Here is a 72089-nt window from a genome sequence, read left to right as displayed (position 1 = left end):
CCTAAGCCAGGAACCTGGCAGTCGCAAAGCACTTTCTCCTTATTCCCATATTTGATTCCTCACCGAATTCTGCTGACTGTCTCAGATCCATCCCTGCCTCTCCTTCAGCACAGATTTTACTTGGTTCAGGCCTTAACATCCCCACCCACCCAGACTCTATGGTTATTTCCCAACTGGTTTCACATATCTGGTCTCACCTCTCTTCAATCCATGCCACATACAGCCAGAGAGGATCTAAAATGTAAATCTGTTCATGTCATCCCCTTTCTAACTCTTGTAATGATTTCTAATGCCTAAAAGATAAAGTCCTATCTTCTTTGCATGTCATTCAAGGGCCCTTTTAATCTGGTTCCAGCCTTTCGTTTTAAAATCAACTTTGGCCACTTGCCTACATGCATCATACCTCTTCCCATCTAAAATTTCAAAGTCTAAAGTTGTCAGACTTGAAGGACTAAGCCATTTTATCTCACTGTGTAGGACAATATTTGACCCTGTATCCATTTAAACTAGTTGACTTACCTTTGTACGTAAGCCAAGGACCAATTTATTTCTTGATCACCTCTGCAAGGCTGATACTTTGGTCACCACGATGGCTGGTAAATGTCCCTAATATAGCAATTATTTGATCATATACCCATTTAACCTACTAGAACTTCTCTACTGTCAGAAGGGCAGGGAGGGACATAGCAGATCTTGGCATGAGAGGAGAGTATATAGTTTGGCATTTTCATATATCAGCATCACCATAACAACCACTCAAATATTTGTTGAACATTGGTGAGTCAATGATGAAAGAGTTTAGAAGAAGGAATTTCAGGGAAGTGGAACAGCAGGAGCAAAGGCTCAGAGGCAGCAGTGAACTTGCAGTAGGCTAAGACCAACCCAAGGTAGTTTTTTTTCCCCTGACACTGCTAAATTGAAGGCTTTAATAAAGCAGCTAAAAATGAGGAAAGCGGCCAGTCTGAATAAGCTGTGACTCAGTAAGCAGAAGATGAAACCAAAACATAACTCAAAGACTTCTGCCTGGGAGACTGGAAGATTGGTGACAACTTGATGGAAAACGATAAGCCTGAATTGTACATTCAGACCAATTCTCACCATCTGAATTTGAAAAAAAACAAAAAAAACAAAAAAAACACAAAATAAACGTCTAGGAGGAAAAACTGAATAGTTACTACAAATTACCTACAAATGTCCTTGCCAGTATGAGGATTTATGCCACCTGGTGGCAGTTCACCTAATTTTGTTATTCAATTCTCTACAGTAGTGCAAACTCAAAATTTGTACTTATAAACTTGAGCACAGTGTCAGGCATGAAGTAGCTATTAATTTTTTTTTTTTGTAGAATGTATGGATGAGTGGAATGTGTAAATAAATTATTCAATGAAGCAAAGCTCTGTGGTGAAAAAAGCTCTGATCCGAAAGTCAAGAGAGTTGGCATCTAGTTCCACATTAACTGTGGAGTGATTCCCAGGTCACAGACCTCTTTCAGGTCATGTCCAGCTCTAACATTCTTGACTTTATATTTGGGTTTCAGTATATTTATCTGAAAAAAAAGATATGTAAAAATTTCTTACAGTTATATTGAGCTTTTGTTTTATATATATATAAATTTATATATATATATAACAATATGTTATATATATAACACAAACTCAACAAAAACTCAAATAATATAACTGTAAGAAATTTTTCCTATCTTTTTTGCTATATATGTATATTGGGGTTTTTATTTGAAAAATTATTAACTGAGCTCAAAAGTCCTTGAAGAGTCACAACATCAGACGGGCTGTCAGGAGTGATACGTACACTTCTGGCAATTGAATTTGAACTTACAGCTGGAGGAAACTTGCTGGTTCTAAGTTCTCTTCTGATTATGACATCATTGTTTCTCCTTAGCCAGATGTTTCTAATGATAGCTTTCAGATGACATTCCTCCTATTTGGTCCAGCCTCAGAATCTCCTCCTACACAGCACATTTGACCTCTTCCTATGAGTATTCAGGCCATACTCACAGGTGGGAATTGAAGGGTGAGCACACACTACTATGTGGAGTTTTTTTCTTTTTAGGCTAATATTATGTTTAATAAATGGGATTATGCTATTATATGTGTTTGTCTAATTTTCTCAGCTAAAGGAAAAGACCTATCCAAAAAGGGACTTTTAAAAAAGTTGTATTCCTAACACAAGGTCTTTGTGCAATGGACACTCAGTGTGTCCTTTTCAATATTGATCGTTATGATGAGAGTTACAAAGCATTATCCAATGTAGGGACCAGGGAGGGACTTACATAAGATGATTCGGAAGTACTAGTAGTGCCAGAAAGTAACAGCGTGCTAAAATCACATCCCACAACAATGGGAGTATGTCAAAGGGACACAGGAACACAACTGAAAAAGCAATAATGGCCAATTTAAGAAAAACAAATAAATAATATTAGATTATAATCTAAAGTATATAATACATATCCATGAGTTCACACTGACTTAAATAAATGGTTGAATAATGGGAGACAGTAGACAAATCTCAGGTATAGAAGAATTTGTAATGATTGATGTAGATATCCGCCATCACAGAGTGAAACATAACCCTTCACTCTTTAAGTGTGGGCTGTGCACACACTGCCATAGAGTATAGTATGGAAAGGGAATCACCTTGTGATGGAAAAACCCGGCAAACACTGCCTCAGTCAGACGATCAACAAATGCTGAGTCAGGTTGGTAGCACATACCCTCCACGTGAGGTAATGAGAATAGTTACCTCTGTGGTCTTCCTCCCCCAAATCCATATCCTCACTCTAATGAGAGAAACATCAAACAAATTCCAACTGAGGGACATTCTGTTAATACAAGATACCTGGCCAGTGCTCCTCAAAGCTGCCAAGGTCATGAAAAATAAAGTCTGAGAAACTGTGATGCCCAAGAAGAATCTAAGGAGATATGACAAATAAATTGTAATAAGTTATCTTGCATGGGATCCTAGAACAGAAAAAGAACATTAGGTGAAAACAAAGGAAATCTGAATAAAGTATGGACTTTAGTTAATAATAATGTATCAATATTGGGTCATTAATTGCAACAAATGTACCAAACTAATATAAGATGTTTCTAATAAATGAAACTGAGTGTTGGGTGTATGGGAACTCTGCACTATCCCTGCAACTCTCTGTAAAATGTTTATTTTAAAAAATGAGTCAAATCTCCCATCACATTCATCAGAAACCAGTGCCATGTGGAGATGCAAGGAAATGTCAAACTCTTAATAAATATCTTTTGGAAAGTCAGATAGCAGAAAATTAGATAGGATATTTTAAAAACAGGGATCTTTGAGGCAGGAGAACGATAAAAGATGGCTTAAGAGCAGTTATATATTTTTTATTTGAATATAGTTCATTAAAGAAAATATAGGAAAAACTACACAAAAGCAGAAAAAGGAAACAAAAGCTTTCATAATTCTACCATCTAACACAACTACATTAGTATTTTATTTTCAATTTTTAAAATATGTTTATTTTTGTGGGTTTTTCTCATAGTTGTAATCCTACCTAATTACACAATTTAATTTCTTGGAAGGTTTCCCTCTCTTCATTGAAGACAAATCTTACGTAGAGCAAGTTAATTGGTGTCATTCTGCATTTCAGACAGAATTAATTTATGTGAAAGAGAACCATATGACTTCGCAAGACTATGTGAATATCAAGAATCTGCTCTATTTGTCTAGGAGGTAGTGCAGAACTAAAGCGGTACATATGGTACTATATAGAAGCTTAAAGGTCTATCTCTGGATTTCACTGTGGAGAGGGTATGATATTTAAGAAATGTAGAAAGGGAGAAAGGGAAAAAATGGAGAAAGGGAAAAGTCTATTGCCAGACAAGTTCCTCAGAGCTAAGAGATAGGATACAGAAATAAGAGGTAGGATAATAGGTATTTACCAATTCTCATACTAAGAGTATTGTTGGCAGAAGAAAGAATATGATTAAGAGTAAATGGTAGGAAGTATACAATATTAACATTATTATACTCTGCATAATCATCTCTAGGGAGGAGCTTGCATTCAGACAATCGTTGTTTCTTAAGATTTGCTACAATGGCTATTTTCCAGATTTAAAAAAGTTTGACATCTTTAAATTCCGTTAGATTGAAGCAACGAAAACATTAAATATTCTTGAGTACATACTGCCACCCAGTGGATATATCCATGTGATGCACAAACCATTTGCCAACGAAGAGGACAGTTTTTGACCATGATGCTAGTATTAAAGCTTTGCCTGCATTCAGTGAAGGCCATACGTCGTATGTAATCCCAAACTGAATTACACCACTCATTCAAAATTCTAGATTAGACTTTAATACACATTTTCAAGGTATTCTGATAAATATTACCAGAGGCTTTTGGCAATGGGAGAAAAATATTATGTGTGCTTACCAACACTATAGATACTAACTTCTTACTAATATTAATAAAACTAATGTCAGTGAATTTCCGATAAGATGAGTCAGAGATACTCAACTTCTAGTAAGGAAGAAAGAGGGATGTCATGACAGAGACTAGACAGTGGAAAAATCTGGTAAACACTGCCTCAGTCAGATGATCAACAATACTAAGTCATATTGGTAGTATATACCTTGGATGTGGTAATCTTGACTCCCTTGGATGCTAAGAACTCTGGCATGAAGTCTAAGAGAATTACATTTTTGGCATAATAATCTTGGATTTCCCTTTATCTGAAAGCAACTAAAGGTTTACTAGAGTGGAAATACATAGAGACAATGGGTGGAATTTGGGTCATTTAAATGAATATTGAGGCCATATTTATGTAGAGACTTCCTAGGGAGTCCTGGTATTCTATAGATAAGTCCAATACTATTTGTTTCCTAAAAAGGAATAATGCAATTTATGAAATTGAAATGACACTGAAAGTCTTAAGAAAAACTACTTGTCTGAAACTTTATTTTTTGCTACGTTTATAATTATCTTCTCCAAGAAGTTTACACATCCACAGGTGAACACTTCTGGATAGGAAATCTACTAACTAATGTGTTCTCCATTGTTGGGTATGAGATTTCTTGATCTCACCATACTTACAAGTTAATAAATTAGCCTATCACTGTTTCATAAATGTTGGCAGAAGATACGAGATAAAAGACTTCATTACTCATGCTTACCAAGCAGCGTGAACATCATATTTGAGTTAGTTCTCCTTGCCCCCTAAGTTCCATGGAGGCACCATAGAGAAGTCCAGGTATATCTTGTGCATACAGTGGATTTGTGTCCTATGTTAGGAATACTGAGTTTGGGAAATCAAGTGCTTTTATAATAAGCAGAAAGTAAGGTGGCTGTTTTTTCCAAAGTGGGACCTAAGCTTATCCCTTAAGGTTGCTTTCTGCAAACACAATCTTGAAAAATGGTTGCATTAAAAAGAGGTCAAAGCTTTGCATTTTTGGGATGCCCAGGGAAAATGTTCTGGGAGGTTTAAGGCCTATTGGCAATTGTCTTTCTTAACATTCATACAAAGCCAAAATCAGCCTTCCTATAATTTCTACTGATTGGTTCTGTGTTTTCCAATCTCCTTGGTATTTTGGATGTCAGACACCTGCAGTGTGCTATCTTATGGCCTCTGAGATTTATTTTTCTCCACACCAATAATTTCTAATCCCTTTGAGACCATTCCTCCATGGTCATATATGGCTTTGGGCTCCCTCACCATTAGTGTGGCTTTCCTCTGAACTTGTTTAGGTGTTACTTCCCAAAATGGACTACGATATTCCAAGTATAGACCATAAACTGTTATTTGGCTATACATTTCTATTCCACTCTTATGCCAGTGGATGGAAACTATGTAGTTTTTCATTAAAGGAATCATCATGCCAACCAGATTTCATTTAATATAACAGGAAGTCTAAGAGTAAGCTCCTTCATTTAAATAGTTGTTTAGCAGTTCTAGCAGAAAAGTGTTAAGTCATTACTGTCTGTATTTTAAAACTTATGGGCCGGGCGCGGTGGCTCACGCCTGTAATCCCAGCACTTTGGGAGGCCGAGATGGGCGGATCACGAGGTCAGGAGATCGAGACCATCCTGGCTAACACGGTGAAACCCCGTCTCTACAAAAAAATACAAAAATTAGCCGGGCGCGGTGGTGGGCGCCTGTAGTCCCAGCTACTCAGGAGGCTGAGGCAGGAGAATGGTGTGAACCCAGGAGGCGGAGCTTGCAGTGAGTGGAGATCGCGCCTCTGCACTCCAGCCTGGGCGACAAAAGGAGACTCCGTCTCAAAAAAAAAAAAAATTATGGACCTCCTCTATATGAACTCTTTGTTTTCCATGTTAATATAAATGACATATGACTCCCATACTCCTTTTGGGGGGCAGGAGACGGGTGTGCCATCTCACTCTGTTGCCCAGCCTGGAGTGCAGTGGTTCAATCATGGCTCACTACAGCCTCGACCTCCTGGACTCAAGCAATCCTCCCGGCTCAACCTCTCAAGTAGCTGGGACTACAGGCACTGCCACCACTCCAAGCTAATTTTTTTTTTTTTGGTAGGGATGGGGTCTTGCTGTGTTGCCTAGACTTCATATTCTTTGTTCAAATAAGAATCCAACAGTCACAGGCTTTTATTTTCTCCTCCAACTCATGCATATAGAAGAGTAGGGAATTGACAATGTTTGTCTTCTGGTTTAACAAAGAAAACTGACATGCATATTTACTTTTTCAAAAACAGAGATATTACTTTAGATATTATTATAAGTTTAATTTTTTAAAAACTATGCTAAATTACAAACATACAGAAAAGTATGGAAAACAGTATAATGAAGATCCAGATGCTCATCACTCAGATTCAGCAATTAAAGACTTTTGCCACATTTGTGTCATCCATGCCTTCTTTTCCTTATTATTATTAAAGCATTTAGTGGCCTCTCTCAGATGACACATCAGTTTATCCCTACATAGTTCAATATGTATTGACATGGATATTTCTAACACAACTTCAGTGTCATTAACATCTAACAAGATTAACAATAATTCTTTAGTATCATTTAATACCTACCCTGGATTTAAATTTCCACAATTATCCAAAAACATGTGTCTTTAGAGTTAGGTTATTCTAATCAAACTCCAAACTAGGTCCACTCATTGCTTGTGATTGTCATGTCTCATAAATCTCTTTTAATCTAATAGTCCCCCTCTCATTCTTTCTTTCAATTCTTACCATTGACCATTTACAAAAATTAGATCAATTGTCCCACACTTTGAGTTGTGGTATCTTTTAACTTACTCCTTCCTTCTCCAAATTTTTTATAAACCTGTGGTTAGCTCTAGAGTTTGATTAGATTCAGACTCAACATTTGTGGAGGGAATATTTCAAGATGTTTCTGTGTATTTCCTATTCCAGCAGATTGAGAAGCAACAATGGTTGCCACACTGATGAAATCATGTCAAGGAATTATTCATTGACTCTCATTTTATTGAGTTTTCCTTCCTTACTAGAAATGTGATTTCCCATAAAGCTGTAACAGAATGTAACATGAGATTTTTCCTGTTGTGCAGTCTTTGTTAAGAGGCCAAAGCTGGCCGGGCGCAGTGGCTCACGCCTGTAATCCCAGCACTCTGGGAGGCCAAGACAGGCAGATCACGAGGTCAGGAGATCGAGACCATTCTGGCTAACACGGTGAAACCCGGTGTCTACTAAAAATACAAAAAATTAGCCGGGCGTGGTGGTGGGCACCTGTGGTCCCAGCTACTCAGGAGGCTGAGGCAGGAGAATGGCATGAACCCGGGAGGTGGAGCTTGCAGTGTGCGGAGATCGCGCCACTGCACTCTGGCCTGGGTGACAGAAGGAGACTCCGTCTCAATAAATAAATCAATAAATCAATAAATAATAAAGTAAAATACCATAGATAAAAGCGGTAGCCCCGTATTCTTGCAGAGACTAAAGCTTCAGAAGGGAAATAGATCAGAACTTTTTTTTTTTTTTTTTTTTTGGAGATGAGTCTCGCTCTGTTGCCCAGGCTGGAGTGCAGTGGCATGATCTCGGCTCACTGCAACCTCTGCCTCCCAGGTTCAAGTGATTCTCCTGCCTCAGTCTCCAGAGTAGCTGGGACTACAGGTGCCTGTCACCACGCCCAGCTAGTTTTTTGTATTTTAGTAGAGACAGGGTTTCACCGTGTTGCTCAGGCTGGTCTCGAACTCCTGAGCTCAGGCAATCCACCCGCCTTGGCCTCCCAAAGTGCTGGGACTGCAGTCTCGGGCCACCGCACTCGGCTGAGAATTTTTTAAAGAGCATTATCATAGTCTTGTGCGTTTCCCTTTACTCCTCAAAAAAAAGCCCCATCTCCCTCCATCAGAGCTAGGCGCTGCAGGGAACCAAAGCAGATCGTTTAAGTTAAATTCGACCTGTGGTCCCCTAAGTTTGGGAGCTGAATACACTGTGACCTTTGCCTCACTCTCCTCTGCTTCAGTCTGAAAAAAAGGAGGCTGGTTAGTGCCTGGAGCTGCCTGGATAGCAAAGAGACAGGGCTATACTGGGAATCGTTTGCATATCTAGAATTTGATGGGGCAAAAATGTCAAGTTTCCTGTGGGTTAAGGGACAATAGCTAGGCTACAATGGTCTTTGTAAAATAGGACGAGGCTGTATAGAGTGTACCATCAAAGCTGGATGGGTGCGGTAAATGGTCAGCTGGAGAGCACCTTGTCTGAAAGGGTGTGTGGTAGTGGTGGGGAGGCGAGTTGCAGAGGTGGCCCACTAACCCAACCTATTTCTCATCCTTCCTCGCTATCAACACCCTAGCATTAGTAGGTGAAAAAGATGATCACAGTAGGGAAAACAGAGAACAGATGACGCCTTATGTCCCAGTGCTTGTATGGTCTAAGCTGGGGAGGTGAGAAGCTCTAAATTTAAATCAGGTTAGACTTAATAATATCTAAAGTTTACCACAAGTGAAACAGAAATGTCTAAAGATGGGTAAAGAAACATGACTGAATGCTTTAAAACAGATCTCCACTGCAAGCATTCTTTATTTGTAGTACTTTTATTATTATTATTTTATATTTGGAGACAGAGTCTCACTCTGTCGTCCAGGCTGGAGTGCGGTGACGCAATGTCAGCTCACAGCAAACTCTGCCTGCAGCGTTCAAGCGATTCTCGTGCCTTAGCCTCCCGAACAGCTGGGGCTACAGGCCCGCGACCATGCCAGGCTAATTTTTGTATTTTTAGTAGAGATGGGGTTTTGTCATGTTGACCAGACTGGTCTCAAACTCTAGACCTCAGGTGATCTGTCCACCTCGGCCTCCCAAAGTGCTGGAATTACAGGTGTGAGCCACTGCACCCAGCCTGCAGTACTTTAAAGATATATTATTTTAATAAATTCAACTAAACACTGAAGATATAAAAGTACCTAGTGAGAAGGGGTCCTCAAAATTGGTTATACATTAGAATCCTTCAGGAAGCTATAAAAGCTTTGATGTTGTCCTACCCCAGATTCTGATTTAATTGGTCTGGCATGTGGCTTAGACATCAGGGTTCTGAAAGCTTAACAGGTGATTCTATTATGTAGCCAAGGTTGAGAACTACTCTAAAAATAGAGACTACTGAAAGAGAAAAATAAAAAATAAAAATAAAAATAAACAACTATTTGACTACTTTACTATCAAATATCAATAAAACTATCGAAAAGTTGGAATTTTCATGGAAAAGATCTACACGTTTGGTCTTCACTCTCTGGGTCACTGTCATAGAGATTTGATTAAATAGTTTGTATTTGTTTCACTAAAGGCATGGACAGGGTATGGTATAAGATAAATATTAAAAATATATTATTACAGGAGTGGAAATAATTAATTTTTTAAAATAAGTATTAGTTTTTAACATACATGATTCCCACAGGAGACATGTATCCTAAAGCAGTATTTTTTTCTTTTTAAAATTGTTTTGCTTTTATTATTTTTAATTGACACATAATAATTGTACCTTTGTATGGGGCACAGGATATTTTGATACATGTATACAATGTGTAACGATCAAATCTGGGTAATTAGCATATTCAATACCTCAAACATTTATACGGTCTTTGTGTTGGAAACATTTAAAATCTGCTTGTCAAGCTATTTGAAAATATACAACAAATTGTTAATTATAGTCACCCTACAGCGCTGTAGAAAACTAGCTCATAACCTCCTAACTGTAATTTTATGTTATCCAACTTCTTACTATCCCTCCAAACCTTCTACCCTTCCCTGCCTGCCTTTAGTAACCTCTGCTCTAATCTCTACTTCTATGAGACCAATTTTTTTAAAGCTTTCACACATGAGTGAGAATGTGCAATATTTATCTTTCTGTGCCTAGCTTACTTTACCTAACATAATGTCCTCTAAGCTTGTCCATGTTGCCATAAATGACAGGATTTCATTCTTTTTTGCAGCTGAATAGTATTCTATTATGTATATATGCCACATTTTCTTTATCCATTCATCTGTTGAAGGACACTTAGGATGATTGTATATCTTGCCTATTGTGAATAGTGTTGCAAAAAATGTGGGAGTGCCTTTCAACATACTTATTTCCTTTCCTTTGGATATACACCCAGTAGTGGGATTGCTGGATCATATGGTAGTTCTATTTTAGGTTTTTGAGGAACTTCAATACTGTTTTCCATAATGGCTGTATTAATTTACATTCCCACTACCAGTGTATAACAGTTCCCCCTTTCTCCATGTCCTTACCAGCATTTTTTGTCCTAAAGCAGCATTTTAAAGTTTATGTTGCTATACAAGTTGAAAACAGTAAATTCTAATGATGGATAAAGAAATATGGCCAAATGTCTTAAAACTTTCTTTAGTGACTTTGATATATCATTATTATTTAAATAGATTCAACAAAACACTGGAAATATAAATGAACCTTGTGAAAATCAATAAAACACAAACACTCCAAAATACGATTTATTATATTTATCCTTCCAGACCTTGTATGAGATTGTTTAAGGATTCTTCCCCCTCTGATACGGTTTGGCTCTGTGTCCCCACCCAAATCTCATATCGAATTGTAATCCCCACATGTCAGAGAAGGGGCTTGGTGGGAGGTGATTAGATCATGGGGGTGGATTTCCCCCTTGCTGTTGTGGTGATTGTGAGTTCTCATGAGATCTGATGGTTTAAAAGTGTGGGCACTTCCCCCTTCCCATTCTCTCTTTCCTGCTGCCGTGTGAAAAAAAGATGCTTGCTTCCCCTTTACCTTCCACCATGATTGTAAGTTTCCTGAGACCTCCCAGTCATGCTTCTTGTTAAACCTATGGAACTGTGAGTCAATTGAACTTCTTTTCTTCATAAGTTACCCAGTAGTTCATAAATTGCTCAGGTAGTTCTTTTTTTTTTTTTTTCTTTTGAGACAGAGTCTCGCTCTGCTGCCCAGGATGGAGTGCAGTGGCGTGATCTTGGCTCACTGCAACCTCCGCCTCCTGGGTTCAAGCGATTCTCCTGCCTCAGCCTCCCAAGTAGCTGGGACTACAGGTGCGTGGCACCATGCCCAGCTAATTTTTGTATTTTTAGTAAAGACAGGGTTTCACCATGTTGGCCAGGATGGTCTTGATCTCTTGACCTCATGATCTGCCTGCCTCAGCCTCCCAAAGTGCTGGGATTACAGGGGTGAGCCACTGTGCCCAGCCCCAGGTAGTTTTTTATTGCAGTGTGAGAAAGGACTAATACACTTCCCTCTTTCCCTTTTTTCTCCCATAGATACTAGATTATTATAATGTGATAATATCTTTGCTAGGTACTAAAAATATGAAGATAAGTAAGATATGCTCCTTACTCTGATGGAGTCTATATTTAGTAGTAGACAATTAAACAGACCAACATTTAAAAATCAGTTCACTGAGGACTATAAAAAATGATGCTCAGGATGGGTGCTAATGAGACAAACAATGAAGGAAAATATTCTGGAAGAGATGACCCCAGATCTGAGTCTTAAAGGATGGTTAAGAGTTATTCAAGAGAAGCGACATTGACAAACGCTGTGCGTATGCAATGTGTACAAAGAGCCAGCAATGTGTCCAAAGCCAAGGGGCAAGAGAAAACATAGCTGTGGAAGATGATGGTGATCATGGTGAGAACTGCTGTTGACCCAATAACATAGAAAAAAATATTGTGCATGCTTTTCAATATAGTAAAACTTTCCTCATACAGTAGAAGGTAGACCTTTAAGCATTAGCATGGCCCCTCATGCTGCCCAGTGGAACAAAAGCTACTTAACTTCCATGTACAATCTGGTATGGTACTCACTATATATATACTACATTGACAACTGAATTTTGGCCATATCTCCATAAGAAATTAGGGAGACACTAGAGTGTTGTACTCATTTACATAAATGTTTTTATTGTAGATGTCCTTGGTACTTCCTATTTGCTAATTCAGTAGAAAGCCTAGGTGAAGGTAATCCTAAACAGAAATCTGAGTTCTAGTCAGTCTTTGAATGCCAACCAACCTCGTTGGTCTGGCCTAGCTTAATGGTATACTCTAGGAAATGAAAAAAAGTACAGAACGGCTAAAGCATGTGGCACAGAGTGGGGAGTGGTAGAAATTAAAGAAGTAAGCAGGGGAGAGAGGATGACAGCACTTATACACTTTAGTGAGTAGGCCTTTATCTTGGAGGCAGTGGGAAAGCCATAAAAATTTTTTGAGAGATGTAATATGACCAGATTTGCATTTTAAAACAATCAATAATGATACTGTAAGAAGGGATTCAATAAGGAAAGACTAGTCAGAAGGCTGCTCTAATGATATAGGTGAGAGATGACGACCTGCATGTCTGTGGCAGTTGAGAAAGAGTCATGGGAACAGATGGTAGATATACAGTCAGTAGTGTGGGAAGGGAAGGGGAGAAGGAAAGGGAGGCATTCAGAGACACTCCAGGGTTTCTGGCTGGGCAACTGCATGAATAACAATTTCATCTTCTGAGATAGAAGACAGGATGGGAGCAGGTTTTGGAGAGAAGATGATGAGTTAAGTTTGGAGGATGTTGTATTTGAGGGGACACAGGATATGTCAAACAGACAACTCTATAGCCAAATCTGGATATGTATTGAAAAGTAGAAAACCAAAGGAATGAAGGTACCTTGTGAATATGAAATATCAACTATGAAAACAAGGCTGATGGGAGGGATAAGAAAATACAACCTTAAAACATGTGCTTTAAAAATGTAAGGAACAGGAAAGCATGGTGAGATGTAAATTGAAGCAGTATGTGATGCAGAATTCAGAAAATGAAGGACATTAAAAACCCAACTGTTACCATGAACAAATCTCTTTTCTACAGTTTCTCATGAAACAAGAGTACTCCCTTTACTCCCTCTTTTTGTCTTTTGTTTTGTTTTGGTTTTGGTTAGAAAGGAATGTGGTATTTTGAGCTAGTGTCTGCTGGAAATTTTGTTTAACAAAATGTAGTAACTGGACACCCCAACCTTCTGAGAATTAAATAAAACAAAAAGTCTGCTCCAAATACAGAGACATAGCTCACCTCAGGTGCTTGGCACAAGGGCATGGGGAATGTGATGTAAGCATTTCCTTCTCTACAAAAATGCATCTAAGGAGAGTATGAAAAGTTTGTCTCAACACAATTGACATGTAATCATTATGAGTTCAAACCAAATGTGTTAATCTGGAAAAAGCAGTACTGGCAGATTTCTTTTTCCTTCATTAAGCAATGACTTAGTACAGAACAATGCATTGCTTATGGCAATCTTTGAAATCACAAGTAAACTTTAAAAACACTGCCTACAATGAAAATGCATGTGCCCTAGATCAGGGTTCCCAGAAACACATCCAGTAAGCATATGGACCATGTTTTCCATTCTTCATTGCATAATTTATTTAAAAATCTATAGGGAGAAATCTATGATTCCACTGAATGCAATGTGTTATGTGTGTGTTGATTTATATTAGCTAGGGCAAAGAGGCTATATGTCATATTTAACACACATATATTTCTTGTTTGCCATTTAGCACATCCACAAAGACCCATGCATACAAACACGATAACACACAGATAACTGAGTAATGCTTTCTTTGAAGTGCTGAACTTTCATAGATTGGTAGCATTCTCTAAGAGTTCACACAAAAAGTAAGATGGATACATTGGAAGTATAACTCTAGGACAATCAAATAAAAATAAATATCAAATCCCACTTTGAGATATAAAAGCATATAACTCATATGTCCCTGTTATCTTTCCTTCCAGCTGCTGAATATTTGGGTATTATTTCTGTTTTGCCATGTTACACAGAATAAGCTTCTCTGAGTTTCTCCCAAAAATCTACTTACAGAAAAGCAGTTACTAGAGATTCTGTAGGAATGAGATAGAAGTGGGTGAGGGTTCCTAAATGCTTTTATCTACTTGAACTACCATGTTATGCCTAAAGTAAGAGCAATACATTCACTAACTTCAAATGCACCCTCCCCTCCCTTTTTATTCCACAAGAAAATACAGAGTTTAAGATTGGTTCAACTTTATACCAAGAAATAAGAGTAGAGTTACTTGTTGAAATACTACCTCCTAGTGGTAAGATCATCTCATTTGTTTTATAAAGCACTGGAGTACCGCATATTTGGCCACTGTGCTATTCTTCACTATTTAAAATTACAGTTAGATAAATGGCCCAGTAAGTTTTAGTTTGATAGTACTTCCAAAAAGGTATTTCATTAATGTTTATTTGATTTACAAACTTAATTCCCCTTATTAATAAAATAGCAATCAATATTTCCTATGTGCAGTTAGTAGCAGTACTTAGATTAAAAACAAAACTTTAGGAGGAATAAGTTCCAGTGTTCTATACCACTGTAAGATAACTATAGTTAACAATAGTATATTATATAGTTTGAAAATTGCTGGAAGGAACAATTAAATCTTCATAACGCAAAGAAAAATGTTTGAGATGATAGATATGCTAATTACCTTGGTCAGATCACTATACATTACATGAACAGAAACATTATTATGTATCCCATGAAGAGGTACCATTGTTATTTATAAATTTAAAATTAAAAACAAAACCAAAACTTAATTTACTAGAAATCTTTGTTGTTGTACCCCAAAAGTCCTAGAAACCTACATACAAATGTGTGAGAGTGACAGCTATCTTGTAGATGCAATAAGATGATTATTTAATAACCTCATAGTTCTGAGTTACTAAATCAGCACTTTTCATTCAGTAAAACAGCAAGGAGACAACTTTTCATTACATACTTTGGCAGAGATAATCCAAAATCAGATAATCAAAATAATTTTCATTTGGTTGTAGAATGTTGTAGTACATAAAGCAAAATGTGTCTGCAGGATACTCCAAATTTACCAACTTCAAACAAAATAATGCACAGTGAAGAACTAGAAAATTATTAACCTTTCTCAATACATGTAAGTATTCCTTAATCTTTATCATTTTCATTAAACAAAATAATATTTTGGATGAGTTCAACATTTTTATCCTATGCTTTATGTTTAGTGCCTTCCCTGAATTGGAAAAAATGAGGTATTTTATTTAAATTTAACACTGGGCTAAGGGAGATATAGAATTAAACTAAACAAGAATCAGTTGTCACAACCTCACAACATATATCAAAGTATTGAAATTGCTGGTTTACTGATTGTCACTTTTCACTGGATATTAAATATCCTGAGGGTTACAACTGTAGTTTTTTAACCTGTCCCAGTACCTCAACAAAATTTTCACTGAATAAATTATGTTAACAAAAAATTAAAAATAAAAATATAATTAAGGTCCCTTTAATTAATTTTAAAATCTGAGAGGAAAATTGGAGTCACAAAACGTGACTCCAATTGGAGCTCAAATCTGACTTCATTGGAGCTCAAATCTGACTTCATCACAAATTATGTGATTTTTGACTTCCACCTCAATGAAGCTCAGTTTTCTCAGCTGAATAAAAGGGATAATGCCCATGTATTTCAGAGTAGCTGTAAAGGTAAAATGAGCTAATGTACATGAAAGTCCTTTGGAAATACCAAACAAATGTTATTTGCTGTCATGCCACCACACATACATGTAGGAAATACATGTACTAAATAAGAAAATTTTTAAGATGCAATGTGATAACTTACATTAAATATATATACAATTTCTCCCAAATGAAAACTAACTTAAGTTCTCTCTTTAACTGACAAACATACTCAAAACCACTCATCCAAAAAAAGTCCCTTCCTTCAAGATGTAGTTCCCCAGCTTTTTCTCTTCTCTAGTAAATGCTGTCAAAGAAGAGTTGACACCTATGCATCTTCTTCCTAATGCACTGAAAGCCGACTCAATGACCACTGCCTATAGAACAGTTTCAATGCGCTTAATCCACTGATTTCTTTTTAATTATCTCTTTATTTTATCCCTGAAGATTTCTTTTTGAGTACTTTCCACACCTATCCTGGCTTCTTCAAAACAACTACCCTATTTTTTCTTACTTCTGTGACTAATTTTTTTTACTCCTTCAGCTTCTTATTCTTGAAATGCAGGTGTTTTGTAAGGTTATATTCTTGGACCTCCTTTTTCTCATCCTAATTTCTGCCTAGATGATCCAACTTGCTCCAACAGAATCAAGCATCATCTCTGTACTGTAAACCTTGAAATCTCTGTCTCTGTCTCAGGTTTCCTCCTAATTTCTAGGTCTATATTTCTAATTATTAACCAAAGATTTCTATCTGGATGTCCTTCATTCTATGTAAAGTCAAACTCATTATCCTCCTCTCTTTTCCCAAACCTTTTCCCTCTCTTTGCTGCCAATCTTGGTAAACAGCCAAGCAGAAATCTTAAGAGTCATTAATGACTTTTCCACTCTTCCTCACCTCTTACTTCCATTATCTAGTAACAGGATCTATTGATTCCATCTCTTAAATGTCTCTCTAATCCATCTACTCTCTTCTTTATTTTAATTTCCACTTCCTTCATTGGATCTTCATTATTTCTTTTTGAAATATTTTGACCACCCCTTATCTAGTCTCTATGCTTTGGTCTCACACAATTTAAATTCGTCCTCTTAAATATGATGCCATGGGGGAGGGAGAAAAAAAATCGTTACTTTTTTTTTTTTTTTGGCTGCCTACTCATTGCCTGGAAAATAAACTGCAAGCTCTTTGACACTGCAGTTGAGACCCTTACTTATCTGTTTCCAACCTGTTTTTCCAGCCCTAACTCCTGCCCACACCCTTTTCTCTCTAGAATATGTTATGCACTTTCAGTTTCATGCCCTGGTTCATGGTGTTCCCTCTACCTGTTATGGCTGTTCTTCATTTGTCAAAAACTTCTACATCTTTTGAGTCCATGTGATATGTGATTTTCTCTTGTAATATTTTCTCTACTCTGCCTTCTGGGTAAAATTAACCTCTATTCCTTATGTTCTCTTCTACTGCTATTAAAATTAAGTTGCAGAAGTGTTTATCTCCTTCATTGCATTAGACTCAAAGGAAAAAAGTCGTGTTCATTTCTGTTCACCTATGCTTAACACAATGCCTGACCAATAGAGGGTATTCAATAAATACTGAACTGAACAAATCTATTCCTGATCTGTGTAATAAACAGGAAGAACAAACTTTAAGAATAATTGTCATGCATAAAACATATTAGCTACAACATACTGATTTTTGTCAGTTATTATTATAATTAAATGAAAATCATTTGACTTTGAATAGTAGTAAAAATATACCCTAAAGATGAATTATCCATTGTAATCCACTTGGTTTTAAGTAGATCAAACAGCTAAATTTCTCTCTTGCAGTCAGTTTGGAAGGAGGCAGGAAACAGTTATACAAAAATCCAGTCAAGTATCTGTAAAATACATAGAAATCAAATATGAGACCCTTACAATCGTGAAGTCTATTAAAGTTTTTCTGTAAGTTAAAGAGCTAAAAACATTGTAAAGAGTAAAAAATAATATTAATTCAGCTAGAAGTAACCTTAGGGAAAATTACATATGTCCTAAGGGGGCGGTGCTAAATCAGTGCCATGAAATATTTTTGTATAATTCCAACAAAACCACTTCTAATAAATACTATTTTAAGAAAATTACACTCAGTCTTGCTCTATGACTTTAGATCATGTGTCAGCAAACTATAGCCGATAGGCCAAATCTGGCCCCTTACCTGTTTATTTTATTCTTTAGAGACAGGGTTTATGTTATCCATGCTGTACTCAAACTCCTGGCCTAAAGCAGTCCTCCCACCTCAGCCTCCTGAGGAGCTGGGACTACAGGAGCAGGGCCACTGTGCCTGGCTCCCTCACCTGGTTTTTGTAAACAAAGTTTTATTGGAACACAGACATATTCATTCATTTCTATATTATCAGTATCTCTTGTTGCTCTACCTCTACAATGGTGAAGTTGAGTAGCTGAGACATATACTGTATGTCCCACAAAGTCTAAACTATTTACTGTCATTTTAAAACAAAAATTTGGCCAACTCCAACTGCAGATAATCATTTGGAAATCTAGTTGAAAATCAAGCTAGTTTGTATGTGAGAATTTCTTATTATTCTAGAATTTAGAATCATTATGCAAAGATTTATTTTCGAAAATAACATGAAAGTTATAAGGATGTTAGGATAAGGAATGTACAGATAGCAAGTACATAGTAGAGAGAAAGGAAATACTTACATACTTTTTTAAAGATTAAATTGTTTTATTTTTATACTTTTAACATAAGCCTGGCTAATTATTCTTCATTAACTAGGAAAAGGAGTGGCTGCTCTTTATAATAGAGTGTTACTGAAAATGAACTTTGCTACTACTATTATATCACTAAAAAAGTAGAAACATCATTCTTCCTGTAGGAATAAAGGAGTAAAGTTAAACATAATTAACTATTTTTTTAAAATGAGGGGAAGAAACAGCTAAAAGAGGAAGAAAGAGAAAGGGAGGGAGAGGTGGAGAGAGGGATGAAAGAGAGGAAAAATGGAGAGAGGAGAGAAAACCTACTGTACCTTATTCTCTAATTGATATGAAGCCAATTTGTGTACCAAAATTAAGGCCATCTCGGACATGGGAGAAAAACTTGTCAGGATGGCAAGATGTACAGAGGTTGAGATCTTGGTTCTGGTCTTGAATATTCCGTGGAAGAATTCCTCCCCGTTCTAGAAGAATCCTTAGGAAAAATATTTTTCAAAAGAGAGCAAGAGTTTATTTTCCCAATAGCCAAAGCAATATGAAAAAAAAATACGGATGTTGGCATGAAAGAGTTCCAGGAAAGATGTACCTAGAACAATGTATATTATTATTCAATTACAGAACATGGACTAGTCAGGAAAAAAATGCTACCCTGTATCAGCATTTATCACGTAAGTTCATATAGGCACAGTACAACCTTCCATATTGTCCTATAGACATAATCTAGGTACAGAATTTTATAATCAAAATCAAGTGCTTATTTAAGAAGAAATCTCTACAAAAGTTACCAGGATATCAGACAAAATTCATCTGGCTCAGCCAGAGTATGCTTTTTAGTCATCTGGCCCTTCATCTCCTTTCCTTCTATTAGCCAGATTTTTCTCAGAAAACTTGCTTCTCCATGAACACTTTATGATATGAAATATGACAACAAATTAGTGATACTTGATTTAAAAAGTCACATTTAAGAATCAATTTCAATCACTTCCACGTCTGTACTAAATGAGGCAGACTCTGGGTAAGGTTTTGGTGACTGGAATAGAACTGTGATTTAAAACACACATTAATTTGCCTTTGTAGTAATGACAAATAATTTTCACCAGTTATTAATAGCAAAACTTCATAAATTCAAAAATGCAAAGAACTGTAAAAAACTTGAAAGTAAAAACCTGTGTATTTATATTATCTAATATTTTTTCTAAAAAATATATTCCTCTAGTTAATTAGATAATAAGAATAATTTTAAAATATCAGCTTCCTGAGAGTTCATTACATTTAGGAGAATTTAGCTGAGGAATGGCTGTGAAGTAAAGTACATGCCAACTTTTCTATATGAAGTTTAAGTAGATGTCTTAAAATTAAATGCCAGATGTTTCTTCCTTCACTTTCAAATCAATGAAAGATACCAGACAAAAAAATTTCTGTTATTCAAACTCAAATGAAAACAGATTTCATATTTAAAATGAGTGTTTGTGTACATGTTCATGTCAGCTGCTTAAATAACCGCCACCTAAATTCTTCTTAGAGTTACTAATTGTTCTCTAAAATAAATTTCATTTTAGAGCAATAAGAAAGAATCAAACTTGCAGTTGAATGAAATCAGACATACCTTGTGGCTTTACGGATGTCAATATAGGGATTTGGTGAATCAAATAGTTGTACACATGCAGGATGAAGATTATGAAATGCCTCTGCTGATTCTCTTGGAAGAGTAAAACAGCAAGGTCCTACTGAAGGTCCAAGTACAACAACAATGTCTTCCAAACTGCAGCCATATTCTGCTATCATAGCATTCACTGTAGCCATAGCAACACCCAACAAAGTACCTTTCCAACCTGGTAAATACGAATAAAAAGAGATAAGGAAAGTCAAAATGTAGCAAAATTTCACCTGAATTTATGTCTAAGTTAAAAGTGAGCAGATATAGTTTGTATATTTTTCAAAGTTCAGAAATAATAAAGGAACCACAAGATTAATTATATTATCATGTGGTTTTTAAATGAGCTATACTACACAAAGCACCTGACACAGAAGAGACACAAAGTGGGAGTTTTCTTCATCTTCCATTTAAAGATGCTCTATAGTTTTAGTTTCCACTGAGATCATAGCTTAGTCTTCTCTATTTTTCACATTTTAAAAGATTGTGGTTAAAAAACCACAAAATCTACTATTCTAAGTATACAGTTCAGTAGTGTTGAATTCACATTGTTGTATAAGCAATCTCCAGAATTTTTTCATCTGATAAAATGGAAACTCTACAACTATTAACAATAACTCCTTGTTTCTTCCTTTTACCAGCCCCTGGCAATCACCATTCTTCTTCCAGTTCCTGTACATTTGATTATTGTAGGTATATCATATAAGTGAAATCAATACAGTATTTATCTTTTTGTGACTGATTTCACTTAGCATAATGTCCTTAAGGTTCATCTATATTGTAGTATGTGTCAGAATTCCCTGCCTTTTTAAAGCTAAATAATATTCCATTGTATGTACACACCACATTTTGCTTATCCATTCATCTACCAATATACCTTAGATTGCTTTCACCTTTTGGCTATTGCAAATAATTGTGTTATCAACATTGGTGTGCAAATATCTCTTTGAGTTCCTGATTTCAATTATTTTGGATATACTTCCAGAAGGGGAATTTCTGGATCATATGGTAATCTATTTATAATTGTTTGAGAAATTGCCGTACTGTTTTCCATAGTGGCTACACAATTTCACATTACCACCACCAGTGCACCAGGGTTCCAATTTCTCCACATCCTCAACAACACTTATTTTCTGAGGTTTTAAAATATTAGCCATCCTAATGGATGTGGGGTGATATTTCACTGTGGTTTTGATTTGCATTTCTCTAACTTCTAATCCATGAACACAGAACTTCTCTCCATTTATTTGTGTCTTCTTTAATGTCCTTCAGCAATGTTTTGCAGTTTTCATCTCTCCCTCACTTTTTACACCAAAACCTATTATATTTCAATTAACAGTCTCTTTTTACTCCCTTCCCACTTGCCCAGTCTATCGTTCCCTTGCCATCTCTGTCTTACCTGCCTTGCATCTTACAGTGTTCTAAGATAAAACCATCTTCTTTACTTCTGCTACCTTCTTGTTGCCAAAGACAGAAAGCTAGGAATATTGCATTTTTCCTTTATTCCCTATATCTGGGTTTGATTCAGCTGATATGGTTGGCCAATAATGACTCCCCTTACACCTTCCTTAAGCACTCCATACTCATATCCTTCAAAAGCTAGGCACTCAGGTGAAGGGATCATTTTTTATAGATAAAAGGAGATGATGAAAGCAAGAATTACTTAGGTGATAGGTTCAGCCTTGACAGGTAACCCACTGGATATGTGGTTATGGGAAGAATAGAATGAAGACATCAAGTTTCTATCTGTAAGTGGGTAGGATGTCAATAATCAAAATAGGAAACCTAACTGGCAGAGAAGACTTTAGGGAAAAAGATGTTGAGTTTTTGACATAATGATTTTGAGGCACCTAGGAAGATGCAGACAGTGATGTTCAAAGGGAAGCAACTAGATATAGGCATTTTGAGTTAAAGAGAGAAATTGTCAGGGCTTTTCTACAGATGAGAGTAGCTCTCTTCTTCAGTGAGCCTCCTTAATTATCCTCTCACTTGTAGTTCATCCACCTCCTTTCTATTTTATTTTTCTCCTACAGCACATGTATATCTATGTATACATATCTGGTTAAAAGATCTTTATTAAAGTAGTCCCATAGAAGAATTTTATTCTTTTTGATATCTGATATAATAAGTATACAATGTATGTAATTATATTATATTTTAAAGTTAATTTATTTTTATTTTTCCAACTTTTTAGGTTCAGGGGTACATATATGCAGGTTTGTTACATGGGTAAATTGCATGTCACTGGCGTTTCATGTACAAACGATTTCATCACCCAAGTAGTGGACATAGTACCCAACAGACAGTTCTTCAGTCGTCACCTTCCTCCCACCCACCACCCTTAAGTAAGCCCCCATGTCCACTGTTCCTTTCTTTGTGTCCACATGTACTCAATGTGTAGCTCCCACTTAAAAGATACATATGGTATCTGATTTTCTGTTCCTGCATTAATTCACTTAGGATGGCTTCCAGCTGCATCTATGTTGCTGTAAGGATATGATTTCATTCTTTTGTATGGCTGCATGGTATTCCATTATGTATATGTACCATATTTTCTTTATCCAGTCCACCACTGATGGGCATCTAAGTTGATTCCACATCTTCATTATTGTGAAAAGTGCTGTGATGAACATACATGTGCATGTGTCTTTATGGCAGAATAATTTATATTCCTTTGGGTATATACGCAGTAATGGGATTGCTGGGTTGAATGGTAGTTCTAATTTTAAGTTCTTTGAGAAATATCCAAAATGCTTTCCACAGTGGCTAAACTAATTTACATTCCCACTAGCAGTGTGTAAGCATTTCCTTTTCTCCACAATCTCACCAACATGTTATTTTTTGACCTTTTTTTTTATAGCAGCCATTCTGACTGGTCTGAAATGGTATCTCATTGTAGTTTTGATTTGCATTTCTCTAATGATTAGTGATATCAAGCATTTTTTCATATGCTTGTTGACCACGTGTATGTCTTCTTTTGAGAAGCATTTGTTCATGTCCTTTGCCCATTTTTTAATGGTATTATTTGTTATTTGCTTGTTGATTTAAGTTCCTTATAGATTCTTGGTATTAGACCTTTTCAGTTGCAAATATTTTCTCCAATTCTATAGGTTTTCTGTTTACTCTGTTGATAGTTTCTTTGCTCTGCAGAAGTTCCTTAGTTTAACTGAATCCCACTTGTCTATTTTTGTTTTTGTTTGCTCTTGAAGTCTTCACCATGAAATCTTTGCCAAGGCCTATGCCTATGTCCAGAATGGTATTTCCTAGGTTTTCTCCTAGGGTTTTAATAGTTTTAGGCTATATGTTTAAGTCTTTAATCCATGTTGAGTTGGTTTTTGTATATGGTGAAAGGAAGGGGTCTAGTATCAATCTCCTGCATATGGCTAGCCAGTTATCCCAGCAACATTTATCAAATAGGGAATCCTTTCCTCATTGCTTGTTATTGCCGACTTTGTCAAAGATCAGATGGTTATAGGTATGTGGCTTTATTTCTAGGTTCTCTATCTTGTTCCAATGGCCTGTGTGTCAGTTTTGGTACCAGCACCATGCTGTTTTGGTAATTGTAGCCTTGTAGTACAGCTTGAAGGGAGCAATGTGACTCCTCCAGCTTTATTCTTTTTGCTTAGGATAGCTTTGGCTATTTGGGCTCTTTTTTTGTTCCATATGAATTTTAAAATAGTTTTTTCTAAATTTGTGAAAAATGATATTGGTAGTTTGATAGGAATAGTATTGAATCTATAAATTACTTTGGGCAGTGTGGCCATTGTAACAATATTGATTCTTCCTATCCATGAGCATGGAATGTTTTTCCATTTGTTTACATTATCATTACATTTGCTTACATTATCTTTTCCATTTGTTTACATAATTACAGAGATAATTATCTTATTATAAAATAAGATAATTCTTATTGTAGAGATCTTTAACCTCCTTGGTTAAGGCAGCTGTATTCCTAGGTATTTTATTCTTTCAAAATTAACTTATTAATGATTTGAAATTCACATTTATAACTTCATTTTGACTGCTTGATCTTGGATATTTTTAAAGTAAATGTTTTCAAACCTAAGAAGTAAAAAAATAATATCCTCTTTTTATATCCAGGAGCCAAGATTCAAATTTTAAATAACTTTTTGACAATGTCATGTAGTAAACCTGACTTCTACTCATTCAATCCCATTATTTCAGCTAGGTCAAAATAAAAATATGCTACTTTCTATTTTACCTATGAGCTAAAAAGCAAAGTAGAAATAGATTTACAAGTGAAGGAAATTTTAAACATCATCCCTCATTTCACACAAAATCACAGCTATGGGGTAATCTAAAATACCATTTTAAAATACCTTCAGAAAACAAAACTCCATATCTTTAACACAATATACCTTCTAAAAATACTTCTTTGCTCTCAGAGAATAGTTGCAGTTAAATACATTAAATGATTTAAACTAAAAACAGTTTTCAAAACATCTTGCTTTTTCCTACCTCCCTAGCTTTACACATGCAGCTCCATCTGGGTGAATACTTTTCTGAAACATGCCTAACATTCCCATTTCCTATGGCCTGAATTTCAAGGATTCTCAACCAAAGGCAGTACCACTCCCCTAGGGAGTGTTTTGAAAAGCTTGGAGGGTTTCATTGTTGTTTGGTTGGTTGGTTGGTTTTGGTTATTACAGGAACTAGAGGTGCTACTGTCATTAAGAATTTCAGGGGCTAAAGACACTTAATCTGCAATATGGTATTATCTTGACCAAAATGTTAATAGCACCCTTACTGAGGAACACTGTTACTAACCCAAAACCAACAAATTCCTTAGGAATCAACCTAGGTGCGACCTCCTTTGGGAATTCTACTACAATTCATATAATTTGATGTGGATACTCCTCTTAGCCGTCCCTATAATAAAACTATGCCGCCCCCTCCCATCATTACATTTACCACAGTGTAATGTAATTAACTGTTTGCCATGTCTATCAGAAAGAAATTACAATTTTTCCTGCACAATAAAATGAGCAAAATCCTAAATGTTTAATTAAGTATACTTACCAGCATGAGCAACCCCACATGCTTTTTTGACTGGATCTGCAAAAACTATTGGTATACAGTCAGCACCAAGAGCTGCTATTGTGACTCCTCTCTGATTTGTGGTTATTCCATCATAAGAATCAGGCTCCTTTCTTCCCATAATCCAGATATCATTGGAATGATGAGTCTAATACCAAAAATGTGCAACAAAAATGTTTTGGAAGTGGGATTTCTCATACCATAAGCTTTCCTGAAGGTATTCATTATAGTATAAAATTATATAACCAGTTTAAGATTACTAGCATTCATTAAATATATCACTTTTGTATATGGGAAAACACAAATTTACTTATAATTTAACTATTTAAGCTTTTGGTATTATACTCTCTGATAGTTTATACAAAGAAAAGCACAGTTTAACGTTATAAAATTCAATATAGTGAATAATGAACATCTTTCCATAAAGATAGGTATAACACTTCTTAATGCACTTTCTACAAAATGAAAATTTTTCCTGTAAAAGAAAGTTAATTACCAAATCAATGATACTTTTACTTTTCCCAGACTCAAGTAAAGCTAGAATTCTGTAAGGAACAAGACATTATCTCATCAACTATGACCCTAGTTCCTCCTGGAGTAGATTTATAAAATAATGGCCTTTCTCTACCACCATGCAGTTCCTTTCTTCAAATCAAAAAGGGCAGTGGTAGTATACTCTCTGAGAATTAACTGTACTTTTAGAATTGAGGACTCCAGATGAAATATACAGTAGGCTCTTGAATAATGTCATTTTATTCCACATCATTTCATTATAATGTTAATGAAAAAAATTGACTACCCACCCTGTCACTGACTGTGTGAGGTTTGCACCTTCTCCTCATGTCTGCGTGGGTTTTCTCTGGGTAACCCAGTTTCCTCCCACATCCCAAAGAAGTGTATATGAGATGAATTGGGGTGTCTACCTGGTCCCAGTAGGAGTACGTGTGTGTGTGTAAAAGCACCCTGCAATGGAATGGCGTCCTGTCAAGGGTGGGTTATGACCTTGGATCCTGATCTGCCAGGATAGACTCCAGCTACCTGAACCCCTGAACCAAAACAATTTGATAGTTATCTTAATTTGTTTTTATTACTCTTTTGTAAATGTATGTCTAGCTCATATTTATTTCAATATTTAATATTAGGAATGTGTTGGTCTTTATTTAGAAGTTTGGTGATGTTTTTGTGACAAGAAATATGCCTTAGAAACTTTATTCTTATTTATATCAATTAGCCTATGGTAAAATTGGTTTTATTATGTCGTTTCGCTTAAAGTCACAATTTCCAAGAACCCATCAACATTAAAGGATGACTTACTCTGTGTGTGTGTGTGCATATATATGCCTGTGTGTGTGTGTGTGTGTATAAAATAGAACTGATCTTTAGGCTATGGTGTATAAATCTAAGAAAAACAACCACAGCATTATTCTAAAACTTTGGATGAAAAAGCAGATACAAAAGTTAAATAGCTTAAAGTCCATGTAGTTAGTAGTAAAGTAAAAAATATACTTTAGATCTTTCAAAATATAAAGCAAAGTTTTACCTTTATTTGGTAAAATTTCTCCATATTAAATCCTGCAGCATTCGCCAACCTACGCAGATTTTCTTGAACCACTGCCTTGGGATCTCTCCGTTTGGAACTACTGAAGAGATTGAATGAGCTAAGAGTTGGTATATAAGATATTCCACCTGTTCTTGTAGTAAATCCATGTATGAAAATATCTGTTGAAGATAAGCAGTGAAGATTTAAAAGACGCTATTCAAAATACCAGTCTCTCAATTAGACCTTCCCTGATCACTGCTACCTGCCCTTGTTATTTGGCTTCTAATTTCTATGGCATTTTGTACCTCCATAGGTTCTTATGGCGTTCTGCTTTGTGTTTATTTTACACTCCCTATGAGATCGTTGCTCTTCAAAAGGTATCTTGTGTCTCATCTGGCTTTGTTATATCTAACAGCATATAGCTCACAGAAAATATTGTTTAACCAAGAAGCAAGATTGATTGTTTTAAATTTTACTCTTCTATGAAGGTGCCAATGATTTGAAATTTCAGAATTTCTAAATAGAAGATTTTAAGTGTCATTAATCTCATTGCAAAGGAGGGCTAGATTATTTGTCTCAACATCAAATTTTCATAAAGCAAATTTATTTATTTGGGGTGGCTTTGAAGGCGTTATCCCTTGACCCTGATACTATAGGGTCATACATGATAGCTCTGTGTTGCCACTGATGCTAATGAGTAATAAGCCCACAACAGTCAACAAAAGGAGGAAAAAAAGAGGTGAACTACCTCTGAAGAAAGATTGGTTTTTCATGTACAAAGTAAAAACAACAGTTAGTGGTTAATATACCTGGGATCAAAGGAGAAGTGATAATAGTTAATTCTCCTCTCAGTGCTGGCAGACTTCTCAAAAATGTTTCTATTTCATTCTGAATTTCTCTTAGTTCTTGAGCTGTGATTATGTTTATTTCAATGGACTGTTTAAAAAGGCCTCCCCTCAAAGTCACTTGCAAATCTTCAAATTCGAAATTGTAAACATCAGTGAAGAGTTGATCAATAAAAGCTTTCATTAATGCCTTCCTGTGCCTGGGTACAATTACCTTAATGCTGCTCAGATTTCTTTCATCAATTTTCTGTTTAATGGTATATAAACAGGCAGCCATGCTGGGACAGCTAACAATCTCAAATTCTTTCAAGAGAGCTGATAATCCATTGCCTGTTTCTAATTCACAATTATCTTGTTCTCCATCCCTTTCATAGCTGATGTTATTGCAACACATTATACAAAGAAACTTGGCCTTGGCGGCATGGTGGTACTGGACAGCATTCAAAGTCTTCAGTAATGTCTGATGGCAGTTTTTTTGAGAGTTCAATTTCAAATCAAAAAGATCAATCAAAACTGCTTCTGCCATCCTTGAAAGAATACTTTTGTGCCAAATCACCTGCAAATAAAAATTAGTATAAGAATATAAAATTATATAAATCATCTTATAGTTACGACAGAAATTTGTGGTAGATTAAAAAATAATTACATTGATTTTAAAATGTAACTAAAATAGTAAATCTAGGCCCCTCCCAGAAAAGCCAGTGTACTCTGTCACAAGAGAACCATGACAGTGAAAGCAAAGCCATCTTTTAATTCGTTTTGTGAAAATGCTGGTACATCTTTCCAGCAGCACAACAGTTCCTCTGTTTTGTTTACATAGAACTTCTAAGTAAGGAATTACTTGCTGAGTTTAGACAAAGTCCTGTTTTTAAATTGCAGGTTGTCAACCTGTGTGATATATCATTAGTCCTGACATGACTGTCATATTAGGTCTCATCCTTTCATATGCAGGGGCTTAAGTTCACGAAGCTAAATGGAGCTGCACGCGAAATTCGCCTTTTAAGAGGATAAAAGCTGAGATGGCTAATAAGAGTTCCCCTGAGGATTTGCGCAGTACTCCACACTTAGCAATGACCACAAAAGCTATAGTGATTTGGACGAGACAGGCTTCCTCGCAACTTTCTTAATTCATTCTCCCCATCCAGCTTTGCTCACCTCCAGCCCAGCCCTCCCACCCCATCCTGCGGGTCTCCAGTGACCCCCTTTGGTGACGCCCTTTGGCCCAAGGTTTTCTCCTGCCGCTTCCCCTAACCTTCTCTCCCCATCGCTCGGGGCTCCCTCTGAGGTTCATTTAGCCAGTTTTGAGTGGGTGACTGTCCCCCTTCCCTGTTCATTGTGAAATTTCCGCCCAACGTGTGTCGCCCCCGGGTCCCTGTTCTTCCTGCCCGCCTCGGCTCACGGGGCGCAGGCTGTGGCTCTGCACCTGCCCGTGCACCTCCACCGGCAGCTCACCGCCCATTCGGGACTTCCTGTCGGACAACGCGCACCAGAGGCGATTCGGGCCGCGCCTTCCCGCTTTTCACCTTCGGTTGCACACAGGTCTACAGCGACCTCTGTGACGATTTGCCGCCCCGACCCTCGTCCTGAGCCCCAACGAAATTGGGCAGCCGCGAGCGGGTCAACTGGAGTCGTAAGCTCGGCCCAGCGGCGACGACACCCGCCCCGCCTCACCTCACCCACCTCGCCCCGCCTCACCTCACCCACCTCGCCGCAGCCGCACAGATTCCCCGCCTGCCGGTCCCGGGATCCCAGGGGAAACCTGAAGGCCGGGGCCCCGCGGGCCAGCTGCCGGGAGGCGGGAGGGAGCTTGGGCAGGGCCGCCCGGCGTGCTTGGTGCGGACGCTGCAGGCCCAGCACGAGCGCTGGGGAATCCCGGGATGAGCCAAGCGCCGCGAGCCCGCTGCTGCCTCAGCAGTTCCGGGTCTAGGCGGCCTGCCGAGCCGGCACCCAGCAGCCCCGCCGGCGTTAGAGGAACAGGAACCAGAGTCCCGCGAGGGCCCTCGGCCCGGAGCCAGGCGGGTTAGCGGGCGGGAGTGGGCAGGCCAAGTCCGGAAAGGGTCGCGAGGAGGCAGCTAGGGGCTCCGTCATGGGGGATGGGGCGGCGGAACGACCGACCCCGGGAGCGGGCGCGGGGCGGCAGGAGCTGCAGGTCTCCAGAGGGCACGGGGAGGGGAACTAAGGGCCCGGTTAGAGAGGGGGGCGGTGGGAATGGCGGGTCGCGTGAGGTGGGGCTGCCGGAGCCACCTCGCGACCAAACCGCAGTCTCCCTTCTGCTAACGGAAGCCGTTTCCCAAGAGAGCTGAAGTCCGCGCTTCCGGTCTCAGGGACGCCTCGAGACCCAGCAGCGTTGTCAGGACGCTGGGTTTCCTCACCGCAGCCCGGGACCAGTCCCTTGTCATGTTAGCTCTTGGCAGCTTGTCCCATGCAGGGCTCAAGTCAGGGGGCCTCTCGAGGAGATGTTTTTAGTGTTTTTTTGTTGTTCGTTTGTTTCCAGAAACAAGCTGTTGTCTCTCCTCCAATGCCTTTGTGCTGATTGTTGTTGACCAACGCTCTTTCGAGCGCCTTCACTTGTGTTGACAACATGGATGACCTCTATGGCCTTTTAAAATATGTGCCACTAGCAGGACTTAAGTAAAAGGCCCTCATCCCTAACTAAAATCATGATAAAGGTGCAGTTTAGCATCCCTGAGCTGTCCTCCAAGAATATAACGTTCATTTATTTGAAAATAGCAGTTAGGACATGGAAAGCCAGTGTATGCCAAAGGGAAAAAATATCCGACTTTCCAAGAGTAAGAGAAATGGTGCTTCCTGAGGAACTGTTTATGATGAAACGAGAGGTCCTTTTTACATTTACTGTTGCTCATTTGGTAGGCGCTAAAGAACCTTTTGTCTCATAATCTCAGCTGGGGGTTTGGAAGAGCCCTCTGGAGTAGGCATGTTCTTGTGCTTGACTAGAGAATGGGAGCACTAACCCGGAATAGGAACCCACCCTTCAATAGCCCTAGCACCAGTTTTGTCAAAATTCGTGTTTTCTTTGGTCATTTGTTAAGAACCCCAAGCGGTAGATGGTACACGAAATCAGAAGGTGCACTCTGTCTTGAGTCTGTGTTAAATATCATTAGGTTGGTGCAAATGTAATTGCGGGTTTTGCCATTGACAAAGACCACAATTACTTTTGCACTAGCTTAATACCTCAAGCAAAATAGAGGTCTTTTAGTTACAAAGGTTTTAAACATTTATCTCTGTTTTTACAATGGTGGGATTCGTATTCTTTCATGCAACAGTAGTGGCAGTAAAAAAAATGAAAAAGAAAATATTTCAAAAGAATGAAGTTGTCAGGGAAGAGAGAGTTTGTTATATTGTATTTGCATACCATTTCCTTTCACCATCTGGTCCTAGCGTCATGTCCTAACACTTCCTCATCCCATTTTCACTCTATCCTACTCCAGTGGTTCTCAGTCTTGACTGCAAATCAGAACTGCAAGGCAACTTAAAAAAAAAAAAAATTAATGTAGAGACTCCACCCCAGATATACGTTGAATCATAATCTCTAGGAGTCAGGCCTGAACATGTTTTCCTTTTTTTGTTTAGTTTTAATCTCTATGTATGATTCAGATGCATAATTAAGTCTGAAAAAATAAAAACGCCCTATTCCCAAGCCACTCAAATAAAAGCTGTTCTTTAGAGGCCACATGATTTCATTCTTTACATTTGCAATTCCTCTACTTAGCAAAATACCCTCCTCTTTATATGCCTAACTGCTACTTTTTGTTCAAGGCTCTTCAAGCTCAAACATAATCTTCCCTGAATCCCCATCCCTCATCAAGCAAAATTAATAGCTTCTTTACATGTTGTTCATATATAAGAAGCCCTCTCATAGATGTAGTCTGGGCCCCTTAGCCAAGCAATAAGTGGAAAAAATGGTTAAATATTGAATTGTACACTTTATAAGGATGAACTTTGTGGTATGTAAATTATATCTAAAAGAAGCTTTTTTAAAAGAAAAAAGATCAGTTAAACCACAGAGTCATGAAAAAGTATAGCAAATACCTTAAACTGTATTCTAACCTAAAACAACTGTGTGTTCATTTGCCAATGTACTGAGAAGGTCCAAGACCTTTTCTTTGCATGTAGTCTACTGATTGGAATTCTGCATGCTATCTCTTGCATAAACCGTACCCATAAACCATCAGCTAAGATTTCCCAAGATTTTGTTCTTTTAAGGGGAAAATAACTTAAAGGTACTTGTGAAGCAATCTGAGAGCAGATTTATACTTTATAATTTTTTTTTTTTGAGATGGAGTGTCGCTCTGTCACCAGGCTGGAGTACAGTGGTGCGATCTTGGCTCACTGCAACCTCCGCCGGGTTCAAGTGATTCTCCTGCCTTAGCCTCCTGAGTAGCTAGGATTACGGGCATGCACCACCACGCCCGGCTAATTTTTGTATTTTTTTTTTTTTTTTTGAGACGGAGTCTCACTGTGTCTCCCAGGCTGGAGTGCAGTGGCGCGATCTCGGCTCACTGCAAGCTCCGCCCCCCGGGTTCACGCCATTCTCCCGCCTCAGCCTCCCAAGTAGCTGGGACTACAGGCGCCCGCTACCGCGCCCGGCTAGTTTTTTGTATTTTTAGTAGAGACGGGGTTTCACCATGTTAGCCAGGATAGTCTCGATCTCCTGACCTTGTGATCCACCCGCCTCGGCCTCCCAAAGTGCTGGGATTACAGGCTTGAGCCACCGCGCCCGGCCTAATTTTTGTATTTTTAGTAGAGATAGAGTTTCACCATGTTGGCCAGGATGGTCTCGAACTCCTGACCTCGTGATCCACCCACCTCAGCCTCCCAAAGTGCTGGGATTACAGGCGTGAGCCACCACTATACTTTATAATCTTTTACAGTTAATCTCACATACCTTTGTTGGGTCTTTCCAAAATATTAAACATAGATTTTTAAAGAAACAATTTTCACACTCTTTCATTGGTTTATACAATGTAAAGTTACAAAAGCACAATATCAAGTACAACTGGCAAAAACAGATTTGCAAACACAAGTAAGTCATAAGATTGAACTAGTCAATTGATAGGACCAGAAATGGGCAGATTTACTAGACAACAGTTTCCTAGCATGATATGGGAATTAGTCACTTATGACTTACAAAGGAGATAGAGTGAGTTAACTGGTTAGAGGTTATGTGTAGACAGGCTAAGACATCAGCTACTGTACCTCTCCATTTTAATTGACTATGTGTCTTTCTACCTAGAGTGTTTTGAGGGCAGAGATGGTGCCTGGCTATTATGGGAAACTACTGAAGAACTTCCCAGACATTTTTATAATGCTATGTAAATCTTCTCATGAGAACAAGTATGATTTTAAAAAACAAAACAGTCATTTTTAAGCCATTTACACTAAGGTTTATGGATCTGTCCAGAAAAGGCCATGTAGCAGATGCAAATTTCCTTACTAAAAGCTTCTGTTCATTTCCTAGGGCTACCATAACAAATTGGCACTAACTGGGTGACTAAAAACAACAAAAACTTGTTCTCTCACAGTTATAGAGGCCAGATAATGAAACTGAGGTGTTGACAGCACTTACCTCTTCTGTTCACTGACGTCTTCTGTTGTCTGGTGACTTCAGGTGTTCTTTGCCTAGGGGCATCAGTGACTTGGAGCTCCATGCCTCCATCATCAAATGGTCTTCTGTGTGGGTCTGAGTCTCAAATAGCCCTCTACCTTTCTCTTATAAGGATTCTTGTGTAGAAATCAATGAAGATCAATCAAATGAGAACAAACAAAGGCTATTTATTCAGGCCTTGTAAGGGAGGGAGCCACGATCTCCTGCATAGCAGAGCCAAAGGCAGTCAGAGGAGTGGGCATGCCCTAATTAGAGGCTCTCGGCATGAGGAAGCTGCAGGCAGGCCAACTAGAAGTGGAGCATTCTGTGGCTTCTTCTTGTTAGTCTCAACTTGGAAATGGGGACAAAAGTTAGGGAAGATGCCAGTTATTAATCCAGTACTGGTCATTTGGGCCGATTGTTATAGTTTGTCTCCTAGGATTGTTATTAGCGATAATGATATGACTTTCTACAAGTCTAATTTATAGACTTCCTGGACTGGTTACTGTAGATAATGGGTTGGTCTCCTGGGTTGCTTGCTGGAGGCTGTGGGTCAGAGTTCTGTTTTACATATGGTCTGGCCATTGTCCATTGGCATATTCAGTCACCTACCCTAAAGCCAGGATGATCTCATCTCAAGATCTTTAACCCAGTTATATCTGCAAAACTCCTTTTTCAAAATAAGGTCACATTTGCAAGTTCTGGGAGTTAGGACATGGATATATCTTTGGATGTGCGCGAGGGCACCATTTAACCCACTATAAAGTTCCTCTTGGTTTAGAAATCATGTTTACTTATTTAGAGGGGGAGGAAAAAAAGACCTTGCCTCTTGCCTCTCTGAATGAGACAAGCAGGTGGGTTATAACTGGATTTCACCAAAGGTCTATATAACTTCTGTCCTAGAGGTAGAAATCTTTTTGAAACAGTTGCTTAGACATCCTTTAAAGCTTGGATTTGAGTTGCAGACCAACTCCTTTATGTCTGCACTCCAAAACAAGAGATGTTTTGGTAGTCCAGTACTGTCTATACATTCAGCAAAGCCCCTCCTTTGGTAGAAATCTAGAAGCAGTGTGGATAATGTATGAATGTTGCCTATATCATCTTGGATAGGGAGGTAAGGAACAGTACAAACCCTCTGGTTTCTTTCTTTTTCAGTGCCCAGAAACTCTAATCTCATTGCCTGACCAGAAAAGGAAGTAATCCCTAGTGTCAGCAGATTCAGCGGTATGGGTATATGATAGGTATACAGTTTATTTTTAATTATTCAATTAATTATTTTCGGATGACTCTGATGTTCTAACTTATCTTAAAAACATATCTGAAAAGACAGTCTTGTCTCTAAAAGACTGTTTCCTTAATTTATGCAATTCTAATGAATTATCGGTAGATGGCAGTAATTTGTTTTCATTTTTCTTTTCATTGCACAATAGAAATCTGGGAAAAAACCCAAAACTTTTCCAATTTTACGGCATGAATTTTATGAATAGTTGGTTTAAATAAATATTATCCAAGAGTTCTTCAATTTATGTTGCTATAGAAATAGAGATCAAGAAGTACTAGTTACTTTATTTTTATTGTATAAATCAAATTTTCTTTGTTCTTTAGGTTACTTTATCAAATACTTTAAGGAATACAAAAATGAATAAAACACTGTATTTGCCTTCCCGGTGCTTACAATCTAATGTGGAAAGATACTATAAAATAATGAAAATAATAAAAATAAAAATCTGTTGAGTATTCATTGTGGGACAGGAATCTGCTAAATGCTTAACATGCATTATTTCATTTAGTCTTCACAATCACCCTAATGAAGCAGGCACTAATATTGTTTCCATTTTATGGGTAAGGAGTCTGTGGCCCAGGTTGGAAATAATTTTCCTAATAAGTTAATAAGTAGTGTAATTTAGATTCAAAACTAGCTCTGTCTTACTTTAGACCTATACCTTTATTTAAAATGGCATAATAGAAATACTGAAACAATTCTTCTAAAAAGAGAAAGACCGTATCTTCCCAGAAAGATCAAGAAAGACCTCCTAAAGAAAAAGCCATCTAAATGGAATTGAAAGATTGGCTGTGATGTTGACATGATCAGAATAGTGCTTTTGGAGCATCATTCTGTTAGAAAAGGGCAAATTGGAGTGGAGATAGACTATAATTAGACACCTGTTATATGCCAGGCACTTGTAGACCTCTGCCATTGTGGAGCTTTCATTAGTAGAGGGATATGGAGATGTCAGTGGTGATAGATGCTGTCAAGAAAAATGAGGCAGGGCAAGGAAACAGAGGGTGAAAGAGAGAGTTATCAGAGAAGGCTTCTCTACTAAGATAGTATTTCGAATTAGTAAGGAGTGATTGGATTCCAGTATAATTTAAAGGTAGAGCCAATAGGCTTTGCCAAAAGAACTGCATGCAGCTCGTAATGGAAAAACAGTGAAGGTTCTGGCTCATCTTTTGAGTAGGTCAATCGGGGCAGCACCCTTGGAGTGTTAAGGATTTCTCAAAGGGCCTATAAAACATCAACAATAAGATATCCTTTATTATTGCCTTGGGCAAGTCTAGTTGAATTGCCTTGGGCTCTATACCCTTGTAGAGACCTCCCTGCTAATGAATTCAGGGTTTTTGGCCTAAAGAACAAGAAAAATGAACTTATAATGTACCGAGATAGAGAAGACTGTGAAGGTGCAGGTTTAGTGGTGGTAATAGAGTGGACAGAGGAATCAAGAGTTCAGTTTGGGACATACTGAGTTGAAATGTCTATTAAAAATCCAAATGGAGATATCAGGTAGGCAATGAGTATGAGTCTGCATCTCAACAGGAGTGTTCAGGGTAGAGATATAATTTGGGAATTGTCAGCCTACAGGTGGATTTTAAAGCCGTAGAACAAGATGGCATCACATGTAGAATAAGTATGAGAAAAGAAGGAAGCCTGAGGACTGAGCACTGGGAGGTATAACATAAGTGGAAAAGACAAGAAAGGACCAACAAAGGAAACCAAGAAGTATGGTGTTTCAAGAAGGCAGTAATTATCAAATGTGTTAAATGATGTCAATAAGTCAAGTAAAATGAAGACGGAACTTGTTCATTGAATGTGGCAATGTGGAGCTCACAGATACCGTGATAAAAATCTTAAAAGCACAGTGATAAATGACTGGTTCTAGTGGGTTCAAGAAGAAAGAGGAGAGGAAGTGGAGAGCAAGGATCTTGGCTTTAAAGGGGAGCAAAGAAATGGGTCAGTACTGAAGGAGGTTATGGTGTCAAGCAAGGGTGGTGGTGGTAGTGGTTGTTGATTTATGATGGGCTGTTAAGAATAATACGTTTGACCAAGTAAATAGGGAAATTCTATTGAGGGGCCATTCAAAGAAGTAATGTCTATGAGAAGGGAGTACAAAAGTAGAGGACTGGCCTTAGATAGGAGCAAGAACACTTTATTTATTGCAAGAAAACAGTATGCTGGTATACAGGTGCAGGTACAAAATCTGGTAGATGGGTAATTTACCATCTTCTCTGATTTTTTTCTTCTATCTCAGTTAAATTAGAAGGTAAATTATCAACTCAAAGGAAGGGAAAAGAGGTGTGGGAGGTTTGAAGACAGAGGATAAAGAGTGAAACAGTCATCTACATAACTTGGTGCATCTTAAGAGCCTAGGATCAAAGTCCCACTTGACATAAAATGGTCTTGAATTTAAAGTGAGTCAACAGCATAGTTGTATGTCTTTCTTTAAGCATATTCAGCTACTTGAGTATAAGCAAAGCAGCTGGTTGGGATTCTTCCAGGGAATTAGGACAGGGAGTGAGCTGTAAGGGAAATGAGGGTGAAAGCAAAGGAATCTAAGCGAAGTAAGGAGGGAAGAATATATGAAGGGTGGAGGGAAGAATATATGAAGGGTTGAGGGAATGTGTAAAGATACAAGAGTCGATGGACTGGAAGTCTTGCAGGGTTAAACAGCACATAATGTCAAAATACTAGATAGGATAAGCTAGAAAAATAAACAGTAGTTTGAATCTGAGATTAGGGATGAGGTACAGTTATACTCTATGGGTTGCTGGGGAGAATAAATGAAAGAAGACCTCGAAACAACTGAGAGTTCAGGGTTTTAGATATACCATTTGTGTGGATATTGAAATTCCCAAGGAAATACGAGAGAGTAGTGATAGAGGAACAGTAAGTCAGATGCTATAATCTAGGAATGAGCCTTCCAAGACCTGGATGACAGCTGATAACAATAAGGAAAGATAAAGCCTATGTAGTCTATGGCCTGAATTTCAAAGAAACCAGAGAGGGTTTTAGAGAGAAGAAAAGGAAATATGGTGGCAGTGGAATGGAGAACAGAAAAAAAAAAAAAGGTTTCATCTCCAGACTTAGTGGCTTGAGAATGAGGAAGCTGTATCTTTGGACTTCAGTTAAAGCCAGAAGGTAAAAGGGAAGTTCACTGAAAAGGTTGACAATAGAAAGGACTTTGCTGAAGATGGCCCATGAATTTCAGAAGTCAAAGTGGAAGGATAGAAAAGGGTTGGGGAGTGGGTAATACAGCATCACACTAAGGGGCTTACCAAGCTGAATAAGGATGGGTTCTCATGATGAAGAATGACCTGGCTTCTTCTGAAGACTGAAGGTAATAGGGAGGTAGAATTTAATGGGAATTATGCCCACCATATTTTAGGCAGCTTATGGAAATGGCATTGTGATTTGGGGGAGAGAGAAATGGGGACTCACCAGGAAGGTAAGTTACCTAACAGGAATTTACTGCTAGGTGAGAGCATGAAGAACTCATTGGATTACCTCTTCAGGCATGCAAATTGTCTCCTTAGTCCATTGGAGGCCTGTTGGAGCTGCAGCAGCTCTATAAATGCACTTTACCAGAATAGTTTCCCAAAGAAGAAATGTAGATGGTAGTAGTGGGAATAGAAAGAGTAAGTTGATTAAAGTGATGTTTTAGCATCATAGGAATACAAAATGTAGTGGACCCTTGAACAACACGGGTTTGAACTGTGCAGGTTCACTTACCCGTGGGTATTTTCAGCCAAACTCGGATCAAATATACAGTATATGCGGGACTTGAAATCCCCATGTAAGGAGGGCCAAGTTTTCATGTAAGTGGGTTCTGAAGCACTGACTTTGGGACTTGAATATGCACAGATTTTGATATGAAGTGGGGAAGGGGGTGACTTGGAACCAATCCCCTGCATATACTGTGGGATGACTCTAGTTTTATTCTGGAGTGATATATGGAAGACATAATTCTTCCCATAAAAAGTCATAATCTTGGTAGTCTATCATAGTCTAGCATTAAGAGCATGAACTTTGGAACCAAAATACTTGAATTCAAATCACATGTCTTACATTTAATGGCTCTCTTTGGATAAATTCTTATATCTATTTGTGTACCTCACTGTACTTTTTTTCGTAAAATGAAAATTGTAATAATATCTACCTTATAGGGTTAAATGAGTTACTATTTGTAAAGTTCTTTGAATACCATCTGGCACAGAATAAACACTATATAATTTTTTTTTAATCTAAAGCACTTGGAACAGCAGTGACTAGCACAAAGTAAGTATAAGTTTTTACCATTGTAATTAATTGAGAGAACTGACAGTATATACTGAAAGTATAAATGTAGAGGGCATGCATTTTTCAAGGTGGATATATTTAAGGATGAAGTCTGTGACGGTGAAACCCAAATGAAAGCGCTAGAGAGAAAATCAGGTTTGGATTCATTAGCACTAATCTGGGACATTTCTGTGTGTTGAGCAAAAAGTATGTAACGTGAACGGAGTAAATGGCTCAGCTTCAGGGAAGACTTCAGGAAGGAGTAGGTTTGAAGTGAGAGTTGAAGGAAGTGACATGAAGGAACAGGAAAGAATTATAAATTTCAAGGAATGGTTATGATAATCTGCTAGGTAAGCCCTCATAATTTCTTTAGCTTGGATGTGTATTTCTAGATAGATTTGATCTCTACACAGGAAACAATTTAACTTTGCTTGTCTTTTTTGTTGCATATATATCAGGTTTCAATCCTTTAAATTTTTTTAGACACATGTAACTGATACATGGATCTTTGTAATTGATCTTTAGAAAGGTATTTAGTGATTTAAGGAGAAAAATACTTATTCCTCCTATCGTTACTCCTAAATGAAGAGTAGATCAAAATTTGCTTAGGGCTTACTGTGTCCAGAATAGCACTGGACAGGAGTGCTATATTCCCTGGATTCCACACCCATAGCAGAAATTGTTAATCATTGTTGATATCATTTCTCACAGATTCTGGTTATAGTCTCAGAATCTATTTCCTCATAGTACTGGAGTTACATATTATTAATACTAACCCAAAATAATTATGCAGTGTATATCAGGTACTGTTCTAAGCATGCTACATATATTACTTTAATTATTAGAACAGCTTTATAAAGTTTTAAAGATGAGGTACTGAGGATCAAAGAAGTTAAGAAACTTACTCAAGGTCACAACAGTGGAAAAGCAGAAGCAGCAAAATTCAAATACAGTTCTACTTTCATTCCAAAATCACTTAACTATTTTATTCTAATTCTTGGCACTAATGATGAAATGTCATTGACATCCCTGTGACATGTTTGACAATTAATTTACCTTTCAGGGTCACCAGTATACAACAGGAAAAAACAAAAGTGAAAGATTATCAATATAGATTATTGAGTAGGAGTAAAGAAGGTAAATCAAAAAGGGGAAAAGAGGAGATTACAGACACAGAAAATGTCAGACAACAAAGAAAGGAAGAGTCAAGGATTTCCTAAAAAAGGTGATGAAACAGTCTTAAGAAATGAATAATTAAAAGATCAGCAACAACAAAAAAAGTAGTCTGGTAGGATAATTGTGTTAAAATTGATAGCAAATTAGAATAGATGGAAGCAGTTACATTTAGCCAGGACAAACATATACAGTGTTTAAAAAAGGCATACTAACCTGAAAATACAGAATTATAATGAGAATGCATCAACTGTAATTGCTATAGAGCTGTTATGGTAGCACTATAATTATAGTATATGTGCAAGTGGTCTGGATAAAAAAATTAGGACAATCAAAATATTTATACTGTTCCATAAAGGAACAGGTATAACATTGCAGTAGGCGACTTTGAATTGCCTATTATTGTTGCCTTTACTTTTGGTTTTGTTTATATCAGCAAGGGAAAATTCCTAATTCTAAATTTAGTTTAGAGGCAAAAGCATCAAATATTTAATGATTTTGAGTAAAGAAACATAACTTTCTTAAAATAGCTGTATTTTAATTTTTGTTATATACTTTATTCTTTTGTCTAATTGTAGATAACCAAGACACAAGTTCGTTAGCTGATGCTGTAGAGAAAGTTGCAAAGCAACAACAATCACAAGCATCAGAGATAGAAAAAAACAAAAAAGTTCTGTTCAATTTGAAGGTAACTTCTTTATATAGTCTTTTAAATGTCTTGACTTTCTTTAAAAGTAAATGACCAGGAGGTTATTAAAAATACTTATTATTGGGAGTCACTTTTAAAGTTATTCTCTGTCAATTATTCTGTTCTCCCTAAGTAAAGTTTACTTAGGGAGAGTATTCCAGTTTTATGGAAAATTTTACACTCCCAACATATAAAGATTCAACAGTGTCATCGCAACTGTAGGATAAGCATATAAAACCTAACATGTTAGATAGAATTATTTTACATTCCCTTATTTGATAGTTTTTCCTAAAATGCTGAATTGAAGGAATGTTAAGTTTTAAGCCAGTGTTTGTAAAGCTATGGATTGTGAGTTATTTGTTGTCAGTGAACATTTCAAGTAGCCTCCCTCTATGTTCCTTTCCTTTTTAAATATATTTATAATCCTACTACAGGGAATTTGGGAGCCATACTTGGTCTTCACATGCAACATAATTAGATATAACTATGCTATGTGAATATGACTAAAGAAATGAAAATGAAAACAGTATCTTGTGCTCTGTAACGATTGTTATTAAATATATCATAGAAATGAGAAGAATAGGCTCAGGAGCCGAACTGCCTAGTTCAAATGGCCAGATTTACTACTTCTTGTTCCGTGATTGAATTTGTTGTGCTCCTGTTTCCTTAGTTGTAAAATAGAGATAACAATAGGACGTGCCCATAAGCTTTTCATGAGGATTAAATGAGTTAATGTGTTTGGTGGGGACCAGGTGGACATGGTACTGGTAGGGCCCTATTTGACATTGGCTTTAAGTATCATTGGCTTTAAGTGCATCAGCAGATACATGATGACAATAATTGTAATATGGTGATATGGATTTCTTATAAATATTTGTATTATGTTAGTCACTTCTAGAAAAGAATACAGCTATACAGTAGAATGTAATTCAAAAACTAGTGTCATAGTTTTGTAAAGAAATTATTTTGTAAAACTTTTCAGTCTTCAAAGAGTTTCATAGACTTTATTCCATTTATATTGAGAGCCTACTTTGTGTTAAGCATTTTGTTGAACATTGTCTTCTCTCTTATGTTACTTACCATCTGTTGGGAAGACAAAGAAGTAAACAAATAATTACATGTAGAGTAGTAGTGTCAATGATAGAGGCATGAACGCAACACAGATTTAACACTAGAGAGAGAGTGATCCCAAAATAAATGATGTTTCAGTTGAGTTTTAAATGGCAGCTGGAGTTCATCTGAATGATTAGGTATCTAGGACAAGTTTAAAGGTTAGGGAGTAAGGAAGATAATATTCAAAATAAAAAGGACCTAAGGATATTCACAGAGGATATTTGCAGAGGCCTGAAATAGCATTGGTACATTCCTAGAACCATAAGTAGTTTGATGGTAAAGTAAATTACAGTACGTTTTGAATAATCATGGAAGATATATACCACGATAAGAAACTTCAACTTTAAAGTTGATGAGAAACATTTGACAGATTTTAAGCAAGAAGCAAATAATTAAATTTATATTTTAGAAAGAATTCTAGATACATAAAAAGCACTTATTATAATCCAATATCCATTCATGATAAAAACTCTCAGCTAATTGGAAATAAAAGGGAACTTCCTTAATCTAAGGAAGAACAGCTACATAAATTCTCTAACCAACCACATACTTAATGGTGAAATAATGAATGTTTTTCTCCTAAGATCAGGAACAAGACAAAGATGTCTCCTCTTACTTCTATTCAAGATGGTACTGGCAGTTCAAGCCAGTATAGCTATGCAAGTAAAAGAAGAAAAACTCATTCAGTTTAGAAAGAAAGAAGTAAAGCTGTTTTTATTCACAGATGACATTATTTTTTATTTAAATAAAATCCCAAGGAAGCTATAAAAAGCTACTAGAACTAATAAGTGAGGTTAGAAAGATTGCAGGGCACAAGATTAATATACAAAAATATAGTGTATTTCTACACATTGGCAAGAGAAAATCAGAAATTAAAACTTCAAAAGCAATACTACTTACAATGCCATCAAAACTATTCAATACTTAGGGGCAAATTTAACAAAAGGTTTAAAGACCAGTATGCTGAACACTGTAAAACATTGGTGAGAAAAATTAAAGAAGGCTTAAATGTAGAGGTATGTCATTTTTATGAAACAGAAGACTCAGTATTGCTAATATGTTAGTTCTCTCAGTTTTATTTATACATGAAACGCAGTCCCAGTCAAAATTTCAGGAGGCTTTTGGGAGAGAAATACATAGGCTAATTCTAAAAGTCATATGGAAATGCAAAGGACTTAGAATATCCAAAACAATTTTGAAGAAGAAAAGTGTTGGAAATCTTACACTACCTGGGACATTTTCTAACACTAACAACCAATTTTCTGATTCTCTGGATGCCAACTGTGTGTCCAATGATTGGATTCTGTTCTGACACTACAACAGTTTTCCCTTATTTGCAGTTTTGCTTTTGCAGTTTCAGTTAGCCACAGTGAGCTGAATTCTAAAAGTATTAAATGGAAGATTACAGAAATAAACAATTTGTAAATTTAAAATTGCAAGTCATTCTGGGTAGCACGATGAAATCTCACACTGTCCTGCTCCATCCTGCCTGGGACATGAGTCATCCTTTTGTCCAGCACATCTATGCCATATGAGCTACCCATTTTTTAGTCACTTAGTAGTCGTCTCAGTTATCAGATTGATTGTGGCAGTATCGCAGTGCTTATGTTTAACTAAACCTTATTTTACTTAATAGCCCCAAAGTATCAGCGTAGTGATGCTGGCAATTCAGATATGTCAAAGAGAAGCTGTAAAGTACTTACTTTAAGTGAGAAGGTGAAAGTTCTCAACTTAAAGGAAAGAAAAATATCATACACTGAAGTTGCTAAGATCTATGGTAAGGACAAATCATCCATCTGTGAAGTTGTAAAGAAGGAAAAATAAATTCCTGGCTGGGCGTGGTGGCTCACTCCTGTAATCCCAGCACTTTGGGAGGCCGAGGCAGATGGATAACTTGAGGTCGGGAGTTCGAGACCAGCCTGGCCAATATGGTGAAACCCTGTCTCTACTAAAAATACAAAACAGCCAGGCATGGTGGTGCACGCCTGTAATCCCAGCTACTTGGAAGGCTGAGGCTGGCCAATCACTTGAACCTGGGAGGCAGAGGTTGCAGTGAGCTGAGATCACACCACTGCACTCCAGCCTGGGCAACAGAACAAGACTCAGAGATTCCATCTCCAAAAAAAAGAGAAAAAGAAATTCCTGTTAATTTTGCTGTTGCACCTCAAACTGCAGAAGTTATGGACACAGTGTGTAATAGTGCTTAGTTAAGATGAAAAAGACATTAAATTTCTGGGTGGAAGACATGAACAGAAAACATGTTCCAAGTAACAGCCACATGTTGCTCCAGAAGGCACTAAGTCTATATGAAGACCTCAGCAAGGGATTTTCTGAAATAAGTGACACTAAGTAAGGGATGGTCACACAGATTCAGAAACAGGTTTGGACTGAAAAATATAAAAATTAAGGAGAGACCAAGTCTGCCAATAAAGAAGCTGCTGCCATCTGAGTACAGTACAATAAGATAGGAGAGAGAGACCACATTCACATAACTTATAGTATATCATTATAATTATTCCGTTGTTATTATCTTATTGTGCCTAATTTATATGTTAAACTTTATCATAGGTATGTATGTATAGGAAAAAAAACATAGTATATATAGAGTTCAGTACTGTCCATGGTTTCAGGCATCCACGGAGGTCTTGGAACATACTCCACCTAGATAAGGAGGGACTACTGTATCTATCTGGATTTAGCATCAGCTCCCAGAAGATAAAGGGTTCAGTCCCATAAGACTGCCCCTGCTTCATGTGCCAGTCACAAGTCCCAGGCTACCCATGCTTCTGACTAATTGGCTATAAAATCAGAGGTTCTCACCTTACCATTAACTAAGTTGGGGAACATAGGAGTGTGATAATTTGCATTTTTGGTCCCAATTTTTCATCCCTTAGTCTATCCGTACCCTTTGCCATATATTATAATGCTTTCCCATAATGGATGGACACACTTCCACCCCTTGACTCTGGGTTTGATTATGTGACTAGCTGGGGTGTTATCAGATATGACTCAAACAAAAGCTTTAAAAAACTCTTCCATAACTGAATTTCACTCTTCTGCATCTACTATTATCATGACATGCCTGGGCTGGCCCATTGGAGGAGAAGATACATATAAAGCAAAGCCAAGACACCCCTGTCAGCCCAGTTAAAGCCAATTTAAATCATCTTACAATCAGCCAATCCCCAGACACTTGGGCAGATTCAACCAAGATCAGCAGAACCGCCTAGCCAACCCTTGCTTCTCCCAGGCTTATGAACTACCTAGACAACCTCAGCTGCTCCTAGTCATGTCAGCAGTATATACTTATGTATTATTGTATGCTACTGAGGTTTTGTAGTTCTGGCAACAGATAATTGATACAAGGAGTAATTGGCTGTGTTGTAGAAAGGATTCATTCAATTTTTGGATATGGTGAATTTGAGGTGGCCAGTGGCGGCTGGGTGTAGAACTCAGCAGCCACTTACATTCTGTGAATCATCAGCAGATAATGTAGCTGAATATGTAAATTTGGATGAAATTACCCAAGGAGCATATATAGAGAGTGAGAAGAGGAAATTATGATGAAGACCTATAAATATAGGAAGGAACTGTTGAGATTGAGAAGGAATTCTCAGAAATTTCTAAGGAGAACCGGAAAAGACTGGTGGTGTGAAAACTAGGCTTTAAAAAGAAGGCAGCAGTTAGGAATGCAAAATGCCCCAGGGAGGCAAAGTAAATATCTTTATACTCATTTTACAAATGGAGAAAAGTGTAGTTTGAATGGGGTAACAAAGTTTATTATGCATGATCATACAAACTAGTAAATAGCAATAAGGGTGTTAGAACCTAGATCTTTTGATTGTTAACTCAGGGCTTTATCATTTTTTATCATATTGTCTTTCCTGAGTGTGTACTTCTGATGCCTGTAAATAAATTAGTAAAATTATTATAAAGTATCTTACATATATAAAATGTCAAGATAAAACATGAGATTTTAATATTTAGAATTAGATGAACATTAAAAAATATGTAACTGAGATTCCTTCTGAAATTATAAAATAGTGTTTATTGCATGTTTCCTTTTATTCATCAATTTTTAATATCTGATAAATATATTTTTATGAGTGATTTTTCCTATATTCGTATGGATTAAAACATTGATTTTCCTCTCATGTTTAAAATTTTGAATAAATAATGATAATGTTAAAATATATTACAGAATGAACTTCATGAGCTTGAAAAACAAATAGCAGCTATCTCTGCAGAAACTAAAGGAACAGAAAGACAAATTTATCAACAAGATGCTGCCATACAGAATACCAAACTTCACTGTGATAGCCTGGAAACTCAAATCAAATCCTTACATTCAGAAAATGTAAAGCTTAAATTTGACATAGAAACAGCCCAAGAAGATTTTGAGGAACACATGATAAAATATAATGCATATTATGCAAAAATAAAAGCACATAAAAATAGTTTGGGAGAAGTAGAAAGCAAATGGTCATTTATGACCGAACTCCATGAAAAACGAGATTTTGTTAAAAAATTAAAGACGATGAAAGAAGAACTTATGCAAGATCTTCAAAATCCAGGAGGGAACCGAATAACACAAGTACAGGTGTGGAAAATTACTTAGTAAAACTATTTTTTCTGTAACTCCTTTTTTGCAAGTACATACATTAAATAGTAAATTTATTGTGAAGTTAATAAAATGCCCATAGCTGTTCTATTACATTCAGAAACTATTGTCACAATTGAAAAAACTTGGAATAAGTACATGTGTTCTATAACAACTACCTTAGATGCTCAAATGCGTAAAGGAAACATCCACAAATCCCCTGGATTTATAAAAATACATGGTCAAATAAAATCACAGTGAAGAATTAATCTATAATCCATTGTCCATTGTTGTAGAAAATGTAATTCACAAAAATGTTGAAGCCTTAGCTTCTATGCCAATGGATCCAGACCAATTCAAATCAATTTAGTACACTTAACGCTGTTATGCAAGCAATCTAAATTAACAATTGAACCTTAAGCATCTTACTATTTCTCTGTTATTTAAAGACGATAGAAGACACCAACTTAAAATATTGATCATTTCTTGCTAGAGAATTAAAAAGTGTCTTTACACTGTTGTTGGGCAATTGCCACCATAAGTACCACTTTCCTTTTTGTCTTATTTCATTTGGTTTTTAGTTCTGTTTCAAATGTAAGGTTTCTTTACATTTTCTTTAAGTAACAGTTCTTTATTTTTGTGTACCTATAGAAGTAATATTCTAATGCTATTTATCAAAACTAAATTTTGATTTGGCTAGTTTTCTTAAATTAGAGAAACACTGAAATATTGGGTTTATATTGATCATCCTTTTTTGACTTCTATATTTCAAATGTTGTCAACATACAGGAAGACATTACAAAGTTAAAGGATAAAATTTTAACTGTAAAAGAATCTGTCATTGAGAAAACTTGTTTTCTTGAGGAAGAAAAAAAGACACATGAAAAATTAAGAAAAGAAATAGAGGTAAGTCTTAATTATCTAGATTTCAATGTTTTATGGGACCATTTTTTAAACTTACACTATATTCATATTTCCATAATTTACTCTCAATACTCAAAACAGCTGAAGAATAAGAACTATAAAATTTAGTAAATACAAATCATCAATAGATAACTAGAGATAACGCCCTCATTCAAAGATGTTCAAATATGTGAATGTGTTCAAACAATGCAAGCATTCACTCCTATTTAAATCTGGGCCAGGGTTCTTCCAGGTTGTTCTCATTCCACAAAGAACATGATACCCAATTAATGGCTAGAAAGCAGCTGTGTAGTCAAAGAGGCTGCCCATTCTTAGACATCAAAGACCCCTCAGAATAGAATAAAACACAATGGAAATAATTGTCTTTCCAAACCTCTCTGACTTCCTATTTGCGGTTATCAAGAGTCAAGTTAAAAAAAAACAAACTGAAAATATGCAAAATTGAAAGTCAGAGTAAATTAAATTCTTAATGTGTTGTGGTGCCGCCTATGGACTTCTATAGTCATTATTGTTTAGATGAATGGTGAACAGAAATGTAAAATAATATGCTATTAAGGGCAAATAATTTTCACCTGAATACATTAATTTGGAAAATAAAAGTATGCATGATTCAACTTGCTTTTGACTAATTTGACACAATACAAAGCATCTGAGGAAATTAAAGATAAAAACCCTCATCTTTACATATTTGCTATTAAAAAATATCATGATTTTACCTTATAGTTTACTAGGAATCTAAACAAATAATGGGTTTTTTTTGCCCTTGTAGACATTAAGGTTCATTATAAAGCAATAAATAGTAAGACAGTGTATTAGTGGTATAAAAGTAGAAAAAAATCTTCTTATTATTATTTTTTCTTTATTTTTGAGAAGGGATCTTGCTCTGTTGCCCAGACTGGAGTATGGTGGTGTGATCTCAGCTCACTGCAGCCTTGGCCTCCCAGGTTCCAGCCTTTCTCCTGTCTTAGCCTCCCAGGTAACTGGGATTACAGGCACATAGCACCACACCTGGCTAATTTTTGTATTTTTAGTAGAGATGGGGTTTCACCATGTTGACCAGGCTGGTCCCAAACTCCTGACCTCAGGTGATCCGCCTACCTCAGTCTCCCAAAGTGCTGATTTTACAGGTGTGAGCCACCACGCCCAGCCAGAAAAAAAATTATTAATGAAAAAAAGAATCCAGAAATTATGCATGCATGAATGGTAAAAACAAAATAGATTACCTTTATGGAAAAATAAAGAAAAATGTTGAAATAAAACTGGATTTCTACCTGATAATACACACATGAGCATGCACACACACACACATACACACTTCTGAGTATTGAGTACAACATAGGAGAAAAACTTAACAATTTGTGTCAGAAAAGCATTTATTTTAAAAGAGAAAAACACTCCATAAATTCTGTGGTTAAATATCTTTAGTTTTGACTATGCCGTAAATTTTCAGATTATGGGAATACACCATAACAAGAGAAAGAACAAGACTCCATTCTAGATTATTATAACACATGTATGTGATAAGAAAGAGATAAGAAAATGTCAAATCAGTGAAACATTGGGCAAATGGTATAAAAAGACCATTTTTCTAAAACATGAATATCAGAAATAAAGAAAAATATGACCATCCTCATTAACAATAAGAGACTGATAATTAAAACCACAGTGAAGTTCTATGTTTAGCCCATCTGATTATCAGTATTACAGTTGGTAAGATGTTGAGCATGGGAATTTTAATACAGTATTCTTGTGAGTGTGAATTGCTAAAAGCACTTTGGAAAGAAATGTGAAATTACCTTGTAATTTTTTTACAGTAACATATTTTATTGAGGTATAATTGTCATAAGAGTAAGTACACAAATTATAAATGGATAGCTTGATTTATTTGGACTAATATGTACATATATTTATGTTGGTATTACCTAGATCAAGATATAGAACTTTCCCAGCATATCCAGAAAGTTGTGTTCTACCCTTTTTATCAAATAGCCACTATTCTGATTTTTATAAACAGCTTCACTAAAATTCACATACCATACAGTTCACCAATTTTTGTCAGATATCCTGCAACAAAGTTTTAAAAATGAAAACAAATTATTCAGAGATTTTTTTTATTATTATTTAACTTTTTTTTTGAGACGGAGTCTCACTCCATCACCCTGGCTGGAGTGCAGTGGCGTGATCTCCGCTCACTGCAAGCTCTGCCTTCTGGATTCATGCCATTCCCCTGCCTCAGCCTCCCGAGTAGCTGGGACCACAGGCACCCACCACCACACCCCACTAATGTTTTGTATTTTTAGTAGAGATGAGGTTTCACCATGTTAGCCAGGATGGTCTCGATCGCCTGACCTCGTGATCCGCCCACCTCGACCTCCCAAAGTGCTGGGATTACAGGCATGAGCCACCGTGCCCGGCCTTAATTTAACTTTTAAGTTCAGAGGTACATGTGCAAGTTTGTTATATAGGTAAATTTCTGTCATAGTTTGTTGTACAGATTATTTCAATACCCAGGTATTAAGCCTAGTACCCATTAGTTATTTTTCCTGATCCTTTCCCTCCTCTCACCCTCCTGTGTATGTTATTTCTGATAGGCTCCAGTGTGTGTTGTTTCCCTCTATGTGTCCATGTGTTCTCATCATTTAGCTCCCACTTATAAGTGAGAACATCCAGTATTTGGTTTTCTGTTCCTGTATTAATTCACTTAGGATAGTGGCCTCCAGCTCCATTCATGTTCCTGCAAAGGACATAATCTCATTCCTTTTTATGGCTGCATAGTATTTCATGGTGTATATGTACCACATTTTCTTTATCCAGACTACCATTGATGGGCATTTAGGTTGATTCCATGTCTTTGCTATTGTGAATATTGCTGCAATGCACTTACACATGTATGTGTCTTTTTGATAGAATGATTTATATTCCTTTGGGTATATAATCAGTAATGGGATTGCTGGGTTGAATGTTATTCTGTTTTTAAGTCTGAGGAATTGCCATACTGTCTTCCACAATAGTTGAACTAATTTACACTCCCACCAACAGTGTATTAGTGTTCTTTTTCTCTGCAACCTTGTTAGCATGGGTTTTTGTTTGTTGTTGTTGTTGTTTTACTTTTTGATAATAGTGATGATGGTATCTCATTGTGGTTTTGATTTACATTTCCCTAATGATTCATGATGCTGAACTTTTTTTTATATGATTGTTGTCCACATGTATGTCTTCTTTTGAAAAGCATCTGTTTATTTCCTTTGCCCACTTTTTAATGGGGTTGTTTGATTTTTTCTCGTAAATTTGTTTAAGCTTCTTATAAATGCTGGATATTAGACCTTTGTCAGATGTATAGTTTGCAAAAATTTTCTCTCATTGTGTAGGTTTTCTGTTTACTCTGTTGATCGTTTATTTTGGTATGCAGAAGCTCTTTAGTTTAATTAGATCCCATTTGTCAACTTTTGCTTTTGTTGCAATTGCTTTTGGCATCTTCATCATGAAATATTTGCCCATTCCTATGTCCAGAATGGTATTGCCTAGGTTGTCTTCTAGGATTTTTTATAGTTTGGGTTTCATATTTAAGTCTTTAACCCATCTTGAGTTAATTTTTGTGTATGGTGTAAGGGAGGGGTACAGCTTCAATCTTCTGCACATGGCTAACCAGTAATCCCAGCACCATTTGTTGAATAGGGAGTCTTCCTCAGTGCTTGTTTTTGTCAGCTTTGTCAAAGATCAGATAGTTGTAGATGCATGGTCTTATTTCTGGGTTATCTATTCTGTTCCATTGGTCTATGTGTCTGTTTTTGTACCAGTACCATGCTGTTTTGGTTACTGTAGTCCTGTATTATAGTTTGAAGTCAGGTAGCATGATGCCTCCAGCTTTGTTCTTTTGGCTTAGAATTGCCTTGGCTATTTGGACTCCCTTTTGGTTCCATAGGAATTTAAAAATAGTTTTTTCTAGCCATGTGAAGAATGTCATTGGTAGTTTAATAGGAATAGCATCAAATCTATACATTGCTTTGGATAGTATGGCCATTTTAATGATATTGATTCTTCCTACCCATGAGCATGGAATGTTTTTCCATTTGTTTGTCATCTCTGATTTATTTTGTAGTTCTACTTGAAAAGATCTTTTGCCTCCCTCGTTAGCTGTATTCCTAGGGGTGTGTGTGTGAGGGGCAATTGTGAATGGGATTTGGCTCTCAGCTTGATTGGTGTTATATAGAAGTGCTAGTGATTTTTGCATATTGATTTTGTATCCTGAGACTTTGCTGAAGTTGTTTATCAGCTTAAGAAGCTTTTGGGCCAGGACTGTTGGGTTTTCTAGATATAGCATCATGTCATCTGCAAACAGGGCTAGTTTGACTTCCTCTCTTCTTGTTTGTATATGTTTTATTTCTTTCTCTTGCCTGATTGCTCTGGCCAGGACTTCGAATACTATGTCAAGTAAGAGTAGTGAGAGAGGGGATCCTTGTCTTTTGCTGGTTTTCAAGAGGAATGCCTCTGGGTTTTGCCCATGGAGTATGATGTTGGCTGTGGATTTGTCATAGATGGCTCTTATTATTTTCAGGTATGTTCCTTCAATACTCAGTTTATTGAGAGTTTTTAACATGAATGGTTGTTAAATTGTATTGACAGCCTTTTCTGCACCTATTGAGATAATTCATGTTGTGTTTGTCTTCAGTTCTGTTTATATGATGAATCATATTTATTGATTTGCATATATTGAACCAAACTTGCATCCCAGGTATAACGCCTACTTGATGGTGATGGACAAGCTTTTTGATGTGCTTCTGGATTCAGTTTGACAGTATTTTGTTGAGGATTTTTGCATCAATGTTCATCAAGGATGTTGGCCTGAAGTTTCCTTTTTGTTATGATTCTTTCAGGTTTTGGTATCAGGATGATTTTCGCCTCATAGAATGAGTTAGGGAGGAGTCCCTCCTCCTCAATTTTTGGGAATAGTTTTGGCAGGAATAGTACCAGCTCTTCTTTGTACATCTGGTAGAATTCAGCTGTGAACCCATCTGGTACTGGGTTTTTTTCAGTTAGTAGGCTATTTATTACTGAATTAATTCCAGAGCTTGTTATTGGTCTGTTCAGGGATTCGATTTCTTCAGTTCAGTCTTGGGAGGGTGTATGTGTCTAGGAATTTATCCATTTCTTCTAGATTTCCTCGTTTATGTGTATAGGGGTGTTCACAATATTCTCATATGGTTATTTGTATTTCTGTGGGGTCAGTGGTAATATCCACCTTCTCATTTCTGATTAGGTTTATTTTGATCTTCTCTATTTTCTTCTTTATTAGTCTAGCTAAGACTTTATCTGTTTTATTAATTTTTTCAAAAAGCCAGCTCTTAGATTCACTGATCTTTTTGAAGGGTTTTTTTGGTCTCAGTCTCCTTCAGCTTTGATTTTGGTTATTGTCTTCTACTAGCTTTGGGCTTGGTTTGCTTTTGGTTCTCTAGTTCTTTTAGTCATGATGTTAGGTTGTTAAATTGAGATCTTTCTAACTTTTTGATGTGGGCATTTAGTGCTATAAATTTCCCTCTTAATACTGCCCTTAGCTGTGTCCCAGAGATTCTGGTATCTTTGTTCTCATTAGTTTCAAATAACTTCTTGATTTCGGCCTTAATTTCATAATTTACTCAAAAATCGTTCAGGAGCAGGTTATTCAATTTTCAATTTCCGTGTAATTGTATGGTTTTGGGTGAATTTCTTAGTCTTCATTTCTAATTTGATTGTGCTGTAGTCCAAGAGATTGTTATGAATTCAGTTATTTCGCATTTGCTGTGGAATGTTTTATTTCTGATTATGTGATTGATTTTAGAATATGTGCCATGTGGCGATGAGAATAATGTGTATTCTGCTGTTTTGGAATGGAGAGTTCTGTAGATGTCTGTCAGATTCTTTTGATCTCATGTTGAGTTCAGGTCCTGAATATCTTTATTTATTTTCTCTCTTGATGATCTGTCTAATATTTTCAGTGGGGTGTTAGAATCTCCCACCATTATTGTGTGGGAGTCTAAGTCTCTTTGAAGGTCTCTAAGAACTTACTTTATGAATCTGGGTGCTCCTGTGTTGGGTGCGTATATATTTAGGATAGTTAGGTCTTATTGTTGAATTGAATCCTTTACCATTATGTAATGCCTTTCTTTGTCTTTTTAAATCTTTGCTGTTTTAAAGTCTGTTTTGTGTGAAACTAGGATTACAACACCTGATTTTTTTTTTCTGTTTTTCCATTTGCTTAGTGGATTTTCCTCTATCCCTTTATTTTGAGTCTGTGTGTGTCACTGCATGTGAGATGGGTCTCTTGAAGACAGCGTACCAATGGATCTTAGTTCTTTATCCAGCTTGCCACTCTGTCCCTTTTAACTGGGGCATTTAGCCCATTTACATTCAAGATTAGTATTGATATGCATAGATTTGATCCTGTCATCATGATGGTAACTGGTTATTTTGCAGACTTGTTTATGTGGTTGCCTTATAGTGTAACTAGTCTGTGTACTTCAGTGTGTTTTTGTGGTGGCTGACTCTGGTGTTTCATTTCCATATTTAGTGCTTTCCTCAGGAGCTCTTGTAAAGGAGGTCTTGTGGTAATGAACTCCCTCAGCATTTGCTTATCTGAAAAGGATCTTATTTCTCCTTTGCTTATAAAGCTTAATTTGGCTGGATATGAAATTCTGGGTTGGAATTTCTTTTCTGTAAAAGTTTTGAATATTGGTCCCCAGTCTCTTCTGCTTGTAGGGTTTCTGCTGAGAGGTCCACTGTTAGTCTGATGGGTATCCCTTTGTAGGTGATCTGACCTTTCTCACTAGCTGTCTATAACATTTTTTCCTTTCATTTCAACCTTGGAGAATCTGAAAATTATGTGTCTTGGGGATGATCTTCTTGTGAAGCGTCTTACTGGGGTTCTCTGCACTTCCTGAATTTGAATGTCGGCCTCTCTAGGTAGGTTGGGGAAGTTCTCATAAATGATATCCTGAAATATGTTTTCCAAATTGGTTCCATTCTCCTCATCTCTTTCAAGGACTCTAATGAGTCATAGACTTGGTCTCTTTACATAATTAAATATTTCTCAGAGTTTTGTTCTTTCCTTTTCATTATTTTTTTCTTTATTCTTGTCTGACTGTCTTATTTTAGAAAGCCAGTCTTCAATCTCAGAGATTCTTTCTTTTGCTTGGTCTATTGTGCTATTAATATTTGTGATAGCATTATGAAATTCTTGTAGTGTGTTTTTCAGCTCTATCAGGTCACTTAGGTTCTTTTCTGTACTGGCTATTTTGTCTGTCAGCTCCTGTATTGTTTTATCATGATTCTTGGCTTCCTTGGACTGGGTTTTAACATACTTCTGTAGCTTAATGACCTTCCTTCCCATACTCTGAATTCTATTTCTGTCATTTAAGCCATTTCAGCCCAGTTCAGAATCATTGCTGGGGAGGTGATGTGGTCATTTGGAAGAAAGAAGGCACTTTGGCTTTTGGGGTTATCAGGGTTTTGTACTGGTTCTTCCTCATCTTTATGGGCTTATGCTCCTTCAATCTTTGAGCTGCTGACCTTTGGATGGTTTTTTTTTTCTTTTATCCTATTTGATGATCTTGAGGGTTTGATTGTTATATTAGGTGGATTCATCTGACTAGCTTCATTTCTGGAAGATTTGAAGGGCCAACACTCTGCTCCCAACTCTTGGACTGTGTGCTGTAACTCTAGAGGACTTGTATCAGGCCCCAGTTTTGTTCTCTGGCCCCTCGAGGTTAGGAATCCACTGTGCTGGGGGTGCCAAGGTGCTCCCAGACTGCTGGTCACTATACTCGGATGGGTTATGTCAGCCAAAGTGGTCAGTAGTGCAGTGATAGCAGGATCCATTCTTGTTTGTGCATGCCAGCAGCAGCAGTAGTAGCAGTGCAGTGGGGTGCAGCTCATCAGCTGCAGCAGAGTGCTCATGAGTCCTGGGGTGCTTGCCTCCCTGCAGGCATTCACTACAGTGGCAGAGACAGTGTAGCTGCGAGGAGATAGGGGGCCCCTGCTGATGGCTGTGTGTTTGGTCTCACTGGTGGTGGTGTTGGCTCAGGAGCAGGGTGCTAGTTGGCACAGATCTGTGTCCAATTTACCATTTAAAGCATATAATTCAGAGACCTCTTATATAATCAGATATGTGCAACGTTCACCAAAGTTAAATTTAGAAATTTTCATCACCTCACAAATAATCTTGTACTTTTTAGCTATGACCTCTTTATCTCTCTATTGTATTTACTCATATTTTTGCTTTATTATGTTCTTTCTTCCTGATATTCTATGATTTCTTCTTCTTTCATTTCCTTTTTGTATACAACTTCTAAAATCATTCTTTTAGGGTAGCTCTGCTGGTGACACATTCTTTTATTTTTTTCATGGAAGAATGTCTTGATTTCTCCTTCATTCCTAAAGGCTATTTTTGCTGGATACAGAATTCTGGGTTGACAGTTCTTTCCACAGTTGAAAAATGTTATGTCACTTCCTTCTGGCCTCTGTGATTTCTGGTGCGAAATCTGCTGTAATTCAAATTGGTTTTCCTATATATGTAAGGTATTTCTTTCTTGGTGTCTTCAAGATTTTCTGTCTGCAGAATGAGCAGGATTGGGGAAAAAACATTTTTCTGTTTTCAGAAGTTTTACTATGACATGTTTTTGCGTGGATTTCTTTGCATTTATCCTTTTTGGAGTTCTCTCAGCTTCTCAATTCTGTAGTTTTATATCTTTTGCCAAATTTAGGATTTTTCAGCCATCAGTTACTTGAATCTGTGCCTTCTTTCTCCTCTCCTTCCATAACAAAAGATATGACATCTTTTGTTATAGTCTCATAAGCCCCTGAGGTTCTATTTATTTCTATTTTCAATCTGTTTTCTCCCTTTTGTTCAGATTGAGTAACTTTAGCTTTTTGTTTTTCAGTTCACTGATTAGTTTTTCTGTTCTCCCATCCACTCTTAAATTCCACTGAACTCTTCACTTTGGTTATTGTGCTTTTAGTTCTTAAATTTCCATTTGAGTCTTTCTTATATCTTATATTCCTTTGCTCAGACTTTCTATTTCTTACATTTTTTCCAGGCATGTTTGTAATTGTTTATTGAAGCATTTGTATGACAGAGGCTTTAAAATGCTTGCCATATAATTTTAACTTCTGTGTTATGTTGGTGTGGTGAATGTTGGTTGTGGTTTCTTGCTCAGTTTGAGATCTTATTTTTTGGTGTTACGAACCATTTTTTATTGAAACATGGACATGTTGGGTATTATGCTTTAAGATTCTGGATCTTCACTATTTCCAGGTGGCCATTGGGGTCTAGATTCTGCTACCAGTCTCCACTGACTCCATTGTTTCCCATGGAAGCGGGAAAGGCTATTCTGTAGGCCTCTGCTGATATCATTCTGGGTTGGAGGGAAAAGGAATCTTTGCTACTACTCCTAACATGGCCTCTAGTGACACTGCGAGGACATGGCCTGGTTACTACTGAGTACTGGTGAAAGTCCTGAGTCTCTACTAGACCTCCTTTGATATTACATCAGGGAGGAGAATATTACACCTTGATGGGCAGAGAAGTCCAGGATCCTCAAATGGGCTCCAGCGACACCACAGTGTATGGTTTCTTGCTGCTTAGAGAGGATTAAAACTCCTGACTCCACAGTTAAAACTCCTGGCTCTTTAGTTAGCTTTCTCTGAGAGTGCACCAGCAGGGGGATTAGGCACTTCATTACAGCCTTGCAATGGTAGAAGTTTAGGCTTTCTACCCAGCTGTTGCTGGCATGAGTGTTGGAGGGGCCATAGTTTTTTCTGTGGTGTTTGACTTTAGTAAAACAGTTACTGCCTACAAGTTTTCTGTCTCACTAAGCTGCTATTTTCCTTATCTTTTGACTAGATGGAGCAAATTTTTCTTAGGGCTTTTTGTCTGTACTTCTTGGCATTTCCAGATTGCTATCTTCTCCAGAATCCTCTCTGGGATATATGAGGAAAAAAGAAAGCCCATGACATTACTTGGGTCTTGATGTTCCCTAGACAGTTTGCCTTCTTCTCTCCAACTTCCAGGAGCTTCTGATGTTTGTTTTATATACAATGTCCAGGGCTTTTAGTTCTACTTATCAGGAAGAATAGGTAACTGAAGTATATCAACTTCATCTTGCCAGCAGTAGTATAAATTGGTAAAGGATGATGTAAGTGGTCACTAATGTTAGATTTAGAGGAAATGTTACCGAGGTTAAGACTTCTGTTTTTTGATGTTTCCATCATAAAACTTCTTGTCATGAAATTTAATAAACTTTTTAAGTTTTCATAATAGGGACACCTCTGTTAAGATTCTTTTGAACTTTTTCATTTTAATTCTATTACTTCTAATTCATTTAAAAGTTGTCCCCAATTCAGTTTAAAAAATGAAAATTTAAGAACTTAAAGATTCTCCACAGCAAATTATGAAACCGAAGAACAAATATAGTCAGACCATTGTCTAAAATGTTGCATTTGTGTCAATAATTTTATTTATTCCATGATGAGAATTGATCATTAATATGAGTAACCTTCTTCTCAAAACAACCAGTTTTTAAAGAAGATGAATTCAAATACCAAAAGATTTTTATTATTTCTTTTTTGGAGTCTTTTTTCTATCCCTTCTGAATATCTTTAGCCATGGCCTTGTTACAGTTCAAGAATCATCTTTTGCCTGGAGTACAGCATTGTTTTGTTCTAATTCTTTTAAATATTGTGCTTTACATATTTTAGTTCTCGTATTAATCTTACTTTTACATTTTTTGGTTCATAAGAATAAAAAATGGTTTTTGAATATCAATGTTTTCCTGTCAAATAAATGCTTTCAGTATTTTTAGGCCATATCTGAATGAAAAAAGCCTTTTCAAATATTTATTCCCAAAATGTCCTTCCCCCCCAATGTCTATTGTCTGTCTTCATATATTTTGGAAGAAAGGAACTAAAGATAGAGTGGAGAAAAAAGATAAGCTATGAGTCATTGACAAAAAAAATTGGGGAAGCAAAATACAAGGCATGCAAACACAAAGCTTCAAATATAACACATTTAAGCAACAATCAGTGGTTTCTAGTTCAAGGTTTAAAAAAAAAAGTGTTATTTCCAAATCCAAGAGTTTTCATACAAAGGATACTGGAGCAGTTGAGAAGTTTTTAGCAAATGATGAATGCTGCAAGCAATGCTTTGGGATAACAGACATTGTGTAAAGCATTGATGGCTTACTCTTGCCTAAATTTTGTACAGCATGAGTTTGAAATTTAAAAGAATAGGGGAAAATTGTGTACACTTTCAGAGCTGCTAAGGGTGATGAACAAAGCATGTTTAATTTAGTATGATGTAATACACAGCTATATAATTAACAAATGTATTCATTTATTGAGGTCAGCAACAGAAATGATTACACAACTAAAAAGCCAGTCCTATGAGAAAAACCCAGAGCCTGGGCACGGTGGCTCATACCTGTAATCCCAGCACTTTGGGAGGCCAAGGTGGGTGGATCACTTGAGCCCAAGAGTTTGATACCAGCCTGGACAACATGGCAAAACACTGTCTGTACTAAAAATACAAAAATTAGCTAGGCATAGTGGTGTGTGCCTGTATTTCCAGCTACGCAGGAGGCTGAGGTGGGAGTATTGCTTGAGACTGGGAGGAAGAGGTTGCAATGAGCTGAGATCATGTCACTACACCCCAGCCTAGGCAACAGAGCAAGACCCTGTCTCAACAAAGGAAAAAGAAAAACCCAGAGAAGCAAAGGGAAAAAAGCTGATCTGAAGGCAAAGTAAGAATTATTCAGGTAGATACAAAGATAAGATAGCAACTAATTATTCTCTTTTGTAGAAAGTATAAGAAGAAATGTCCAATGTTATTAAATCTGTTATTATTTATTGAATGCCTGGTATTTTTGAAGCACTTTATATAGGCTATCCTATTTAAATTCCCCATAATAACATGTCTTACAAAATTTTAGAAAATTTAAATAACTTGCACAAGGTTATATAGCTAATGATAAATGACAAAGTAGGATATGAATCCAAACCTGTTGGACTCTATTTTCCCACTTCTTTTTTAAATATAGCTTTTGTTTCTAGGAATACATTCTCCTTAAAAAGGATTAAAATGTTAGAAGAAAGGCTATAGTTCCTTTTATACCACCTTCTAGCATGTTGTTCTCTCTCATTACTCTCACCACTTATTAATGGTACACACAAACACAAACCCCTGTGGGTGGAAGAATATTATGTAACTGTATTATATGTATCGTTTTGCAACTAATTTACTTATTCAACAATCTGTCTTGTAGATTTTTCATATTGGTGCAAATTGGCCTGCTAATTATTTTTAACTGCTGCAAAATATCCCACAGTTTGGCCATACCTTAATTTATTTAGCCATGCTACAACTGGTGAACATATAAGTGGTTTCCAGTTTTTTCAATATTAAAAGTAATGTTGTAGGAAACATAATAAACAAACCCTTTGCACCAAGAAGTAGAATTACTGGGTCATGAGATAAAATCTGTGCTCTTTCTGTTACATAAAACGTTCTCTTAATAACTATGAACACAACTAATAGTAATAATATCTTATAGTTGAAATAATTTTATACTGTTTTATGGATTCTTACTCCTTCATGAGGTTGGATGAGTAAATGTTGAATTTTTCCTTATTGGAAGCCCCAAATTTGCATATTAGGTCACCTCAAAAACTTGGCTGTAACTTAAACTGCACACACGAGGGATAAAATTCCAAGGAGCACAGCTGGGAAACAATTAGAATGCTTATAAGCTGAGTAGAGATTTCAACATCTGTCCACTATAGCAGCTGCCCAATTCCCACAACTGCCAAACTTTAGGAGTAAAGACCACATCTATAACTAAGAACTAAAACAAAGCTGGACTAAAGGCAAGACCTAGATCTAAGGACAAAATTGAAATAGATATACTCTAACTTAAAGTATAAAACAAAGTGTCACGAGTTCAAGATGATCCACCAGTAATTTAACTGACAGAACAAAACACTTTTCAGAGGAAAGTAATAAAATTCAGAGTTTTCAACATGTGCACAATGGTTAGTAATAAAACATTACTCAATGTGAGGAAAAAGAAAAATATTAGCCGGGCATGGTGGCTCATGCCTGTAAACCCAGCACTTTGGGAGTCCAAGGTGGGCAGATCACTGGAGGTCAGGAGTTTGAGACCAGCCTGGCCAACGTGTTGAAACCCCGTCTCTACTAAAAATACAAAAATTAGCCGGGCGTGGTGGTGGGCGCCTGTAATCCCAGCTATTCAGGAGGCTGAGGCTGGAGAATTGCTTGAACCTGGGAGGCGGAGGTTGCAGTGAGCTGAGATGGTGCCATTGCACTCCAGCCTGGGCAACAACAGTGAAACTCCATCTCAAAAAAAAAAAAAAAGAAAGAAAGAAAGAAAAAGAAAAATATTATCCATAGCTAAAAGTAGAATCAACCAATAAAAATAGCAACAGTTGACCCAGAAGTTGTTAGACAAGGACTAGAAAACTGTAAGTGTGTTACACATTCTACAGGATGTTTATAGTGGATATACAAACATCCTTTTCATTTTATAATTAAAGGAAGTGTATAATGATTGATATTGTGGGTAAAGAGAGAGGATTTTAATCACATAAAACAACCAAATGGAAATCTTAATACTGAAAAAATAAGTTGAATTTTTAAAATGTATTGATAAACAACAGTTGGTGGACTTTGTTTCCAATAGACTTGCACTATAAAAAATGCTAAAGAAAGTTTTGTTTTGTTTTATTTTTAGAGTTGGAGTCTTGCCCCTGCCCAGACTGGAGTGCAGTGGCACAATCTCAGCTCACTGTAGCCTCTGCCTCCCGGGCTCCAGCAATTCTCCTGCCTCAGCCTCCCCAGTATCTGGGACTATAGGCATGCACTACCATGCCCTGCTAATTTTTTGTATTTTTAGTAGAGATGGGGTTTCGCCATGCTGACCAGGCTGGTCTCGCACTCCTGACTTCAGGTGGTCTGCCCACCTCAGCCTCCCAAAGTGCTGGGATTAAGGCATGAGCCACTATGCCCAGCCTAAAGGAAGTTTTTAAAGCTGAAAGGAAATGATACTGGGAAGGACTAGAAATGGAAAATATATACATAAAGAGATGAGTCTTTTTTTCTTTTGAGTAATTCAAAAGTCATTTGACACTTTAAATACAAAACAATAATGGATTTTGGGTTTTATAAGATGTAGAGTAAGATATATATCAAGAATAGCCTTTTGTTGTAAGGTTCTTATATTTTTACATGTACTGATATGTTAATTGAAGACAGATTGTGATAAGTTAAGAGAATATATTAAAATTCCTAGAGCAACTTAAAAAAATACATAAAGGTATAGGCATAGCTAGAAGGACAAAGGAAGAAATAAAATGGAACAACAAAAAATACTCAACCCAAAAGAAGACAGAAAATGAAGAAAGTAAAAGGACAAAAGGGATTAATAGATGACAAACATTATGATGGTAGATTTTAACCCCAAAATATCATTAGTTACATTAAATGTAAATGAACTAAGCATTCCAATTAAAAGGGGGAAAATTATTAGACTGAATAAAATCAAGTGGCAAGCATAACCTCTTCACAAGAGATGCACTTCTAATATAAAGCCACACTTAGTTTGAAAGTTAAAAAAAGGAAAAAGATAAACTATGAATACACCAGTCTTTTAAAAGTTGGTGTAACTGTGTTAATATCAAGTAGATTTCAAGATAAGAACTACTAACCAAGTTAAACAGGGTCAGTCAATTCACCAAGAAGGAATAACAATTCTCCATGTATATTTACATAATGGAGCTTCAAAATACATGAGCAAAACAAACAGAACCAAAGGAAAAAAAGAGACATCTATAGTCATATCAGAGATCTTAACTTTTTTGAGTAATTGATAGTACAATACAGAATATCAGTAAACATATAGAAGATGTGAAGAACTTATCCATCAACTTAACTTAATTAACATTTATAAAGTGCTGCACATAACAACTACTGATTACACTTTAAGTGTACATGAAACATTCACCAAGACACACAATATACTAGATTATATATTTCGAAGTTGAAATTCTATTATCACAGCAGAATTCCATTAGAAATCAATAACAGTGAGATAGCTAGAAAATACATAAGCTTTTGGAAATTGAGCATTATACTTCTAAATAACCCATGAGTCAAAGAAGAAATCACGAGAAAAGTTAGAATATATTTGAAATTGAAGGATAATGAAAACACAACATGGAAAACTATGGGGTGAAGCTAAAGCAGTGTTTACAGGAAAATTAAGTTTTTAATGCCTATAATAGAAAAGAGAAAAAGATTTGAAATCAACTATCTAAGCTTCTACCATCACAGACTAGAAAAATAAATTCAGCAAAAAGTGAATAGAAGGAATTAAATGATAAATAACAGAAATCAATGAAATAGAAAAACGAGAAAGAAATCAATAAAGTCAAAAGTTGAAAAGAGTAATAAAATTGAGAAACCCATAGCAATACTGATCAAGAAAAGAGAGAGATTAGTAGGGACATTACTCCAGGTTCTGTAGACTTAAAAGGGTGATGCAAGCCTATTATGAAAAACTTTATGCCAATTAGACAAACAGACAAATTCCTTGGGGGAAAAAAAAAAACATACTATAACACAAGAGGAAATTGCATCCATGTTTAACCTTATGATCTATTTCAAATTAAGCTTTATGAATGGTGTGAGGTAGGAATCAATGAAATTGAATTCATAATTAAAAACTCTTCCCATAAATAAGACTCCAACGGACACATTTTCATTAGTGAATTCTAATCATATATTTAAGGAAAAAATAATGCCCAATCTAAACAGACTATTTCAGAAAATAGAAGGGGAAACTCCTCCCAACTCATTTTAGGAGGTGAACATAACCCTGATACAAAAAGAAAAAAAATCAACAGGAATCCTATCAGAAAAGAAATCATAGACCAATGTCCCTCATGAGTATAGATGCAAGTCTCTAACAAAATACTTGCAAATTAAATTTAGCAATATAGCAAAAGTCTAGTACATTACAACCAAGCGGGATTATCCTAAGAATACAAGGCTGGTTCAACTTTCAAAAATCAAATGATGTAATTTACTGTAGTGACAAAATGACAGAAGTAAAAAAGATATAACCAACTTAATAGTTTCAGAAACAGCATTAGACAAAATTCAACACTCTCAACAAATTTTCAGAGGGTAACAAATTTTCTGAGAGTAACATCTCAGCAAATTAAGAATAGAAGGAAACTTCGTCAACTTGATAAAGGGAATTTATTTTTAAAAAACAACCTTATAGCTAACAACATATCATACTTACTGGTGAAATGTTAGATGCTTTCTCCCCTAAGATTGGGAACAAGGCAAAGATGTCTGGTATCACCTCCTTTATGCATCATTATTCTGGAAGTCCTAATCAATGTTATAAGAAAAAAATAAATACAAGGCATAAATATTGGAAAGAAAAAAGTAAAACTGTCATTATTCACAGATAGCATAATTGTTTATGTAGAAAATCTTAAGGAATAGAAAAGACTAATAGAACCAGTAAGTGAATTTAGAAAGCTCATAGCATAAAAGGTCAAAATACAAAAATCAGTTACATGTTTAAGTAGTTTCTGTATAGTAGCAATAAACAACGAGGAAGTAAAATGAATAAAACAAAACTTTATTCATTAACACTAAATGACATAAAATACTTGCTAATGAATTTTGTGAAAAAATGTGCAAAACTACAATAAAAATTGCTGAGAAATTAAAGATACTAAATAAATGGAATGACATTCTATGTTCATAGTTTAGAAAACACAATATTATTAGTGTCAACTTTCCCTTTGAATGATGTATAGGTTCAACATTGTTCTATAAAAATCCCACTAAGTATTTTTTCCAGGAATTGATAAGCTAATTTTAAAATTTACGTGAAAATGCAAAGGATCTAGTAGCCAAAACAACCTTATAAAAGAAGAATAAATTTGTAGGACCTAATCTACCTGATGTTAAGATTTATTAAAAAGCTATACTTATCAAGTAACTGTAGTATTGGTAAAAGAATAAATAGACCAATGGAACAGAATGGAGTTCAGAAATTAATCCTATTTTGTCAATTTGACAAAGTTTTCAAGGCAATTCAATGAAGAAAGGAAAGTCTTATCAACAAGTGGTGCTGAAACAACTGGATATTGGTGAGGAAACAATGAACCTGTATCTCCACCTCACAACAAACACAAAAATTCATCTGAAATGGATCGTAGATCTCAATGTGAAAGTTAAAACTCTAAACCTTCCAGAAGAAACTATAGGAGGATATCTTCATTATGGTGGGTTAGCAAAGATTTCTTGGTACACAAACTTCGCTAACCATAAGTGAAAAATATTGATATGTTAGACCTCAAACTTTGAAACTTTTACTCTTTGAAAGACACCATTAAGAAAATGAAAAGGGCTGGGCACAGTGGCTCATGCCTATAATCCCAGCACTTTGGGAGGCCGAGGCAGGAGAATGTCTTGAGCCCAGGAGTTGAAGACCAGCCTGGGTAATACAGTAAGATCTTGTCTGTACAAATAAAAAATTAGATGTGATGGCGCACACCTGTGGTCCTAGCTACTCAGGAGGCTGAGGTGGGAGGATCACTTGAGTCCAGGAGGTCGAGGCTGTAGTGATCTGTGATCGTGCCACTGCAGTACAGCCTCAGCAACAAAGTGAGACCTCCCCACTTCAACAACAACAACAAAAGAAAATGAAAAGAGAAAATCACAAAAGTAAAAATATTTGCAACACATGTATATGCACAAAGGACTTGTATCCAGGACGTATAAAGAAAGAATTCCTATCAGCCAATAATAAAGTCATACAGTCATTTTTTTAAAAAATGGGCTAAAGATTTGAACAGAACTTAACAGAGGAAGACATAGTATGACCAATAAACACATGAAAAGATATATAACACCCTTAACACCAAGGAAACAAATCAAAACCACAATGAGATACTATTCACACGTTTTTACCCCTAGAATGATTAAAGTTCCAATGAATATTAATACCAAATGTTGCTAAGGATATGAAACAACTGTCAAGATCATGCACTGCTGGGGAGATTATAAGATAGTGCAGCTGCTTTGGAAAAACAGTTTGAGAGTTTCCTAAAAAGTTAGCATATACCTACTGTACAAACAATTCTCCACCTAGGTGTTTACTCAAGAAAAATGAAAAAAAATGCCTTAAAAAACTTGTAAAACTTGTATATGAATTCTTATAGTAGCTTTATTGACAAAAGCCTCTAAATAGAAACATCACAAATATCCCTAGAAAGGAGAATGGAAAAATAAATTGTGGTATGTTTATATAATGGAATACTGCACATACTACCTGTGAATAGATAACTTGTCCAGCCCTATTATTCTATCATTTTATCAGTCCATTTAAAAGTAGATGTTTTGCTATAATGAGATGCCACTTCACATCCATGAGCATGGTGTTAAAGCAAACTAAATATGGCCTGAGAAGAACTCCATACTTCTTAGACAAGATTGAAAACCCAACTTACGAGTATGTGTCTGTAACAACAGCTGAGTGTTGGACAATCCCAGTGGCCATACTTCAGCCACTCCTAGACTGCTGAGTGTTCAAACTGTGTTCAAATAAGGCAAACGCAGAGCTGTAGCCAATCCTGCTGTTTCTGTACCTCACTTCCAATTCCTATACCTCACTTTACTTTTTTTGTCTATACATTTCTTCTGACCCCGAGACACCCCTGGAGTCTCTGAATCTGCTCTGATTCTGGGGAGTGCCCAATTTGTGAATCATTCATTGCTCAATTAAACTCTTTAAATTTAATTTGGCTGAAGTTTTTATTTTAACGATGGCCATAACCAAAAACATAGATAATAAGTATTTTCAAGGATGTGAAGAAATTGGAACCTTCACACATTACTGGTGTGTAAAGTTACACTGGAATGTAAAATTATACAGTCGTTTTGAAAAACAGCTTGGCAGTTCCTGAAATGGTTAAACATGGACTTACCATATGACCCAGTAATTCTACTCCTCACTGTATACCTGAGAAGTGAAAACATATATTCACACAAAATCTTGCAGACAAGTGTTCATGGCAGTATTATTTATAATAGCCAGAAAGTGGAACCAACTCAATAGGGAATGACTGCTGATGGGTACCAGTTGATGAACATGTTTTAAAATTGATTGTGATTATAGTTGTGAAACAGAGTAGGAATGGAATTTAGCCCTCACCATGATTTGGCCCCCACCCCTACTAATACATTTTTTCCATACCCACCCATTACCAGACCTTGCACCACCCCATCCATTGGGGTCATCCCTGCTGACCACAAGATACCTCTTGAAACAGAGATAAGCAGCATCCCACTGTAAACCTTACTCAAGGGAGTTAGCCTTATTGCAGGCCTGTGCACAAGACCAGAAGAATGGCTGATCTTTACCCCATGCCTCATTATAATACTAAAAGCCTCACCCAGGGAAGAGCTTATCCATCATATTTTGATCATGCAATGTACATGCTAGCATGATTTCTCACTGTGCCTGCACACTCTGCGCTCCACCATGCACTGTAATGATACTCCCATACCCCATGCACATTCCTGTCACCTTTCCTAAAAACACCACAAAGACCTGCCCTTGGAAAGCCAGCCAGCTAACTCTTGCTCCTGCACTGTCTCCATTGTGTTCAAACATAAGCCCCCAATAAAAGCCTTGTTTGGGAAACTTGCTCAGCCTCATGTCAATTTCTATTACATGAGAGCCCAAGAACCTGTGGTCGGTAACAGTTGTACAACTCTGTGAATATACTAAAAGCCATTGAGTTGTACACTTTAAAGGATGAATTATATGGTATGTGAATTATATTTCCATAAAACTGTTTTTTAAAAAGATTGAGTGTTCTTGTGGCCCAACACCAAGACCAATGAAGCACTTTCCACTGTGCTTCATTGCCTTCCAGTGTATCCTCGCCTGGCTCAGCATAAATGATGGTTTATTTAATAGCAAGGAAATGGACTACATGATCTCCTGGATCTTTTAGACCGAATGATCTATGTTTCAGTGAATCACTGGATACAGGAAATGGGAAATGGAACCATTTTTCTTAACTGATGTTAAAAGAAAAACTTTAAATAAATTTGATAAATTTAAAACTTTAGACAAATTTAAATTTAATAAAATTAAATTTAACAGAGCTTAATAGAAGAATGATGAGAGAACCAGCAGCCCTCAGAACCAGCAGAGGTTCAGAGAGCTCCACTTCACAAAGTGGGCAGGCAACATTTATGGACAGGAAATGGAAATGAGGTGCAGAAAGAGTTTGATTGGTTACAGCTCAATGTCTGTTTTATTTGAATATGGTGTGGTCAGCGGACCACCTGTGATTGACCAAAGCTGGCTGCTGTGGTGGACTGAGTCTCAGCTATTGTTACAAAAATGTACTCCTAGTTAGGCTTTCAGTTAGTTTAAATACTGTTAGGTTGTGGTTCCTCACATAGGGACTCAAAGTAGAGTCCCCCAGGACAAATTTAGTTTAACACTGGTAACTCTCTTAACAAGAAGACATTCCATTATGGATACTTCACTTCAGCTCAACTCCCAAACTCTATCACCTGCTAGCTATGAAACTTTGGTCAAATTACTTGAACTCTTTTATCTTTGGTTTCTTCACACAAAAATGAGGATAATAATACCCGTATCATATGGTGTTATAAGAATTTAATTATATGCAGAAAGCTCTCAGCACAGTATCTAACATGTAATAAGTGTTGAATAAATAGTTATACAATTACTGTTTATTTTATCATAATTATTTATAGTGTATAGTTTCTAATTAAGTGCTTTCCTCTTTAGAGCAGTCAAAATATTATTTATGGCTGTTTACTATTTAAACTTCACAAGCCCTGTTGATGTGTGCTCTTCTTTCAATAGGTACAACATAAGAGATACGACGCAATTCTTAAGCGTTTGCATTGTCAGGTGAACAAGCTTCAGGCAAATAGACGACAGTGGCAATGGAACATTCAACAACTGGAAAAAACTGCAGCCGAATTAAGAAAATGCATTGGAATGCAAGAATAACATTGCCATAGGGCAGTGTGGAACACAGACCATGACAACAAAAATTATGGGACAGAACATTAAGAAAATCTTTTGGATTCTTAATAACAAGCATCCACTATCAGAGGCCTGTCTTAATGACAGATGTCTTTGGTTGTTGTTGTCGTTGTTGTTTTTAAATCAGTCATCCATTTGTTAAAATGCCTTCTAACCCTACACTTGATAGCAGTAGACAATAGGAATGCCTACAGAAAAATAGTGCAAGAGTCTCTATGACTATTGGGAGTGTGTAAAATGTATTATACTCATGAATACCTGTTTATGTTGCATTTGCTACCCTATAAAGTAAACATTTAGAAGGGAAAAAACACTTGAATTTTCAATGATTTAAATTGTTAAGATATTTTCAAATGTTTGTCTGTTTCAAACTTTTTATTGGAAGTTTTTTTTTACAACTGCCTTCACAGTAGCCCATAAATATTGATATTTATAATAATGTTTTTGTATGTTCAATGCTTCAAATATTTTACTCCATTTTCTCTTCTGTCCAGAAGGTAACAATCATTTTTCTTTGTTATAAAATAACATATTTTAGAGTGATACAATGAATAAAATATTTTGTTCACTTTTCTTTCTATAAATTATTCATATTCTGTGACTAAATTAAAGTTATAACATCATGTAACTCTTAAGAGTATTACTCAGTATAGACTAACATATTTTTTCTCACTGAAAGGCAAAATGTCAAAAATCAAACGGTAACTTGTCCCTTTCAGAAAAAAGTGCTCCCCTTTTTCATGGTTCCATTGAGTCAAATACTTAGAAACAAAAACAAATAGGAAATATGGTTTTAAAATATTCATTTGTTAATACCACACATCTACAGCCATCTGATCTTTGACAAACCTGAGAGAAACAAGAAATGGGGAAAGGATTCCCTATTTAATAAATGATGCTGGGAAAATTGGCTAGCCATAAGTAGAAAGCTGAAACTGGATCCTTTCCTTACTCCTTATATGAAAATTAATTCAAGATGGATTAGAGACTTAAATGTTAGACCTAATACCATAAAAACCCTAGAGGAAAACCTAGGTAGTACCATTCAGGACATAGGCATGGGCAAAGACTTCATGTCTAAAACACCAAAAGCAACGGCAGCAAAAGCCAAAATTGACAAATGGGATCTAATTAAACTAAAAAGCTTCTGCACAGCAAAAGAAACTACCGTCAGAGTGAACAGGCAACCTACAGAATGGGAGAAAATTTTTGCAATCTACTCATCTGACAAAGGGCTAATATCCAGAACCTACAAAGAACTCAACCAAATTTACAAGAAAAAAACAAACAACCCCATCAAAAAGTGGGCAAAGGATATGAACAGACATTTCTCAAAAGAAGACATTCATACAGCCAACAGACACATGAAAAAATGCTCATCATCACTGGCCATCAGATAAATGCAAATCAAAACCACAATGAGATACCATCTCACACCAGTTAGAATGGCGATCATTAAAAAGTCAGGAAACAACAGGTGCTGGAGAGGATGTGGAGAAATAGGAACACTTTTACACTGTTGGTGGGATTGTAAACTAGTTCAACCATTATGGAAAACAGTATGGCGATTCCTCAAGGATCTAGAACTAGATGTACCATATGACCCAGCCATCCCATTACTGGGTATATACCCAAAGGATTATAAATCATGCTGCTATAAAGGCACATGCACACGTATGTTTGTTGTGGCACTATTCACAATAGCAAAGACTTGGAATCAACCCAAATGTCCATCAGTGACAGACTGGATTAAGAAAATGTGGCACATATACACCATGGAATACTATGCAGCCATAAAAAAGGATGAGTTTGTGTCCTTTGTAGGGACATGGATGCAGCTGGAAACCATCATTCTTAGCAAACTATCACAAGAACAGAAAACCAAACACCGCATGTTCTCACTCATAGGTGGGAACTGAACAATGAGATCACTTGGACTCGGGAAGGGGGACATCACACACCGGGGCCTATCATGGGGAGGGGGGAGGGGGGAGGGATTGCATTGGGAGTTATACCTGATGTAAATGATGAGTTGATGGGTGCTGACGAGTTGATGGGTGCAGCACAGCAACATGGCACAAGTATACATATGTAACAAACCTGCACTTTATGCACATGTACCCTAGAACTTAAAGTATAATAATAATAAAAAATAAATAAAAAAATAATTAAAAAATATTCATTTGTAGGATTAAATAATTTGAAACAGACAGCATCAAAAAAAAAAAATGTAAATCCATTTTCTCCTTACCTTTTTATGTGCCTAAAATTCAGTAAGTGGAGCTGATACAAAACCTGATATTAATAATCTTATTATGTCTAACAGTAATAGTTTTATGATGGCTTAGCATGGCTTACTATGGCTAACACTTCAAACAGCTTATCCTGTAACACAATCAGCTTTGGTCCATGACTCAGAAACAGCTACAGTGAAAATGGTGAAACCTACAGATTGTGGGGAGTACACAGTATACCCAGCTGAAGACAAGTCAGAACCAAATGCTGATTATATAAATAGATTTTAATGTAACTTGCATATTAAAAAGTTATTATACTTTGTAAGTTTAGTTATCACTTATAAAAAATTCTAGTTTTCTAAACTGTTTTAAAGTTTATATTGGGATTCAAAACATTTGTAAATGATAACACCTTGAGTTATAGATTTGAAAGTTTGCTTTTAAATTCAGATATGAAGAAAATAGGTGAAATCTGCTTAAGATAATGTGCTCCGCTTGTAAGTTTTAATGCAGTTTTCTAAAATATCCTTGATAATCCATATACCTATTTTACATTTTATGGCAGTCAAAAATTATTTGAAAAAGAAACCTTTTTTCCCTGTTTTTTCTTATCTTCGAAACTATTTCAGATAATAGAGGCTTTCAGATTAATGAAGAACTAAAATTTGAGATATCCAAAGCCTGATGATTTAGTGGATATGATATTTCAACACAATCACAAACTCTAAAATTAGAAAATTGAAGTTATTTTTAATTTTAGTTCTGTATAATTGAACCTAGCTTAGAATATGAGCCCTTTTGCTTAGTGGCATTTCACACACATGCTTCTGGTTTAAAACTCAGTCTCTTTGGGATAAATATTCGGTTCAAAATTCTCCTCTTCCTCATTTCTTTTTCTCCATGGAAGTGTTCTAAGTTCCGGCGGACTTGTGTCATCAGGGACACTGCTCTGCACCAAATGTCGTTTTCTGATCTCACTGGCCTCTGCAGAGATCTAATCCATTCTTCCTCGTGTTGAGGATCATCATGAGTCTGCGCTGTACCTGCAATTGTTTAGTCAATACAGTCAGCTTCATTGTCCAATCACAAGACCTCTTCTAGCCCTATTTCATTTTCTGTCTGCATGCTGGTCAATTTTTATCTCTTTGGGAGCTGTTATTCTACCCATGCATTCTTCCCCACTCCTTGATTTCAGTATAAATGGATTCTTTCAAGGTTCTCAGTGCTTTTAATGGCTTAGCAAAATGTCAACTCTCAAAATACCGAGTATTCTGCAAAGGAACGCT

At 36.6% G+C, this 72089-nt stretch overlaps 2 protein-coding genes across 3 annotated transcripts; one reads left to right on the top strand and one right to left on the bottom strand.

The window, feature by feature from the left end:
* Positions 1-16645: 16645 nt before the first annotated feature.
* On the bottom strand, positions 16646-29943 carry LACC1 (laccase domain containing 1). 2 transcript variants are annotated; one of them, XM_025364363.1, is made up of 7 exons: positions 29449-29943; positions 27713-28304; positions 26904-27082; positions 25346-25511; positions 20258-20483; positions 18966-19126; positions 16646-17816 (listed from the first exon to the last, which is right to left on the bottom strand). In XM_025364363.1, the coding sequence occupies exons 2-6, from the start codon at positions 28272-28274 to the stop codon at positions 18967-18969; spliced, it is 1293 nt and encodes a 430-aa protein (XP_025220148.1). In that variant the 5' UTR covers positions 28275-28304; positions 29449-29943; the 3' UTR covers positions 16646-17816; position 18966. The 2 variants fall into 2 exon arrangements, with proteins under 2 accessions (XP_025220148.1, XP_025220147.1); XM_025364362.1 differs by lacking the exon at positions 29449-29943 and adding an exon at positions 29134-29421 and having other exon boundaries at positions 17624-17816.
* A 10140-nt stretch (positions 29944-40083) lies between these two features.
* CCDC122 (coiled-coil domain containing 122) lies at positions 40084-68561 on the top strand. The gene is made up of 5 exons (XM_025364364.1): positions 40084-40129; positions 40656-40765; positions 46080-46478; positions 47268-47384; positions 68381-68561. Exons 1-5 carry the CDS (start codon positions 40084-40086, stop codon positions 68528-68530), a joined length of 822 nt encoding a protein of 273 aa, XP_025220149.1. The 3' UTR covers positions 68531-68561.
* The last annotated feature ends 3528 nt before the right edge of the window (positions 68562-72089 follow it).

Source organism: Theropithecus gelada, chromosome 17 (assembly GCF_003255815.1).
Source record: "Theropithecus gelada isolate Dixy chromosome 17, Tgel_1.0, whole genome shotgun sequence".
NCBI lineage: Eukaryota > Metazoa > Chordata > Mammalia > Primates > Cercopithecidae > Theropithecus > Theropithecus gelada.
This window is presented reverse-complemented; position numbering and strand designations above follow the sequence as displayed.

Excerpts from the sequence above, each read along its gene's own strand:
- CCDC122 (XM_025364364.1), top strand. The coding sequence starts at position 40,084 with ATGTCAGACAACAAAGAAAGGAAGAGTCAAGGATTTCCTAAAAAAG. Across the intron at positions 40,766-46,079 it reads AAGTTCTGTTCAATTTGAAG|AATGAACTTCATGAGCTTGA; the intron begins GTAACTTCTTTA and ends AATATATTACAG. Across the intron at positions 47,385-68,380 it reads AATTAAGAAAAGAAATAGAG|GTACAACATAAGAGATACGA; the intron begins GTAAGTCTTAAT and ends TTCTTTCAATAG.
- LACC1 (XM_025364363.1), bottom strand. The coding sequence starts at position 28,274 with ATGGCAGAAGCAGTTTTGATTGATCTTTTTGATTTGAAATTGAACTCT. Across the intron at positions 27,083-27,712 it reads CACTTCTCCTTTGATCCCAG|ATATTTTCATACATGGATTT; the intron begins GTATATTAACCA and ends TATCTTCAACAG. Across the intron at positions 20,484-25,345 it reads ATGTGGGGTTGCTCATGCTG|GTTGGAAAGGTACTTTGTTG; the intron begins GTAAGTATACTT and ends CGTATTTACCAG.